The following is a 72089-nucleotide window of genomic DNA, read 5'->3' as shown; positions in this document are numbered from 1 at the left end:
ATGCTTTTTCTGGGAAGCTATTTTAGAGCTGAAGGAAATAAAAGTAGTTTACCTCTTTCTGAATTATTTGTCTCAAATATTTTAAAAAAATTGCATTTACACTGTGTTTCTTTGTTGGTGGTTGTGTTTTTTTTCCTAACACCAAGAATAAAACACATTCTGATTTAACCATGAGAGTCCAGGAGCTGAATGAGATTTTGGTCTAGATCTGGAGCTCCTTTACTTCAAGCCATTCAGCAAGGCAACTTCTATAAGCTTCAAATACTCACCCAGGTTATTGTTTATAGCCATCAATTCAGTTCTATCATCACATCTAAAATTATAATTACAAACTGTTTTCCAAATGTCATGTGTGTGAGCTTTTAATTTATGCTGAATGCTTGACTCTATTTCACCAGCTTGTTTTTCAGAAAAAGAAGCAGAAGCAGAACCTTCTGCAACACTCCTCCTCACACATCCACAAAGTAATTTGCAGACATCCCTCAGAAAGGAGCATGGAAATTAAAACCAAGTAATTGCAAAATAATTGAAAAGTCATTAAAGTGATCTTCACAAACTTATAAATGAAAGGTAATTATAAAATGGAAGTATGACATATGTAATTGAATACAATAAGATAAAAGTTTATTATTCCATGAAGCTTTCAGACTAATTACTATGCCAAATTTGGGAGAATTTAATTTAAAAAATTTGATTAAATACTGATTAAAAAGGGAAAAGGAAATAAATAATGTTTTCCTAATAGAAAATATGAGGAAACCTGTCTTGACTTTAAAAGCAGGAGTTTACTCTAAAACCTCAGTTCTCGTGGGTTGGCTGAAATGCTCCATCTTTTCTTCACTTGCTTCTTCTTCCATGCCTCTTGCACAAGAATGTGGTGATTGTTCTGGCTATGAGCATTAAATGGGTAAATTGAATTTTATCTGTTCTGCAAAAGTATTAGTATGTTCTTTGGTCTGTTCCACATGCAGCCAGCTGCTTCCCATTGTCCTAACCTAAAAATAATTTTTCACTCATTGCAGTGATTATTATACCTAAATTTGAAAAAAAAATTATTTGCATCACTTTCTTTAGTTGTGTGTCCTCCAAGGATCCATGAATTAGTTACCTCTCAGACAGTCCTGTAGTCTGTAGGCTCTCAGCTTTTGGTAAAGAAATCTCTAGTGTTTTTTTTTTTTTCCCTAGTTAATTTTTTTTTCTATAATACATGCAGAAAAAGGTAGAGTTCTCTTGAATCAAGAAGCTAATGTGGGTAGGGCTATTTCTAGCATTAACACTTGAAGAAGTGAATCTGAATTTAACATTTTCAGAAATGCTCCAGAGCCCTAGGAGCTCAAAGGTGTGCTGACTGCTTTGGGTATTTTGCTGCTGTTAAGTATTTCACAGTTCATGTAGCACAAGCACTTCCTGGTACTTAGAAGCATCCTTTGCAGCTTCACATTAAACTAAGTGCAGTGTTAAGTTGCTTTGAAATATTTCACTTTGAAATCTCTAAGCCCTTGAGTAGCTTGGAAAAAATGCAGTATCTCTCTCACCCTCTGAAGAGACCCAGAACCAGTCAAAGGACTTTCCTACAAAGATGCTCTGGCTTGGAGTTTGGCTTCTCCAGTGCTTTGACACTTATTCAAATCTGAGCAGGGTTTCAGGGTTTTGTTCTCCCAGTGTGATGTGCACATGCATAAATCCCTCTCAGGTGAGAGCACAGAGCAGGTGCTGCTGCTGTGCCCCCAGAGGCCAGTGCTTTTGGAAGTGCTCCAAAAATCACAGTCCTACAGCACCTGGCTCTGTAGAAAGGCAGGTCACCAAACCTCCTTCAGTGGGTGATGGATAGAACAGGATTTTGGGTATCCAGCTCTGGTGCCTAATCAAAGCTGCACTACTTGTGGATGTGAGAGGTTTAGTTTATGTAGGTTCCCCTAAAAAACTCTTTTTACAGAACAAATTGTTTGAATTACAAAATGGACAGGATTCTCCCACTGACCTGCTCACAAACCAGTGATGTTAAACTAGTTGTTGTAGGACAAGAGTTGGGCATCTCCCCACTCCAAGGCTGTGTAGTTGGCAACTGCTGTACAGTATTAACAGTGCTGCTTTCACAATCTTAACGGGGGTTTTAGGCTTAGAATAGAGGCTGGTTTTAAGTACAGTGATGTTAATAAGGGATTACACCAGGATATAAATGATTCTTTAAACTACCAGAAAGACCTAGGAATAATTTTGAAACATTAACTGAAGAGCTAGAGAAGGAGCAGAATGAGACACACAAATCTTTTAAGATTGATTCCCTGCACAGCCTGTGTTAAATATGGCACATCAGCACTAATTGTTTTTATATTCAAGTCTCTGTCTGCTGCATTTGAAGTCTACTGGAACAGGCAGCTCCTGAACAACACCCAGAAGAAACTAACCCTGTATTCTGAGCACACACAGGCTGAAACTAAAGACATCATCTCTGAATTTGATGGGGAAAACAAGTTTGAGAGCAATCTTCTGAGTGGAAACCGTGGTAAGTGAAGACTCTTCAGCAAAGAAAAGAAAGAAACCCCCAGAACTAAATGGTATGCAATGAATTAAATTAACAATTACCTTAAATCCTCAAATCTACAAGAGCAGTCATGGACACTGAAAGCCTGTGCTTGTCCACAGGCTGACACCCAGTATGACCATGAATAATTCCCAAGTTTGCTTCAGTCCTACACATCACTGCAGTTTTGGCATGAAGGCATGCTCTAGTCATGGGCTTGGAGCAAGTAAGAGACCTGTGGCTGCTAGAAATCCTGGTAGCAGCAAGGTGGTGGGAAAATCACATATTTCACATATCAGTTCACTCAAAGTGGCTTCTTGTTTATCAAAGTTTCAAAAGTTTACACCTTGGAAATGAGATCCCATATTCCTTGCCACACTTATGCCATGCAATCAGCAAACAGTGATGGCATGTGTATGGATTTTGGTTTAGAGCTTGCTGAGGTGTCAGTCTCCACCAATGTCTTCCCTGCTTACTAATATTCAACTTTAACCAAGTGTTCTGAAGCAAAAAGGATTTCTAAAGAAAAGGTGTGTACATTTGCTATTTAGACACACTTGTTTTTTAAAACATTCCTGTCACGGGTGTGTGTTTTCACCTTCTTTCTAATCTGTGGATCTGGTTTATAACAATGAAATCTCTTCACCTATCCTTCCCTTTCCTCCTTAATTCTTGAATTTGGGCTCTGCTTGTAGCTGGGACTAATACTTTGACCTAATTTTAAGAAAGTGTGGAAAAAGTTACCAGGACTGGATCTCAATCTTAAAGCTGTGCTACTTTCTGTTTAGGAGTAAAAGACATCACAAGCCTCTTCTGGGATATCAGATGCAAAGTTTCTTGTCTGCATTACAATTGTGGCAACTTGTGCATCTGTCATAGTCACATCTATGGGTAATAAAGGGTAATTGTTTTGCTTTAAAGTCCTATATGTCCTCAGTGGGGTGGAAAAAACCCAACCAACTCTTCCAAAGCCTCAATTCACCTTAAAAAGGGACCCTGTTAAGAAATTTTCGATACAGTTTTGCCACAGTGGAATAAGGATGTAGGAGGTCTACAGTTACATCTGACTTTTGAAAAGTCAAATTTCACAGATGTGATTTACAAGTGTAGTTTCACTGCTTGGGGTTAGATACCTGGGAAGCTTTTTACAGTTTGCATCCAAAAGGAACATTTTATGGGCTCAACATTTTCCTCTGTTAGAGAATGAGGAACCCTACTCTGCTGGAGAACTGGAGACAGGAACACCTCACCAGAGAAAACACAGGGACTAAAACCTAAACTGTATTCCTGCATTAACACTTTCTCCTTGAGTGCAAGTCATTCCTCTCCTCTCTGCCTTAGTTTCCTTTGTGGAATGAGAGGCAGAAGTGACAGCTGTGTAAATACTTCGCATTTCATGAATGGAGAGGCATCAGATTGAAAAAAAACAAAACCCCAACCCCCAGAAATTACCAGAACATTGACCAGAGCATTCTGCTGCAAGGAGTATCTGAAGGAACAGGGGCACCAGGTACCAGCAGCATCTCCCACCCCCTCATTCCTGACTAGTGAGTTAAAAGATACATTGAAAAGCAGAGATAGGAACTCATATTCCTTGATCATATTCCTTGAAAACATTTTCAAATTGCAGAGCTCTCAGAAACACTTCTCTTCATTTAGCCAAGAAAGAAATATAATCAAACTACTGAAAGAAACAATTCATGAAAACTTGCATGCAAAATGATACCCAGATCAAAAAAGTCTCCAGTGGAATGAATATCTTCCCAAATCTGAACTAGACACACTTGAGTGACAGCCATTATGCACAAGACTCTCATATTCTTGTCACGTTCCCAGTGCTTTTCATCCTTCTTACCTTTTTTTTGCTCACACTTTCAAGCAGTTCAAAAATCGTTTATTTGGCATTTTTTATTGTGCCAGCTGCTTATTCCTGGTGTTATCTAATAGGATTAGGGGGGTGCAGAAGGTGGGGATGTGGTGGCCCTGTAATACTTTGGGAGATTAAATGTTTTCTTTGTAACGTTTTAAAGTCTTACTTCATTTTACACCAATTTAAAATTGAATGATTTTCCCCCCTCCCCTCCTTCCCCACCTCCTCCTATGTTTGAAGAGTGGTGTGTCACCTTGAAAAACAGCATGTGGGATCAAGATGAGAGAGGCAGGAGAGAAAAGCTTTCAGAAGCAGATCTGTCGTCCTGTGGGAATCAAAACTGTAAATCTGAAAAGCACAGGATTAACTATAATCTCAGATTTCAGGAGAGAAGTAAGGAAACTGCATGCTCTTCTATGTTCTTGTTAAAAGTAGTTTTCTCCTTAGAAAGAGTGGCATAAAACATCAGGTAAGATTTATCATTGCATCTCAGAAGCAATTCAAAAGGAACCGGATAAATTTGCTAGAATTCTGCAGTTTATATAGATATTTCCTCTTTTTTTCTATAAATAATATATTAAAAAACCTCACTGCCCAGTATTAAATGAGAAGTTTACAGCACAGGAGCCCACAGATGTGTCCATACAACCTACTATGGAAATTAAGATGCATTACCTAAAAATCCTGTTACAGCCTTGCTGATGTTTCTGTGTCTGAATGCAACATGAACAACAACAGATATAAGATATTGTTCTAGGAAAGGGCATAATGCTGCAATGGACACCTCTGAAAGCCCTTGTCCCTTCCAAGAGCAGAGCATTTGGCAAGGAAAGAGGATCAGGGAGTGGAATATTTAAAGACACACAAAGGCAAGAGCAGTCAGGCTTCACAGGAGGCATTGCTGACTTTAATTTTGTCCCAGCTGCTTTCAGGTACAAAGCAGAGTGCATGAAGTGAGTGAGGCAAGTGGCCAGGCTGCAGCTGGCTTTCACCCTGAGCAGCAGCTTCAGCAGCCTTGACCTCCCATGCCTGAGTCTCTCCTGCCACATCGAGCTGCTCACACATGACACAAGTCACTGCTGTCAGGAAGCAGCCTTATTCCCACTCTGCAGACACATGCCAAGAGCTCTCAAGGAAATAAAACTAAATCTCTAGGGCTTGGTCAGAGGAGTTCCAGATCCAGGTTGTGGTCAAGAAGGCTTAACTCTTTATTCACTGTTAATTCACACATGGATTGCTGTAAGAGAACAGAAAAGCACCCCAGCTTACTGTTATATGGGTTGCTTTGCACTTAAGCTTTAAATTTATCCCTAGACTTTCCTGAATCCTGTCTCTTTCACCCTCTCTTTCCTACCCTGTTCTCTACCCCATCTCACCTTTTCTACCAAATCTGCATTCTGCTGGATTTTAACTCCTACTTTTCCCTGTGATTTTGATCTGCACATAGGGAAAGTTAATGTTCAAAACCAGCAACTAGTGATATGTCAAAGCTGCTAAAATGAGCTGAATAATGCAAGCAGACAATTAAAAAACCTTCCTTGTATCTATTTACTTCTTCCACAGCAGATTGATCAATTTGCTATTGGTAGGAAGATGCTCAGCATAATTCTAAAGCACAGATTCTCATCCATCCTCCTCCACTAATCTTCAGCAGCATTTGGCTTGGAGTCATTATATCCCAAATTCATCTCACTCAACCTCTCTATTATGCCATTTTATTAACATCTGTGATGTGACTGAGGCATTTGGGGTTTCATTTGTAACCTGTACCAAACCTAGCTACAGACATTGATGATAAATGGAGCACCAGGTTCTATGTGAAACATTATTACACAATACATCAGTTTTATGCCAGAGTTACTGATGTTTTCATGGTCTCTCTATTCAGAGATATGGGCCTGTACTCACAGGGGCTTCATAATTTGAATAGCAAGCATCTTTTAGATTGACAAAGTCATTTGTAAAGCCTGCATCATGACTCAGGGCTAGTTATGTAAATCACTTTTTCTTGAAGTGAGAGTTGCTGTTGCTTTCTGTTGATGAATGTGGTCTGCATATTCTCTGGAGAAATTCCTAATCCCTACCAGTATCCTGAAAATAACATTATGCTAACAAAGGCCATTTTTCACTTGTAATCCTACCCAATTAAATTTGAGCAATGGATTTTTGCATATGGACATATGTAATTGATTTCCCAAGCAATTCTTTTCTCATGCCATAATCAGTGTAAGATCCCACAAATTCCAAGGCACAACACCTGCAACAGCTGTTCTGAGTCATGACAAAATATATACTTCCTACTTTGTTCTAACATAATCTAAAAAATAAAGGTTGAGATAAAGCAAAGCATCTTCTACAAAATATTTCTGAACTCTCATGGGAAACCTGAGTTGAGCTGGTAGACTCTTTGTTAATCTGAAGAAAATGAGTAAACTATAACTAAGTAGCTGCTAATTTGATTTCTTTTTTATTTCCCCCCCAAATATGTTTTAAAATATCTCTTAAATGTATCTCCCATGTGTAAATTAAGGAAAATTTGATTTAATGCACAGAGATGACCAGTTGCCAGCAATGCCAGATTTGATAATTAGCTCAAAATCTTCATTGCTCCAATTCTTCCAGCGGGTCCCTTCTTTTTTTCTGAATTTGTCACATTTCCTGTCCTGTTGCTTTGCCAAAATCCTGATAATCTGAAGAAAGAGACACCCCAGCAATGCTATTGCAGGATATCCTGCTGTGTTCTCACTTGCACCCAAATGCAAAGCAATTAAATTAAAATTTGTTCTTGAAGCTTCAGTGTGACAAAGCTGCTCTGCAGTCTTTCTTTAATCTGCAAACAGGGAAACTGGAGGCAAGTCCATGCAGTTTATCATCATAAACCACACAACCCTAAGCTGGTAACTATACATTGCCTCAAGTGTCTCTGTGACCCCAGTTTCTTCTGCTAATCCTGTTCTTCTAATGTTCTACTAAGATGTGAAACACAATTTCAAGACAGCTTTAGGAAAACGGTTGGAAAGTTCTAAGTCCACCTGAAATCCTAAAATATCCAAGTGGGAGTGTTTTTCTATTGACTGCTGATGCTGGAAGTAAGGGAACAAATTCCCTTTTGGTGTGAGGCTAAGCAGAATAGTTCTGAACCACCCTTTCCTTCCTGCCACTGAAGCTGTGAGGGTCTTACTGGTAACCACAGAACTCAACTCACTTCCCTCTGAGCCTGTTGCAATCTCTGGTTTATTCCTGGGAGGCAGGAACTTTCCATAATTTAAGATTTTACTGTGTTCCCATGAAATACTCTGTTTTGGTCTCTTTTATATTCAAAAGGAAGAAAGATGAGTTTTCAAAAGGCTTATTTTAATTATCAGAAGATATTATCTAAGAAAAGCAGCTGTAAGATTTAAATAACTTCAAGTGGCCATTTAGAGATCTGCAAAGCTTTCAGTCTTTTCATATTATTTAACTATTGTAGGACTCATTCAACAGCCATGAGAGACTAGAAAATGTATTTCTAAATTAATGAGAAAGTTATTAAGGAAAAAATCTAGTAGGTTGATGGAGATAGATAACCTACCTACACTCACTTCATTTTCATGTTCAGCTAATTAGCACTTTCTAATGCAACACTGTTTCACAGGATTTGCATTCTAAGTGCTGGAGAGGGAACAACGACTCAGATGAACAGGTCTTGAAATTAGTATATTGAAGCTTTAGGAAATGTTTAAACATGAGGGGAATAAGAGGTACCATTTATAGGCAGCTATGCTGCTGAAGAAGACAAAGATAAGTAAAAGGTACTTCAGCTTAGTGCTTTCCCAAAAGAAGATCACTTGGAAATAGATTAACAGATATTGCCTATGATCTGCAGGAGGCCCAAACCTTTATTTAATATCAGGCCAGAAGACAAAGGACTTACCTGTTATCAGTTCATTTTTAGTTCTACCTACTCTGTGTCTGACACTTTGCAGCCAGAGATAAATATAGTCCCTCCTCCAGGATCCTTTCTGCCCTCAAAGGAAGGAGCCTACTGGGCAGAAAAAGCAATAAATTGTGACAGTGACATGATCTTACAAAAATATCATAGTAATTATGCTTTAAACTGCTGAATTATTCTGGGGGCCTGACAGTGAGAGGTGGGACATAAAGCAATGTTTACACACATGTATACATGGAAGCATATATATAAAGGAATATTAGTCCAGAACACTTAGTACAAAGCAGTTACATGGGTAGTTTGTGCAATATTTAGAATATGTGAAAGATTTGTCCTTTATTCCTATTTCATGTTTTTGTAGTAATGTTTGCCAAGGGATGCAATACTGATAATTAATTATGTATACATCTATTTTTTCAGACATCATAAGTCTTTCTGGCATCAGGAATTTTAACATCCTTGCCTAAAATATACTCATAATAATTTAATTACAAGGAAATCTAAATCCAGTATTTTAATATGTATATTTACCAATGCCACTATAAAATAAGGTATGAAATACCTGCAAGTTTCCTTCACATTCTTTCTAGCTTCAAAGAAAATAATCTGCCAGATCACATTTACAGCCCCTAAGAGACTCCTTATTATATATGGATATGAATATTAGAACACTGAGTACCAAGAGTGAAAGATGAATGACCCTGAACTAAAAAAATAATTATGTCCTCCTCCTATTCTTCCTGTACCTTGCCAGGAAAGTTAAAGACACAGTGTATTTTACTTTGAAAAACTTACTGGTTTAGCACAGCATGCAAGTAGCAGAAGCCTTGCTTGCTTTTTTTCTTGAGAGCTTTAAAACTTGATTTTGTGTAGCAACTTGCAAGCCAGTCTCAGAGTCAACAGAGTATTTCAGTTGCCTGGAATAAAGGCAATCCCCAGGTCAATCTCTGTCCATACAAGGTACCAGGAGTTATGATTTTTAAGCTACTTGTGTGTTGAATTAGCTTCTTGAAAGTAGATGTTCAGAAAATATGGATATGTGCATAGTGAGTAGTAATCCAGGTTTTCAATTCTTCTTTGGACAACTTTGCATGAAGAGGAATAAAAGAAGACACAGGAGGAAATTTGTTTTGTTACCTAGTAATATTCCCAGCTTTTCTTGCAAATAATTTCCCAGCTATTTCTTGCAAAACAAAAAAGGAAGCAGAGTAGATAAACCAGCCATTTCCTTCAGTCAGAGAACTTCCAAACTTTGTCACTTCTTGGGTAATGGATTTGTGCAAACCCTAGGATTTAGCTAGGTTTGCAGTACTCATGGGATTTGTATGCACCCCCATCCTTTCTGCATGTATCTGTAGGCTTCAGACAAACTCTAGCAGAAAACCCAAGGGTTCTCCAAATCCAGCAGCATTTCAGGTTCACTTAATAAAAGCAAATTTGCTCTTGGTGCTTCCTCTTACAGCAGCACAGTAATGAGGTAAGTGCTAGAGTTAAGAAGAGCAGAGCTGGAATGTAGCTGCAAAGAACATACAGAACTGTTTCAAGAATATTGAAGTCCTGGGTTACCAGTACTGCCCAGATGATGAGATATCATAATGGCTGAGTTCATCTTAAGTTACACCACCTGCCCTGAATTCAATATTTAGTATTTCAGGGGACCACATCCCATCTTTCCTGAATTCAAAACAGCTGACTGAAGGGGGAAATTGCTCTGCTACATCCTGCTCTAGCCATTTGGGGTATTCTGCCACCAGACCTCCTGGAGTCTGCTCTCTTTAGCACAAGCCAGTTTACTCCTTCATTACAAATTCAAAATAAATGTGTGGGTGAAGGAGGAAGCAGGATTCACACATTCTCAGAATCCCAGTAGTGGAGGACTTGTGAATTAGATCCCTTTTTAGCCTAGAATTGCCATTATAACCCTTCTCTGTATAGTTGTTGCTGGTATTTGCTCCAGCAGTTTGTTTATGAACCCACCAAGCAACTCCCTACATTTTTTGTGTAGCTGCTGCTAAATTTGTTTGATCTGGATTTACTTGGAGCTCTTACAGTTGTTTTCTTCCTGACCTTCAGAAGGGGGCTGATTTCTCACTGTCTTCCTTGACCTAAATTACTCAGGAGTTAAAAGGAGAAAGACTAAGGTTCAGGACACTGGCTGAGAGATGTTAATATGGAGCCTGGAACCCTGCTGCCAAGACCCTCCCGAGGAAATTAATTTTCCAGGACATCACATCTTCAGCCACACACTGCTTTCACTATCAAAAAGACAGCTCACCTACTATTGCAAGGAGTCTGCACAGTACAGTCATCTAGCCTTTAATTTGTGCATGAAAATTAAGTAGAGGCTTTAGCCTTGCCTATTTCTTATGTAGCTGAAATAGGGGGTAGGAGAAGGAGACAGAATTAAGATTTGAAGAGGGTATAGTGAATTGTATTGGATTGAATAGCAAAGGTTCAAATGGGTTTATCAGCCAGTCAGGCAAGAGACATGAAGAAAGGACAATTCACTGTGCAGCAGTGCTGCTGACAAGGGCTGCATATCATGAAAAGTCAATGACCTTTTGTCATACCTTTGGCATTCATCTTCAGAACCATTGCCTAATTCCTCTAATTTTCCTAGTTGTGTTCAGCAGTCCCTTTGTGTTTTCTGAGACACTGCTCTTGCCCACAGAGAGTCCCAGAGCTTTTCTCTGGGAGCTGGCTGCTACTCACACTACCTAATGTCCCCATAAATGCATTTTCCATTGGGGGCCCTCAGGCTTGATGAGATTTCTTAGCATGCAGAGGTGGGCAGCATCCTGAGCAGTGGAGAGGCAGCAGATACTTGACTGAAGTCCTCAGCACTTCACATCTCATAGGTGCTAACCAGTGACCCTACATGCTTGCTGCAGTTAGGGAGGGAAATGTTCCAGCCCCTGAAGGTCTGGCTTGAACCTGCTTAAGGAATCAACAGAAAATTTTCCTGTTCTTCCTGCACTCACCTTCCTTTCCTTATGAATTCACCACACTCCCTACATCTCTTCATGTCTCATTCCAACAGTGATGAAAAAACACTTCTTGCCTTTTGCTTTAGGGTCTTCTTTTTTCTTGTAAAAGCATCCCCTTTAATTCAGGTGTCTTCAGTTCTATTATTTGTTTGGTTATATGTCTTTTGTTGCCCTAATTACTGCTCCTTGCCACTTATTTTTCCACTCCTCTTAAATATATGTATTATTTTTGTTTCATAGCTTCCTTTCTCTTCAGTCCTTGTTCCATTTAGTGTTCTCATTTTCCTCTGTAGACCCACTCAAAGAAATATAAGTTGTTTTCATAATAAACTCAGAAGAACATGTTACACTGTGGTGACACATTAGTCTGACTAGTCATAGCTACAATACATTTTGTCCTTTGAAGGAATCCAAGACTGCAGAGTTTTGACCCCAAAGGGGACAAAAAGTCAACCATTTAAAATGAGTTTCTGAAAACTATGTACTGTACATCCACAATTTTTAAGGGAAGAAATATATGATGACATGGTTCTGAAACAGGAGATTTAAGAATGTATGCAAGAAATACTTGCTCAAGCAATTCCAAAATGAAACATCAAAACAATTTTAATGAAAAGTTCAGATCTCATTTAAGATGACATTTTGGAGGAAAAATCATACAGTGAAGGTTACCACCTCCAATTGTGAGCTTTCTAGACAAGCTACTCAAACAGAAAAGGGTGCATATTGCCATTATACAGTCATTGGGTAAATATAAAATTGGCTAATGTCAAGTTTGACACCACAAGAGAATGGTTTTATCTTGGGTACACACATCTGTAAAGGTCATTAGTGCCAGACATGAGATGCAAATGGCACCATGGAGTCACAGGGCTCTGGCAGAGCCCAAAATGACAAGTTCTTACTATCCTACCTGTTCCCCAAACTTCCCAGGAGTAGATTATAATAAAAGAAAAGTAATTCCTAGAGTAGGTTCAAGTTTCAAGACAAAATTTTAAGCTTTGCAAGCCATTAGCATGGAAAAAATGACAAACACACAGCTAGAACACTTTTGTATTTCTGTTTAGCCTTACTTTGCTGGAGTGTTAAATTTTATAGGAAAAAAAATCTTTCCTTGCAGTTTAAGACCAAACCCTTGAATTTTACAGAAGAGAAGTGTCATGAAGTAGATTATTTCACACTTCTGTACCTGAAACATCATCTTTGCTGCAAGATCTGCCTGAGTTTAAAACCTGAAGACAGAGATACAAAATAAAAAAGCTCCCACCGCAAATGTGCTTTTTTTTTCATCTATACACATTTTATAGGATAATGAAACAGTTTTAAAAATTGAACTATCTCATTAGTTTTCCCTAGTCAATATGCAAAGATACAATAGCAGCACTGCTCATTGTAAAAAAACAATATAGATCACAGAATCTTCTGTTCAATCTGGACATCAGTTTCTGGTCTAAATATATTTTGTTGTGAAATATTAAAGTCTTCTAGCTGTAGAAACTGTCACCAATTGTCCATTTGATTTTCTTTACTAGACAAATGAGTTACTATCACCAAATTATTTAGTACAGAGAAAAGAGCAACAAAGTCTTCTTCCTGTTCATTTGCTGAGCGAACAGGAATCTGCAATAAAGTCTTATAATAAAATAAGAAAATGGCCTAAATACACAAAACTGCCATCAAAATATTGGGATATTGTCCTTGTCCAAACATTTAGAGCCTGGTGTGCCACAAATGATGATTTCTGCTGCCTGTGATGTAGGGGAGCTCTGCTCAGGTGTCCTGTGCTCCCTCTCCTGACTTGCCTTAGGCACTGTTTGCAAACATTAGCATTTCTTGTTCAGAAAGTGGCCACCAAGTGCTCTCTGTGGCAGTGAAAGAAATAATTTGCTATGACACAGCTCCAGCCTGTGTTCAAAGTGTCACATTTAAACACGTGTAAGGTGCCAGAAGTATCATTTGGTACAAGCCTATGGTACATAAAACTCTTACATATTTCTTGTTGCTCAGGTTTGTTCATATCTTGGAGCAAGGTAGGGCAGCAGTAGCTTGATTCAAGGCTGACATTCCTCTGACATTAGGAAGAACATGTTCAGAAATTTGAATGGTTCAATGGTTTACTTGTCCCTTTCCCTCCTAGGAAACAAGATGCTACTATGATATTCCAGATATGTTTTTTTTAATCCAGTTCAGAGATAATGGACACAAAAAGATCCTTGCCCCTCCCTGTAATCGTCTGCACTGAACTCACCAGATTGTTCAGTTTCTGTAAAACAGGTAAGAAGAAAATCTCTCTGGTAAATCAGCTGATTAATGGATGGAAAAAAACCAAACTATGATCAACTCCAAGCTGGTAGCACTTCACTATCCTGAAGATCACTTTTGTATTTTATTTTCACCAAACAGAATAACCAGTTCTAAGACTCTGTCTCCTTTGTTAATATTCTGGCTTTATTTAATCTGTTCATACCTACTACATGTTACAAAACTTAGAAGTGCAGAACACCCAGAACCTTTAAATTTGTAACTGCATCAGTTTCTGGATCTGTAATTTTAGAACTGACTGGCTGATGGCTGGGAAGGGATGGCCCAAGACAGGAGCTGTACCCTAGACTCCAGTGAATAAGCTGTTCTTGCAAATAGAAAAGTAGAAAAGATGCTGTAATTTCTATGAAATGGAGATAGGCAGGGAAGAAAAAGCAAAGACAGACCAAAAAATAGTTAAGTGCTAATACAAAGCCTCACAAATAGGGCTTCACTTAGAAATTTTATATGAGCATATATAAACATATTTTTCTATTAGTGACCTCTGGAGCATCTCAGCACTAAGTGGTGCTGGTGTACAACAAAAGAGGGAGCCTTGTGCTCCTGTAAAATAGGAAGCAAGGCCATGCTCCCTCTTCATACATCACCAGGCACTAACAGGATTCAAAGATTACAGCATCTGAGACATATCTGTGCAGGTCTAATCGTTCCAGTCAGAGCTCCCTCAAGGCAAACTTAAATTAACTAACCTGAGATTCTGAATGATGCAACTTCATGCCTGATCTAACACTGAAAAAGAGGCCCTGGTGATGGAGCAGTAGTCAGAGATGAGGAAACAAGATAGAATATAGAGAGTCCTCCCTAGCAGAGGGGACAGGTTGGTCTGACTGAGATCCAAGTGAACAAAAAGTGCATTTTCATTTTAAGATAATTCCAAATTTCTCAGGTGCATACAGCACAGTCTGTCTGGGAGCTGACAGCAGCAGGACCTTCGTGATCCACTCCCTTGCACAACAAACCATGACAGTGTCAAGTGCCTAAAGGTTGAGGAATGTTCCAAGCATGGAGCACATAAAGCTGTCAGGTAAGTTTGTCACAAATCACTCAGCTCTCAGCTGGGAAGCTGAGGGGAGCTGGCAAGAGACCATGATGGTCTGTGGCAGCTCAACATGCTTTTCTAAGCTGATAGTGAAAGCAATTGCCATGACAATAAGGATTAGGCAGGCAGCTGATAGAGCTGGCATGCACATCTATGCGTATCAGGGGTGCTAAAAAGACCCTTTCTTTGCTGGGATTGCTGAGGGTCAGAACAGACCATGTACAAACACACCCTCTTCTCTATCAGCACCATTAGCAAAGGGAGTCAAGGGTTAAAATATCTTGCCAGTGACAATCAAAATCCAGATTAAAGTCTGAATTCAGAAAGACACCAAAAACTTGTCTAAGGAGAAGGCTTTGTTTACAAATGGTTCATTTTCTTCTGCATCAGTAGATGGTGCTCTTCATATTCTCTCAGAGGATTCTTCTAAGCACAGTGCTTTTATGCCCAGGGCTGAAATCTCTAAGTGCTTTTTCCACACTCCCTTCTTCATCTCCTTAAACTGCCAGACCCTCTTCCCTCTGAAGTGGCTGGACAATCATCATATTAGTGCTCAATGGGTTCAGTCAGGAACTTTAGAACTATCTGTCGTGGTAAATAACCAAAGGAGGCAGAGAACATGTAGGATTTCTGTGCCTTTCTGGAAGTAAATACTCAGTAAATACTAATGTGATCCTTCTTTTGTAAGTGCTTCTGAAGGGGTCTCACCATGCTTCTGTCCATGGTTGTCCTGAGCAGCAGAGTGACACCACCTCTCACAAGTGCTCATGGGTGCACAGTGTTTACAGCCAGCATGTAAATTTAACACATTGGAGGTGCATGAAAACCACACTGCACACCTCTGTAGCACCACTTACTCCTATGAGGCTTCTCAGAGTCCTAAACACTGCAAACAGTCACATTCAGATAAAATTTCCAAGTGCAGAATGAGGGAGGACACATCCTAGGAAAGCAGCACAAATACCATCCCATTTTCTGAGACCCAAACCAGACATGCATGATCTCTCCAGCAGCAAATCCAGCTGTCCTCATCTGCACAGGCAGGCACAAAATTTCCTTACTCTGGAAATGGAGCATCTGGGCATTTGTTCCACTGAATTCACTGTAACTCAGGCAGGTGATGGAATATCACAGGGTCTGTAAATAGGCTCAGAGGCATGACGAAAGAGAATCAATTTCTGGGATAACAGGAAGAAAATAACTCCAAATATACATACACATAAATCAAGGAAGCTGGCACACTTACATGAAAGTGCTATAAATGATGCAGTACTGAGCAGAACTCTGTCCTTTCTGAGTTGTTTTTTAAGTCTATAGGCTTCTATAAACAGCATTCTTTTTATTCATGGCTTCCTTCTGAGTCTGGCTCTAGAAGCTGCTCTAAAGACAATGTGTAGTATGAAATGACATAAATTTTTGAAGAATATTGCAAAATGCAGCCAGTCCACAGCAGTGGTAAGACCACAAACCACAAAAAGTGGCACTGACAACCACTGAGGTAGCAATACACTGCAGTACTTGTCCATGAGTTTCCCCACCAGAGGGGAAACAAACTAATAAAATGAGCAAAAAATTTCACCCCCACCCAAAAAAAAAAAACAAAAAATCCCCAAATTTCAAGGGGGCATCTGTAACCTGTACTGCTGCCTTAATTCCCTAGCACACCTGGTCAGGAGGTATTATTCTTCAGAGGCCTGAGATTGAGTCTTTAAATCTCTGCCACTGAAGGTAACTCACAGCAAACCACACAGAGAGAATTAAGACTTCCTCAAGAATTAACTCCTTCATCTGCTCCCTTTTTGAATTCAGAAATGCCCCTCTTTTTTGTTTGTTGTTCCTCTTTTGCCTTTGTGTAGAGCCTGCTCTGTGCCCTTGGCATTTCCTTAGAGCAGGTGAATGGAAGAAGGATGTAGTGGCAAGATTCAACACCTCCACAGACTTTTTCACATAAAGGGGTAAGGCTCATATCTCCACTACCTGTTGCCCCTGACCTGGCACAGTCCTTATGAAAAGGCTTGGTTTTGCTCTTGCAGCAGGGCTCCCAAAGATTTCAGGAAAGATGCTGTCCAAGAGCTCCACCACAGAGCTTAGCACCATCATCTGAGGCTACTTTAATGAAATATGTCTCACTTCATGGGGCCTTTGTTACCTATCCTTTACTGAAGCAATTAGAGTTCTGCTCTGTGCTTTTCACCCACATATATTTATTTTTCACCTCTTTTTCATCTTGAATATTGGCTTTCTTTTCCCTGCAGTATTGCCCAGTTATCCTTTCCAGTAAGACTCATGATCCCATTCAACCTCTGATGTAACAGAGTCATTGTTAAACTCAAGTATCCATAACCCGAGGAATTTCCTGAGAGCAAAGGAATTCAGCTTCAATATGTGCTGCTGAAAAGCATGCACAGAGACTTTGGAACTTGCTGTCTCAGTCTGCATTTTCATGATTTCTTTGAGCTAGAATATTTGCCTTGAGAAAGCACTGAATATGAAATGAAGATAAATACAGCTTTGGCACTCAGTGCACTCTGCTTTTTCATTCCTTATTCTAATGAGACACCACAAACCCCACTATTTTTCTCCTGACAAAAGCCATATATCTGATAGCCCAGAAAATCCCTTTCTGTACCTTCATCACCTCTCTCAGAAATGCCACCCTGCTGTGGTAAACTGAATTATGTATCTTGACCTGATGTTTACTGAACATATAAATTGGTTTGTTTACACTCCATGCTCTGCTCTCTCTAGATAAGACACGCTTTGAACAGAGAAGGGCAGAGGAAATGGTAACAAAAGAGTATGGAATTTACTGACACTGGAAGATTCTAGCTCCTGCTGAGGGCATGGGACAGGTGCTATTCTGAAAGGTAGAAAGATGAGTACAGAACAGAGCTGACCTGAAAGAAAGGAGTTTGAAAAACTCTCCAAATTAACACAGATGTCTGCTAGAAGGATCTGATGCTCTGGCTGCTCAGCTTATCATCGTAAGAATGTCTTTGCACAGGACAGATGGATGTATTTACCATTTTAAAATCCTCTAATTAAATCTTAGTTAGGGTTAAGCTAGCAGAAAAGCCATTATGCTTGCCAGAAATCACAGGTATCGGATATGAAACAACACAGGTATTGATTCCACTGCAGGATAACAAACATCTTCATCTCTGAGCTGCAGCAGGGCAGCTGCCAATTAATCAGCACCCTCAGTGTGCTGGTGAGGGAGGGGAAGGATATGGCAGGTCTGTACAAAATAACCCTGAAGTGAAATAGGATCTCTTTGACTACTCAAGAAACTAGTTGGCTCTAAGAAATGTTGTTTTCATGGGTGACACCTCACTACTTGGTTAGTGTTCTCTAAGTTTAAAAGATTTGCCTGCACTCTCCTCTGCCTTCTATTAGGAGACATCAGTGGCATGCTGTGCAAGCAGCCAAGCCTCTGTTCTTTGTCCTGTTAAGGCTGTCAGGCCTCTCATCTGAGGTAAGACAACTTGCCTAGCTGTCTCCCATCACATGCTTTGCTGCCGTCAGAGCTTTCCTTTGTGAATCAGTGCAGGAGAGATGCTCCAGCTCTACAGCTAGAGAAGCAAGTCATGTCAGGAAAGACAGTGCTCCAAATGCAACCTGCCCATAGGAAACTGCCAGGGTTCAGCCCAGGGGGAGTCCCTCACCCAGCACAGCACCAGGATGCTCACAGCAGCAGTGTCACAGCAGGAAAGCAGAGACACGAAAGGATGGCACTGTAAGTGCTGCCAGACACATATTAGTGAGATGCCTAATAATAGTGCTCTGCTCCCTCCTTTGCCTCTCCACACCTGAAATTTAACCACCTAAATAATCTATATGACATCTTTGAAAACACTGGCATCAAAGTGAGAAGTGCAGTTAGTATTTCATAGTTTGTCAGGCTCTCTACAGCCACAGGGAAATATTACCCAGTTGATACAGTAAGTCATGTGATAAACCACAAGCCTGTTAGGTAGGGTAGGAATTGACTCACCCCAGGAATTGTAGAAGTACTAGTACAATGCCCTTCCTGAAACCTGCACACTTTTATCTATAAATGCATTAAATCTTCAGATTTCTCTAGTGCTAAATTAGACATGAATTAATGCTCTCAGCAAGCCATTGGAGACCTCAACTTGCAAATACAGTGATACTCAAAGAAAACGCAGAGCCAAGACTGCATACACACCATAGATGTGTTTGTGCAAAGAGAAACTGTGTGTGAAGGAAATTGTGTGTAATTACCTGCACTCAGCAGAAGCCAGCCTGCATTCCTCACTGGGTATCACCCTTCCATCATGGCTTTAAACAACCTCACAGAGCTGCTGCTGGGGAAGGTGTGCATTCTAATTCAAGGTTGTGTGATCATGCTCTGAATGGTTTATTGGTTTCACTTTTTATAAAGAGTTTTGATGCATTTCAAAGACAGAGTCCTGTAATAATACCAGGTTTTAAAAAGCACTTTGGCACAGATTCTTTTTTGTATGGCTTGTCTCTGGATTTCATTGCCTAAAATAAGCAGGCACATTAAAATACAGAACTCCATTATATGACAGCAGTGAAAAAAATTAGCTCCAAATCACAGTACTAGTGTATGAATCATGCACCCAATTATACATTTAACCAGTGACATAGAAAACTTAGTGAGGCCTCTGAGCTTTTTCCTTCCAATTGAAAAAAAGAGAAACTATCAACAGTTTCTTTAAAAGAACCTCCTTAGCTTCCAGTTATGGAGAGAGAAACTCTGGGTTTTGATGTCAGAATTGCATGTTTGTGCAAACTTTTGATGTATACTGAAAGCTAACAATGGTTAAAAGAAAACCAGTCATGTGCATATGGAGAAGATTCCAGCTTTTCTTTGCAAGCCACAGTTTTGCTATTGGTACTGAGCTGAGCATGCTCCAGGAAAACTAGTGCAAAGCACATCAGAACCTGTTATCTCTGTGTGATCCCGTGGCCCTCCGTGCTCTGTCTGTCCCATGATGTGCGTGGTTTCAAACACAGAATAAAAGCATTCATAGGAGAAAGACACAAACCAGAATGGCCAGCCTTTACCACATTTTTCTTCCTCCCCAAGTAGCTGAAAACCCAGCCTGTGACTGTTCAGCTAAAATGGATAACTTTTCAAAACTGACAGAAAATAATGTACACTCTTCTCTCAATTTTAGCGTGGTGCTCTAACTCCTAAAAAATATTTCACTTCAAGTAAAGGGCAGAGCAATGCTTGAAACCGCTTTATTTGTTTGAAACTGCTTTATTCAGGATGCTTGAGCCACAGCAAAGATGAACACTTTTAAGCATGCATTCATTTATATACTGAGAAGAAATTAGAGCTCAGTGCACAAAGATCAAATATTAACACTATTGTCTTGCTTGTTTCACTTTGCTTTCAAGCTTCAGGCATGCTGGTACTTTTTCTGTTTCCTCACTGAGATGTGGGTACAGCATTTAATCCATCTCCTTTTTCCTCTTTACCCTCTTATACTACTTAAAACCATGCTACCTCTTTATTAGTGAGCTGTAGGAGAGGTTGAAAAATGACTTGATCTACCTGCCTCCTCTGCTTGAAGGGATTGCCACCAAGTTCCTGAGCTCCATTGAGAAGAATTTTTCTTTTCAGCAGCTGCAGAGTATGACCTAAGGAATATTCTATGAACTACATAGCTATGGCACACTTTCTGCTAAAATGACAGCCAGTTTTCAAGATGGAAATGCCCTCTATTTCTGCAGTGCTCACACAGAGGGATAGCAGTGCTGGCTGCTTTGAAGTAATTCAGCTCCCATCTCAGCCACAATATCTTTGTTCCCCCAGCCATATCTGACATGGAGAACCAAACCTACACACACATCAGTGGTGATGTAGAAGGATGTGCATCTTATTTTTGTGCATCTGTTACCTCAGTATCTGAACAAAAATGTCTAAATAGCAACCAGATCAAACAATTGGCTATCACCTTTAAATATTGAGAAATTTTGTTCTCTAGATTATAAAAAGAAAAAATCCACTCATGCAAATATTTCTTCATCCCTGGATAGTGCTACAAATAAAGCACTGACTAAGCAACCCATCAAGAATTTGTTGGCACCAATAATAGCACACAGAGCAACTCTTTCCTAGTCATCAGCTATGGAAGTGGGAGCTGCACACACACAATAAATAAGACAGAAAATACTCCTGAGGAGCAGGTTTCATAAAAGAGAAAAACACCTTTCTTAACCAAACTCAAAATAAGAGTTATTAAGGACAGAACATGAATAAAAAGAACTTTAGTAGCCTAGATTATAAAGAAAACAAAAATTGAACTAATGAGATTATTTTGCTAGTTCAAGGCAGCCACAATAGAGCTTATTTAGAGCCTATCAGTGTTTAGGCAATGCCAGACTTTTGAAAGAATATGGTCATGTTAACCAGGAAATTTAGTGAAATGTGCCATGACATTTCTCTTGGGAAAATTATCTTGGAAAAGTTTGTCATAGAATCATGGAATGGTTTGGAAGGAGCATTTAAGATCATCCAGTTCCAAGCCAAAGTCCTCCCTCTGCAGCTGCATCACTTGTGAATGACAGAGTAAGGTCACCCTTGACACCTAGAGAGGTCCAGTTCTGCATTTTTCATCTCACACAGAGACAGGAGTTCTGCCTGTGCCCTGCCTCCTTCACACAGACACTCCAATCCAAGACTCTCAAGCTCAAAGAAAACTCCTGGAACAGTTTGGCCTCTGAGAAACACCAAAATGTAGAACAGTCACTTCAGAGGCTTTCAACGTTTTGTGGGACAGGACAGCTATTTTCCATGCACCTGTGCTCTTATTTTCTGTAAATGCTAACAGGTCTCTGACAGTTTAAACTACAAAAGAGGCAGCACACCCTTTGCTGTGCTCAAACGTGCTGCTCGACAGGAAGTAATAAGAAAACAATGTTTTAACAGCCGTGGATGTGGCAAGATGAGCACTTTTATCTGCTTACCAGAAGCTTCTTTAAATAGAGATGCAACCACAACAAGCTGAAAGGTTCAGCAGTTAAGGGATTCAGTTCAAATTCATTACTCCAATGCATCACTGACCACTTTTTAAGGCTTAGTTTAGCTTCACAGTTATTTCAAATCTTTTAACCTACACACACACTAATTAGACCTAAGCTGCACTGCAGAGATACCTTGGCTTTCTGGTAAATATTTGCAGTCATAGATTAAGTTGAGGCAGGCTCATATATGTTTTTCATTTCCTTGCCACTGTCACTTGTCAGATATGTACATGACCTGCACTTTGCTTCCAGTTCAGTGGTTCTCCTACTGTCCCCTGACAACTGGGTCATGTGAGGGAAACAGTGTCCCTCTGGATAAAATGCAGGAAGGATTTTAGAGGAGAAAACCATGTAGTTCAAGTGTTTTCACCTGCAATGTCGTGGCAAAGTGAGGTGGGAGCATTCACATATACACGGGAGTCTCACTTCCTACAAGAACCCTCAACAAGGCAGCCTAGACTAGGTCTTCATCAGATTTTAAAGAGCTCAGAACTTTTCTTGTGCCTAGAAGCACAGGCCAACACAAACCATGCTGTGATAACACAGGCTTTAAAAAGTGGTGGAAGAGACAGTGTTTAAATGCAGAAACAGCATCCTGAGTTACAGCAATTCATTACCTGCAATACCAGACACCCAGGAGAGTGCAGGCGTTGTTTTGCCCAAAGTAAGGGCTAATTTCCATTCAGAACTGAACACTTCACTCAAGGTAGAATAAATTTAACTGATTGGAACATAGAGGACAAGCTTCTGACATTGTCTTGGCCATGATGAGAAAGCCCCCATGAAGGCTAGGCTGGTTAAGGACACACTGCAGAGGAGTCAGCTTCATCCCTTCAGCAATGAGCACGAGTGAGGAGTCAGTTTATCAGCCCAGGACAGATTTGGGCTGCTCAGGGTGATTCTCCACGAGGCTTCAGGCCACATGAATTTGGGTTTTCTACACTGGCTGCAACAGAGCCACATGCACATGCTCATGGTAGTGCCAAGAAACTTCTAAAAGAACAAGCTCAGTATTTTAGGGTTGCTATCTTGCTCACAAATTCCTCTTGCACTTTGGTCAAAGTTGATAGAGTTGTAAGCTTGCTACCAAGCACAGAGTGGAGCCTGCTGGCTTCACTAGGATGTCTCACATGAGGAACAGTTGCAGGGCCAGGCCTTTGGCTGCCCAGGGGAAAGTATTTGCCCACACTCTTGTATAAGTGTGTCAAGAGGGAACTAAAAAAATCCTAAAACTGGGTAAATGGATTATAGCACTTTAATAGGAAATTCATTCTTCTTGTGGCTATTGAAAGAAAAATCTCTAGAGATTACATTTCTCTAAGTATAGAGTGTCTGCCTGAACTGATAATAAAATCTAGTGAAGTCAATGGAAAAGCCACACTTTATTTCTGCAGTTTTTTAATTAAGTGGCATCTGGGTTGTTTTCTCTCTGCTATGTACACAGGGACTGCTCTTCTATCTCAAAGCATGCAGCACAGAAAACCCCACCCAAAGCCACACAAGAATGCAGCATTAGATTTCAAGGGACATTTTTCACTGCAGAATTACCAAGATAAGAATTTTTCTCTTTATAGCCCTTGATAATAAGATTTTGTAGCATTCAGAAATAAACCCAGTGGTTTCCCCACAGGAAACCCATGATACTGCTTTTAATAGGAGCCACAATTTTAGGGGCAGTTAATGAGATAGCATTCTGCTTAACACTGGTTTTAAGTAAAGCTGTGATTAAAGACAGGCTTGTCTACAATGTAAAAAGGACCCTAATTAGTTTTTTTTTAATTTTATCATTAAGTACAAAATTCACTGTAAGAGATAGAAGAGCTCTCTGCAGCATTTGAAGCTCACTTGAAAGGCCCCACTCCTTCTGGCAGCTATTTTAAACCAACCTCTCTCCTGTAGCACTGTTCTCATTTGTGTTCACTGCAAAGGAAACCAGGTCTGCACCTGACACTGAAGTAAAGCTTCAAAGAGCAGCTTGAAAGAACAGTTCTACTTCTCCACTTCAGCATAAACCAAATCGAAAACATTTCTGCTGTAGTTACTTTGCCCAGAAAATTCTGAAATTTCATTATTAAAAATAGATTTCCACTTCAAACAGAAACATAATTTACATCTTGCAGGACTACCTATTCTTTTCAAGACTTCTACTACAAAAAATGTCTCTTACATTCTCTGCAAGGGGATTTCCACTGCAACACTTAACATAGAAAATGATATGATTTTTCAAAGAAAGGTTGCAATTTGAGTAGTAATGGAGAAAGTAGGCATTTGAGGCCTGGTGGTGGTGTCAGTTGTGCCATTTATTTCACCTTCAGGAAGCCAGAACAAACATGCACTCTGCAGTTTCAGAAAAGCACAACTTGATGGCAACTTGCATACATTACAAAATGTACTTTATGTACATTTTGACTCCATTTCAACAAAGACTCACTCCTTCATCTGTGCACATCAATATTTAGTTGTGCTCCATTTACCTTCCACAAGGACTTCAGTAGCAAGAGCTATTCCCAGCCAAGGCAGATGTCCACTTGAGACAGACTCTTCTCGAGATACCAGCATCATACATTCACCAAATATCACATAAGTGGTTAAGCAGGCAGAGATACTTTGCCAGAATATGTTCCCAGGAATTTATAGCTTGGGGACTTAAAAAAGAGGAGGAAATGCCTTTGTATGCAATAGATGGGGATGAAGTAGCATTACCTTATGTCCTGTCTTTCTAAATATAGTCATGATTTGTCCTTGTCTCTGTTATCCTCAATAACAGCACTTTAGGCAGACTGCTGGCTCCCTAAGATTTTAATGTAGCACTGATACAAAGGAAAGGGAAAAAAAGAAGCCTCATATTCACAAAGGATTTTACTGCCTGAAGTGAATATTTTCTTGCTATCTAACAGAGCCTTCTGTCTCTTGCAGGCTGCCCAAAATAGCATACCAAGTTCACATTTATTCCAACAGTCTTTGCTTTTGCAGCCATTTGAAGCTGATACAGTACAGCAATGATTTGCTCTTGGAGAGCAGATTTATTAACACACCAGCAGGGCTACAAGCCCAGAAATCCCCCTCTGCATTCTCAGTATTCACCTTTCCATTATGTTCCTAATTATCTCCAAAGGAGTTTATTTCTTGTAAGCTTCTTGTTTAGGCTGATAAGCATTTTATTCTGAATTCTCTGCAGATCTCAGATTTACTCCTCGTGCTCTTAGCTGAGAAATTAAGCAACTGTCTTCGTTTTCACAATGCGCCTCTTCCACCCTCTCCAGTTTCTCTCTCAGTTCAATATCCTTCTATAAGTATTCCCACCATTTTGAGAATTTTCAGATTAATTCCTCCTGCTCTATTCACTTCATTATGATAAAGCTCTGAGTAGTTAAGAGTCTATATCACCCTTAGACTTGAATGGGATATATTATATTAATCAGGACTAATCTGTTCCTTCATGTTCAAATAAGATGTTAATCCAGTAAATTATTTCTTAAGCATTGATCCAAGGCAGTTAATACAAAAATAATAATCCAAAGTAATAGCATGCCAAGTAAACACAGATTGCAGAGGACATTTTCTCACATGAGAGTCTCTCTTGAAGAGCAGAGCTTTACATTGCTCCTTAGACTACACTGAGGGCTATTTCAGTTTATGTATTCCAAAAAGACAAACATGGTCTTGTGATTCACATTTTTTTCCTAGGAAACCCCTCCTACTTCTACATTAGACATTGTAGGAAATCAAACTGCTCTGAAGAAAAAACCCAAAACCCAACCTAAACCATCAGAAGTTAACAGAAGGTTTCTATGACAGTGCTCAGCGTGCAAGCTTCCTCTGGAAGAAGCTATCTTGATTCTGAGAATAAAATGGCTTTCTGCCTAAACACAGGCATGTTTCATTAAATTCTAAAGTAAAATACACACAGTGAGCCACATGCTGATTTATCCTTTCCTTCCACGACTGTACTGGATTGTGGCTCCAGGTCCATAAACTCTAAAGAATGGAGGAATGACATTATGTTATTCTAACCTGACTTTCAAGAGCTGTGTTATAATTCCTTCATTATGCCTCTGAATCCTGATGCTGCTAAACTGTAGGCTCAGCAATTATTTCAGACTTGGTTTAGAAACTTCAAGAGAGGAAGAGTCACATAGCACTCCTAGGTAAAACAGTTCTGTAATTTAGTTTAACAAGTACTAAATTCTTCTGTTGAATTCAGCATAACATTAAACCCAAGAAGACTTAGAGTGTGAATATGAATATTACAAAAGTAAGTTTGCACCACATAAATGAAACTAATAGTCCTGTACATGTTCTTCTGAGGCAAGACAGGTGGATAATAAATACAAGGTTACACAAAAAATACTTTAATTCTCTCTTGGAGGCAAACACTGAAGGAGAATGCACGTTTGCTGGTAAAAGCTGAACCACATTTCCTGTTTGTAAGAAAGGAGGTGCAAAAAAAGACTGGAGGGATTTGAGATTGACGGCAGCTCTGAAGACAGGTTCACCCTGCCAGGTTCAAAACAAAAGAGTATCCAACATCTGCCAACATAATTTGATTTCCTGTTGGATAAAGGGGAGGGGAGTATTCCTAGAAACAGCAAAACCAGGTAAGCCTTATCTTTTAAACTTGTAAACATAGGAGCAGTAGAACCACGCTATGGTAGATTAGCAATCCTCCAAGAAGGTGGTTCAGGGTGCTAAACCTTCTTTAATTTAGGTTTGGTAATGAAAATTAAGCATTGGCATTAGTTTTATGCTGAAAATACTGTGCTGTGGGCCTTCTTATTATAATGTGCTATTTTCTTTCTGAAGTACGAAGTTGGTATCTTTCAAACCAATTAGTTGTGCACTAATTAATTGCAGTTTAAGGTATCTTTTTCAGATAATTAATCCTGTACTAAAATCTCTCACAGGTGAAAGCATTTTTAATGCTAATTTAACATTTATCAGTCTCTTAATGGGTTTCTTTTTAAGGGCCATTAGTACAAAATATTATTTATATCAACATTTAATTGGAAGGGGGGAGGAAAGACAGTTTTATCTAATTTTTAACAAATTTGTAGACAAAAAACAAGAGAAAAGAAAGGAAAACCATTTTGTGCTCCAGATCATCTCCATAAATCTGGTAGCAATTAATCTGCCTTTGTGGATGACGTTGATACTACAGATGGCATGTCCAGCTAGATGGTGTCTGTTCCTCTCCTCACATGCCTTCCCAGTACAAAAACCTGGTATGTCATCTCCCTCTTCTCCTTTGTGATGGATTCTCTAAACAAAATACATTAGGGCAAGGAGGAACAAAATGTAGCACTTCTGCTACCTATTCTTATGTTGTCAAGAGTACAAATAACCAACATGAATGGTTAAATCTGGCTCTGCTCCCTGCAGGATTATGCCCACTCCTTTGAGCTGCAATAAAATGAATAGCAGAAATTCATCCAGGAAAGATTAGAATGTTAGAATTAGAATCTTGGAGATTTTTGGGGTTTTTTGGCTTTTTTTTTTTTTTTTTTCTTGTTTTCGCTCACAGCCTTCCAGTGGCTGTGTCATGAACCCTGTAAAGAGAAAACCTAAGAACAAATGACCAAAACTCTATTTATTCCCATGTCTTGTCTCTGTTGCTGGAGAAAGTTGTCAATAGACTTTAGAAGAGAAAAAGCAGAGTTAACTACATATTTAGAAGGTCTTTTGTTTGTCTGTATTTTGTGGTGTGAATATGGTGCCTTCAGTTCATAACTGTAAAATATACTAAGAGTTGGTGAGTAACCCCGTCACTAAAGCCAGAAAAATAGAAACATTATCCAAATAAGTAACTTACCTAAGACAGATGTTCTACTTGGATGCTACTCCAAGTTTAACCTGGTTTTCAAAGAAAAATGGAAGAACAGCAGCACAAAAATATATCATTAATACTAGAAAGACTCTGATATTAATTAATCAAAATACTGTCATCTTTATTAAATATACTACTTCTCTACTCACACATCCCAAAGTCTTCTAACAATAGAACAAGGATTGTTGTCCCTCTCCTGAAACCTTTGGGCACATAATGAACTTTTTCCCTTCACAGAGCACATTATGTTAAGAATACTTCAATATTATTTCTTGTAACAAACTAGGATCACCCTTAACTTTTCTTATCACAGATAGACTATCACAGATAACCCTGATGGAACTTGAGCTTGTTGTTTTAGAATCATAGTGTCCTGTTCCCAAGCAGCCTAATTATACCATATCACTTTTTTTTAAAAAATACAACAATTAAACAAAAATATTCTATTTGATGGCTTGAATGAATACAGTGAATACACCCTGAATACAGTGTCATGGGTTCTTTGGACTAAATATATGTTATGTGAATAGGATTAATATCTTTTTGCTCCATTTGAGAATATATGACTTGAGTGAGAATTAAAATTAGAGAATGGAATTAAAGTTACCATTTCAAAATGGAATATATTTAGTCTAATATACTTGCTGTTTATTTCTCACTCACTATCTACAGTTTCCTTATCATATTTTTGTCTTTAGCACAACCTGTTAACTGTGAGAGATTGCATCTGCTATTGTACATTTAGGGAGAGCAGTGTAATTATCTGTGGAGACAAATTGTTCTTCACACAGTCAGCTTTCCTTCTAATGCTGCTGTTGTCAGAGTAGTTAATATTGAAATAATGCAGCTATAAATATAAGCAGCAAATCAGAAACACCTGTAAGGACAAGAAGACTTGGGAAAGATCTGGGAGTTGCATATCTGTGAAGCAAGGATATAAAATTGGAATTTCTCACATTTTATGTCAGGGTACTACAATTAGCTTGAAACTAATGTTAGACTGGCATAGAGCTCTCAGAACAGCACCACTACACCTCTGATCCAAGTGTTTACTATGGTTTTATGGGCTAAGTAAAAACTGCTATTGTTTCTCCCATATAAGTAGTGTTGACTGACAAATAAATAGCTAGTATTGCAAAAACAAGCAAACAAAAATATACTGAAGTCACACATATGTTTGCATACATTCTACTGAAACACAAGCAGATGTTTAAGTCAGTGTTGTGGAAAATAAATTTAAAAATAAACTAAGTAGTGTTCATCCGGGTAGAAATTTAAATGTTCTTTTCTTAATTTACTCACACCCATGAAATTTCCTAAATCATGATTAAGAAAGAACTATAGATTGTGAGATTTAAAACATTGGTACCTTTTATGAGAAATCCAAGTTTCATATCTTTTTTTTTCCCTAGAATGTTTTTAAAGTTCTTGAGAAGTAGGATTGCTCTAATACTATAGAATTTAAACTTGAAAACTGGAAAGAAAAAAATTGTATCCAACCTCTGCTATTTTCCAGATAATAATTTCAATTTAAATCAAAAGCTGAAACAGGAAAATAGTACTTGTCAACAAAAAAAGGGCTGAAAATAGTCAAATTGAAACTAAGAGTTTTACTTGTACTCTGGAAACACCGGGGAAAAATTGAATTCCTGAATCAGAGAGTTTCTATGTGATATTCTATGTGAATAAAAAGGAACAATATCAGATCATAACTGTACATTAGGTACCTGTTCACCCTTTTCCTGAGGTGTTTCAGGAAAGACTGAGTGCCATGGTGCAGTTGGTAAGGTGTTCAGTCACAGGCTGGTGATTCTTGATGCACCCTGATAACATCTTCTCAGTGTAGGATCTCCCATTCTTCTAATTCCTTCCCTGAAAAATTGGAATGATGTAGAGCTGCTTCATGGGGATGCTGTCTGTTTGCAAAAAAAAAAGTGCCTTTCAAAATGAAAAGGAGTATTGAGGTGATAAAGAACTCTCAAACACCTTTGGGAAAACTCAAGTAGTAGAAAGGAAGGCAAACAGGATGTTTAGTTTAAAAAGAATAAATGGTCACTGAAAGTACCATGAGAAAAAAAAAAATAGAGGTAAAATTCTGTCAGTAAATTATAGCTTATTTACTTTGCTTCGTTCCTTTTAAGGTTCTGATCAGGAAAAAACCTGCATCCCAGAAGCCCAGGTGATTTGTGATTTTTTTACTACCATGGCTTCTCTTATCTTTTATAATTTTAAAAACATCTCAGGATTGGAGTACAACAGAACAAAAAGAGCACTGGCAACACCAGCACAACAAGGGGCAAAACCTGTGAGGAGGTTTTGAGCTGGAGCTGGTCAGTCAAGGAACAAAGCTGGAGCAAATTTTAAGGATCAGTATTGTCCAATCCAGCCCCTTGACTGCTCTGCTCCAGCTGCACTTTTCTCTTTATGCACTATTAGAGGAGCTCATTAGTTCTGGGCATCAGGCAGGCTTCATTTCAAACACTCCAAATCTCAGAGAACATGATGCATGCCTCTGGGGAAAGTTAAAAATCAAGCTGCAAGCTCCTTTCACACATTTATTTGGCTCATTGTTGTCAAGGAAAGCTTTTGCAGCCATTTACAGCAACGCTGATAATTTTGGCCACTAGACGGCCACAAATAGGTTATTTTCTTTGGCAGGGTTGGTGATGGAAAACTTGTATGAGCTGGGTTAATCAAGGAATTAATAAATGAAAAAGAATAGATTTCATGCATGGGGGTTCTTTCCTGTCTTTCTTATTGCAAGTTTAGAGCAAAAGGTTTTGTTCACATAAGTGGACCCACCTTTTACCAAGTGATTTTCCAGGAGCTGTTTGAACTTTTCCTGCAGTAATACTGGTTCCCAGCTGATGCTTATCCTTTACCATCACTTCCTCTGGTTTCTCAGGCAAGAAAATAAGTACCAGTAAGTGGTTTTAATAGCTGGAAAACAATGCAAGAAAAGCAAATTTTGCCCTTTTTTTGCAGGGATTGTTAAAATGTTACAGTCTTATTATTCAGAGACCCCACCAGCAAATTTGTTTTGACTAAATTCAGAACTACTTTCAAGATCTCTAGAATTTAGCAAAGAATTCACTGACTTAAAGACAACTTCAAAAATAATTTGAAAGCCATCGAGTAAAATGACTTTTTTCTTTATTAGTTTCTGATTTTTACTACATCTTACAGACAAACCAATAGCTTAATCTTTGGTTGAATTCCAACAAAACAGTATTTCTGCTAACAGTTTATTAAAGTTGCTTTCTTATTATTTAGCATCTGGTTTTGATATTAATTATTTAGCTTGTATAGCAATAGCTGTGAGAGAGTAAACAACAAAATAGCAGCTTCGATTACAGAAAGCAAAAATCAGCCAAGCATGAAGAATACAGCAAAACTGTTAGACAACACAAATAGCAAATTTTCTTTCAGTTACAGGAATGGACTGCCATTTTTCTGTCTGGGCAGTTCTGGCCTTCCTGAGTTTGGCTCTGCTTGTTTCATTGTCACTGAATATTTCACACTGTATGAAAAAGAAGCAAGGTAAGAAATGTCTCTTTGTAAGGAATCGAGTTTCAGTGTTTGAAGCCATCCCTGCTCAGAGATATCAAGTAGACAAATTGATTCTTCTGAATCTTAAAGTTATATTTTGGCAAAAATAATTTTACTAGAGAGGATTTAGGTTTTGAAAATTTTTAGGAGACAGGTATGATTACAGAATGATTGCTCACTGCCCCATCCACTGCTGAAAACAGGTACCCAAATCCATTCTCTGAAGGCAAATCAGCAGAACAAGAAGAATTTAGTTCTAAATTTTTTATTTCTAAAGTATATTTTTAATGCCTGCAATTTACTTGCCTAGGAAGTATACTTTTCCTATAACTGGTTATTATTTATACTTTGATGTAAAAATTATTTTAGGTACATTGATACAAAATACGTTGGAGAAAATTTTCTCCTCCCTAAATTCCTAAATGATCATTTGATTTTCAGATTTCATACAGATTTTATGCCTTATAAGTGTATTTTGGAAAAACATTCTAATTCTAATTCTAATTCTAATTCTAATTCTAATTCTTTTAATGGGATTCTACTGGATTTCTTAAATCAATGTGTCTCCCATGTGACTACAATCATACTTGGTTTTGGTTGAAATTAACTTCTACTTTTTGGCAGATTGTGCCAGTGCAACCTGTCTTTTTGTGCAATTCCGTGGTTAGGAAGTTGTACAATCCTCCCCATTCCCTTTACCCAGGGAAAACTGCACCTGTGCTGTACATGTAGGGGTGGGCAGGACAACACTGGTGACTTCAACAAGGCTAAATGCACCTGTGTATATAAACTACATAAACAGAAGGCATGTGCTTATAAACTGAGCTCAAGTATTAGAGAATCAGATATTCACAGGATATTAAGAGAGTCACTGGAGTCTTTTGGGATGGGTGTGGGTTGAGCTTTTTGGTTTATTTTGTGGTTTAGTGCTACTAGGCAGGTATTCCTGTGAGGAAGAATCACAGTCATTTATAAAACTAACCTGACCAAGGTTTAGGTCAGAGTGACTGGTGCTGCATTACTCATTGAATTGGAGCTTACTGTGGTGAATTCTGGAGTCCTGGAGCAGAATTTAGAAAATCAGGCATTCCTGAACTATTTATCAAGCTCTAGCATGAAATCTCTTTGTAGCCATAGCCTCTCTGCTTCAATTTCTTCATCTGTGTGGATCACAGAATCTCTTCTTCAGACATACCAGCAGAACTAGTAATATAAATAAATCTGTCACTTTGTAATATTAACACAATTCACCTCCCCAGACAGAGAAAATCTGCGAGAAAAAGATGTGGGAGAAGCAGAAGGTAGAGGAAATAAAGAATGAATCATAAGTGTTACAATACATTTTTTGGGTACAGTAAACTACTGCAGACTTTGCAGCCACAGCACAGGGCCACAGACAAACATTTCTTGTGTTTAACAAAAGTATTTTAGAAAAGTAGAGGGACAACTGAAGATCCTGAGAACCAGAGCTTTCAACTGTATTCTCTAAAACCAAATGAAAAGCATGCCTGTTGAGATAATTATCTGAAATGTTCTAAAACAACATGTGTCATTTTCTCTTAACTTTTTTTTTTCAAATTCCAGCTAAAATGCATAAAGACTACGAAGAGAACAATCCAAGGTAAGTTGCATTAAAAAGTTTCTTTCTGGAAAGGGTAAAATATGCAATAAATAATGACAGATGGCTTTGAAGGAATAGAGGAAAATTCAATATCTCATGCAGTCTGCCTGGAAATGTTGGTTGTGGGAAAAAAGTTTTCAAAAAAAACCCATGGAAAAAAATTCACATGTGAGTTACATCCTCCAGTCATTTTATCAACAATAAAATAATTGCATGCTAATACTATAATTTTATCTGAAAGTGCAAAATATTGAGCTAAACCACCATTATCTATCACTTAATAATTCCATAATAATTTAAAAGAACTCTCAGCTCCCACAAAAGAGTGATAAATTATAGTCTGATAGTTAATATTTGTGGAGCAATGATTTACATGTATTTACATTTCATAACCATCTTTTACACATGGCCAAAAGCAATAAAACAGTCTGTTTACAGCTGCAGGATACCTCATGATCTGTTACACAAATCTCTTTCAAGCCTCTCTCTCTTATGCCATACAGAAAAAAAACCCCAAACCAGGCTCAAACTCTAGAAAACAGAGATGAATAAAAGTCTCATCTCAACCCAAATATAAAAGGCCCTGGAAACAAAAAATACAAAAGCCTGCACCCAGTTCTCAATTACAAATTTTCTTGAAATTGGGAAGTCTCTATTTGTCTTTTACTGCCTGTTCAGATGAAAAACATCCCTGAATGTTGTGTTAGAGCACAACTTCACCCCCTTGAGGAGACACAATCTAGGGGTAGAAAGTAGAAAGGTTACACTGTGCTTCCCACTAGCAATCCCCATTTTACAGACCCACCTAGAAAATTTAAGTAACACCAAGTAATGAAACACAACATACAATTAAAAATGCAAAGCTGAACTTGGCTTTGGTCTTCTCTGTGTCGACAGAAGCATTTTAGTTGAATCAAGATGGGACCTTTTAAGAACATCCCCCCAAAAGACACAAATAGTGCTTTATTTTGTATTGCAGAGTGGTCTCAGGGACATGAATTGGGTTCCTTTCGGTGATCATTAATATTTCTTACCCTACCTCTAATTGTAGCTTAATAGTCTTGAGATTACCTTTGTGCTTAATGATGTTACAGGAAAGGAGAGTTCAATTCTGGGCTAGGTAACAAATCTCTCCTGAGAATACCCACACTGCCTTTTTTGTCCCTTCTAATACTTTTGGTCTTGTTTATAAGACCACAAACAATCTGCTGTATATAGATATACACACATAATCTGCATATGTGCATAAAACTTTACTAAAATAGAGTATGGAGGTGCTAAATGAAGCATACTCTGTGAATTAAAAGTATTTTTTCATTCCCTTGTAGCTATGATGGCTATGACACAGAAGATTATCCAGTTTATGGCAATCTCAATCAAGATATTTTAGGTAAGCTTCATTTTAGGAACATATGTCTGTTCAGTGGCTATAAAAATGTATGATTAAAAAATGACTGACTGACATTTTTAATCTCTCAAATGGCAAACTTGAGAATCAACATCTTTTCAATTAATGGTATAACTGAAATTATTAAAAGATACTTGGGATAGAAATGCAAAACTTCATACTGCACTGCTATTTATAAGAGCAGATCTCATACCGAATTTGATTTTTTACAGTCCATATGGTCCTGCTCAGCCAAGTATCTCAAAACAAAGATCTTGTCTAAATGGAAAGCTGCACTAGCTGAAACAACAGCTTGATCCATGCCTATTAAAGCAACCTAAAGCACACATTACTCACGGCCCAAGGTCAGTGCTCCCACAGAAGCAGGCAGAAACAAACACATTCCAGTTCTCTGCTGTGGCTATATCACCAGCAACACTGACAAATGTGCTGAAGCCCAGCAGCTGAATGGTGGGCAGCAGCTTGGCTTTCCTTTACTGTGCTCAAGTTAATCCTTGGCAAAGAGACACCACATTAAAGACTGTAACATCATATAACTGCAGCAAGAGCTAGATGAGCCAAGGGTTTGTCTCTTGAAGCCCTTATAGAGTTAAAGCATAAAGTATTTAGGTAGCAAGAACACAACTTTTTCAGCAAGCCTTATTTGGGGCTAAGCAAAACTAAAGCACTTGAACTGCAGGGAAAGAAAAAAGCCCAAACAAACCGAACTTTTTCAAATATAAATTTAATCAAGTCAACACTCAAATGCAGTGACATTGTAAAAGTCTGAAAACCGTAACGAAGCATTCTGTTCTACTGGTGGCTAAAATGAGGTATAACACGAGAAAATAACTAGAACCAAATTCACAGAAAACTGAAGTAGACTCAGGAATAGAATTTAATCACCAGCTGCAGCAACTCACAACCACTTTCTCAGCCAAAGAAAAAGGCTGCCTGTGCTGAAAAATTCATCAGTATGTGGCTACCTCTTAATTGCAAGAGGTCCTCCCACCACTCTAAAATGATGCCCATACAGTGAATAATGAGAAGCTTCTCCTTCATATGAGCACAAAATGATTTTCATTTTCACAGTATGTGTCTGAATTTCTTGGCTATTTACCTTTCTATAATTAGAGGGAGAGATCTGTGTGTGATTTCAAAACAAACACAGACATCCTACCAAAGCAAATTGGGGGGAGTGCATTCTCTAACAGAGAGAATTTTTTGGTCTGATCTTTTAAGACTCAGTAGAATGTCTTAATAAAAAGATTTTTCTACTTTGATAAATTACAGAAGAATGTTGTTATGAGCAGATGAAGTCCCAGCCTCAAAGACCAGTTAACCAGCTACAGGTATTTTTAATTTTCATTATGGATTTCTGAATCAGGGTAATATGGTCTGTCTCAGAGTTCATTTATCCTATAATAAAATATAACAAAAATATTCACACTCTCACAAAAATTACCATGCATTAGTTGTCTCAGTTCATCAAGGTATTTCACTTGACCCTCCATTCAATCTGAGTCATTAATAAGGAACAATAATTATAGACAATTCAGTTCCACAATACAGCATAATACAGCTCAGCCACAGGTATGCAGATCAAGTGGCATTAAATTTGCATCCATAACCATGGCTTATGTAAATAAATAATTTTATTTGGTTTGATTATCAACTAAGTGAAAGCACAAGCTTCATCACTTGATACTCATGAGTTTGACTGGCTTTCTCCTGTCCAATGCAAAATCTATATACCTTAAGCAGGGAAAGATTGTTTTCTATTGATTTATATTTTGTTGAGATACCTGTATGCCTAAAAGCATGCAAGCTTCAAATGAAGTTTGCCTGTAATTGAAGCATTCCTAGCATCAATCTCCTGAGCAATTTTCAGACTCTTTCACAGGGTATTTCCAGCAGGTAAAAACCAACTTTTTTCGTCTAGACATTCCAATGTCAATAGTCATTGATGATCTGGCTTGAAAAGCACAAAAATCCAGGGAAAAGACACAAAACCCATTCATTGTTATAAAAAGTACTGGAAAGGAGATTGTATATGTGGACAAGAATCACCCATCTGATTTTCTGCACAGACAAAGCCTGTTAGTAATGTTGTTAATAACTGGATTCTAACTAAAAAAGTAAAAAAATTAGAAGAAAACCAGATTGATAATGACTTGCATCCCAAGGAACCTGGACTTATTACATAAACTTCCCTCCTTCCCACAGAGAATCTTTCCAATGATACCTTAATGAATTTTTCCATATTGCCACTGAGTCATTTACCATTAGCTTATACTGCTCTGTTTTCATTCTTCCACAGTTTAACAATTTGTACTTTTAACGAGTTGCTTTAAAGCCAGTTTAGGCAAATTTCAGGTAGAATTATGATTAGAGTATAGACGTGCTTGAAGTCTTAGATATAAATTTAAAGCAAGGATAACAACTGAATGTTAAAGTGAATTTTCTTTTAGGTGGAGCCTGCCAATCAGATGTGTTATGCCTCACTTGATCACAGTGCCAAGGGAAAATGCAGAAAACCAAGGAGAAAGAAAGATCCTTCATTAGAAGATGATGAAGAAGAAAGATCATCTAACCCCATGGTGTCTTCCAAAGTTAGCATTTACCTCAATAGTGAGCAGCTGGCTGCTGAAAACACAGCAAAAGTAGAAGCCATTCATGATGATCCCATCAGATTAATGGGCTTGATTCATAATAAAAAAGGGGAGAACCGAATATGTAGCGAACCAAAAATGTAACCATAAAGGGAGATTTGCTTTTTCATTCTGGAGGAGCAATGAAGGATTAGGGATAATATTCTGGAAAGCTGACATATAAACAGTGGTATGAAATGGGTAAGTTAAGTGTTCCAAACTGTCTGCCAAGAATATTTATAGACTAAGCAAGACATAGGTCCAGACTGCACTGGGATGGATCTGCCCTTCAGAAGACAATTTGAAAGAGCTGCAGAAGGTGGCAGCTCACCATTCACATGGTAGTGATTCCAGTAAAAATTGATCCTGTTTTAAACAATCATCAGATTTCAAGCAGTTCTATAAGATCCTCTCGTTGTCTATAGAGCTCTAGCAGAGTACAATTCTGTATTAACTTCAATACTTTTGAAATGAGATTGTATATCATACTTTCACACTTGATGATTATCTGTTTTACCAATTAAGAACTGATCTGCTGCTCCACATTGTGAACTTTCTGACTGCCAGTGGTCTATGGCAATGACTGGAGAATAATTTAACAGCTGATTTGAAGTAGTAATTGTACATCTCATGAAACTTAGCAGTATCTTTATATACCTTTAGTTTCCTCTAACAATACTAGAATACATCTCAAATCTCAATTCCTCTACTATGTAATGCTGTATAGAGCTGCATTCAAGGGTCCACAAATATATTATCAAACCATCAATAACAATAAATCTAGGGAGAATTTCTTCCTTCTAATACTCTATGTTATGTTTACATTCCTATTGGGTTTTCCATTGCCATCCTTACTATTTTACAAAAACAAAACCAGCTTTTTATTTCCCTAAACGCTTCTCTCCCTGTGTGCACATTCATTTGAAGACTAAATTCTGTAAATAAATGGTAACTTTTTAGTGGGTATCTATTTTTATATTCTGGGAGTCCATTAAGTAGTCACAGCAGGAAGCAAAGCAAGTTAATGCAATGTGTCTGCCTCTAGGTGTCAGACACTTCCACCTTCTCAAAAAAACAGGATATTGGAGCCTTTAAAATCCACACAGAGCAGTGGCAAGGAATTTGAAACCCTGAAGCACACAGAGCCCTAAAACTGTGTGAGGTCCTGAAAGAGATAGACCTGGAAACAAGAGGCACATAGTACAGAGAGCCAACACCACCTAACAGCAGAAATAGTTGGACACACCAGGGAATGAGACAAATCTATGGAGGGAGGGAAAAAAAAATAAAAAACATCAATAGTTAAATTCAACCTGTCATTTTAGTCTGATAACTAATTTAATGGAAATAAAGTACTCACTTCTCTCATGGAGTATACATATAACAGTAAGTCCATTTCATGGAATTTAAGTACATTTAGTTTCCTTTCTAGTCTCAGTCTTCATTGTTTAGTTCAGCTATGTGTTTATGCCAATTTTCATCAGCTGCTTTCCTTTGCAACATAGTTTGTTCAAAGAGCAGGGCATTTATGTAAATATTCGCTATATATATACATATATATATATATACACACACACACAGACACACACTTCCTTTTCACATTTAATCACTGCCTCCAATAAATTACTGATTGTGGCTCTCAGACATCCTATCAACTATTTCCAAGGCATTTGTAATGCTGCCACATTCAAATTTAGCTTTATTTTTTTGCTCTTTACCCTCCCCATCTGCTTAAATAAGCAATCTAACAACCTAATATTTTTAACGAGTTTTGGGGTAGTTTTCAAGTGACTACCAAATCCTTAAATGAAAAAACATGTTCAATATTGCTGAAGATCTTCAAGACATTAGAGAAAGACCTACATAAACTATCATATACTGGTTAAATTCTTTTCATATAAAGCAAGTTTCAACTAGCTACAACAGAAGAGGAGGTGCTAGGTTCTAGGTTTATACTGTCTCAGTAACCTCATCTGTTTTTCCACTATTCCTTAAAAACAAAAAGTTTATAGCAAAGAGAAGTAGAGTAAGGCTCTTTTATTAATGGTAAGCTTAACATTCAGGTTCAATGGAACAGTAAAGAATGAGCAAACAAGAGGAAATATGGTGGAAAAAGCAAAACTGATTGGAAGGGTAGAAGAATGGAACTCAAAACAAGAGAGCAGGTAACACCATTGATATCTTTGTGAGTTGAGACAGATGTATTCCAGCAGTAATTATAGCATTTGATAATCATTGCAGATGTACCTGGCTAAACAGTGTCATTAGGAAAAATTAGACTCCTGCTTGTATCATATTATTAAGAGTCTGCTGACTCACATGATGTGGAAGGATCAGCTCTAAAAATACAAACTCTTTCTCACTTTTTTGCTACTGCTAGCAAAACATGGCATTGGCATGATCTTATCTTCCAATATGTACAGATTTTCCAAGAATGACCTCTTTAAATTATTTCAAAGTAATCTTCATGGAAACAACTGTGCTATGTTGAATAAACAAACTTACCTTCCTTACCTGTGTGAGCTACATTAAAGTTTCTGTGTAAAAGTCATACCTAGATTGAGAACAGTTCCAAAATCCAATTCCAGTTGACTTCTAAGTTACTTTAGAACAAAAACAATGAATTATGCAATCTCTCAGTACTGGTGTATCAAGAAATACTGGGAAATAATTACCTCAACAAATCCAAGAGGAAGATAGTTCATAAAACATATTTCCTACAGTGCATCCATGTGTGGAGAGAAGAAAAAGAGAGCCCCAAGAGAATTCCTAAAATACAGTATTTTGTTGCTGTAATGGAAAGAAAGGTAACATCCAAATTGTTAAGGATGGAATGTGTATGCAGAAGTTCTTACTGCTAAGAAAGTCTCACTAGAGCTGGCTTCTTGTCCTATTCAAGAACAATACTTAAGATAAAAAGATTTTGGTTTTAAGAGGCAAAATAAAACCCTCCCATGTGTCTAAAAAGAAATTAAAGCCAAAAAAACCCAATTTCTTCCTTTTCTGCAGTTCTGAAAGCTAACAAGGGGCAGTGCTGAAAAAACAGCAAGTACCTGATCTGACACTTACCACTGCCACAAACCCCTTGCTAAGAAAGGACACAGCAGTGAAAACCTGTGGGACCCTCATACCTCATTCTCATGGATTTGCTCATGCAGGTATACAAACTCCTCCCGAGAATTCACGTAGGTATAATAAAAATGTTGAAGGCAGGCGTTTGTTTAGAACAGTTTTTTATTTAGAACATACATTGTATCATGTAGAACTTAATCAAAACACAAAATGCAATTATCAAATATAATAAAAACTATAAAATTTTATTGAACAGTCAACTTTAGCGATTTACTTAGAAACTTTTAACATTAACATTGCGTAGCAGACTCAAGCCATGGCAGACTGCAGTGATTTTGGGTCTGTGTACACTCAAAAAGCATGAATAGGAAGCAATTTAGGCAAATGAGGTTGTTCCTTATTATTATCACAGTAAGAAACAAAGCTTATATCAACTTTGGTGATCTGTTTAAAAGAATGTTAAAATTAACTGGCATATAGCAGTGAATTTGGTTCTGTACTGATTCACTCAAAAAACATGAATAGGCAACAATTTAGGTAAACGAGCTTGTTCCTTATTATTAATAAAGCAAAAATAAAAGTTTATTAGCAAATAAAAAATGTAGATTATTTTATTCCAAATACTGCCAAGTATAAAATTCCAACTTGGTCATAAATTAAGTAACAAGTGCCCTGTCAAAAGGAACAAACTCTTTCCCAAAGGTTTTGTTACAAGAAAGTATAAACCAGAACTAGTTGAGTATTGCCTACATATAATTAAAAATCCTTGACTCTTGGAAGAAAAAACAACACCGAATAAAACCCAACCTATATAAAACTGTCTTATCTGTATCAGTCCATGAACGTTTCTTGATGAGCTTTAACCAGAGTCATCCAAGGGATTCCTAAAACTGGTCTTCCTCATCAGTGTAGCTTAGTTTTCTGTACACCCTAAGGAAAAAAACCCAAAACCTCTGTTTAAATGATCAAGTAAATTACACAAAAATACTATATTTGTTGAAACTGCAATGAACAGAATGAAATTGAAACAAGTTGTCAAAGCAAGGTATCTGAACATTTTGACTGTGAACAGCAGCACAGCTCCTTGTCTGCTTTCCTATGTGCTTTCAGATGGAGTGCAAGCTTCTCATGCTGTATCATTTTAATGCCTCAGTAGTGCTACTACGTCAAAGTAATGATATAAATAGTTATATCTATTAAACTCTGAGATGCAATCTTGGAATGTATTCACAACTAGCTAAAAGTTAAAGACACAAGTGAGAACACCTTGCATAATACTTAAAAAATTGCATAAATTTTCTCTCATATTTTGAACTAATTTGGTTTATGTCTGACAAGTATAGCAGTAAAGCTGTAAGACAGCATTCACACAGAGCTGAAGAAAAGTTCATTAGTTATAAACATTTTCTTTGCAGAAATCTTTTCTAATCAACTTCTAGATAAAGGCAATCTAGTTCCAGATAGAAAGACAATATTCCTTTTCTTTTCACAACCATTCATTAGAATATACAGCATTTTGCCACATGGCTTAGGCATTAAACTTCTGAGAGATCTGAAGCCATTAAAAAGCTTCACTGCTGGGAACCATAGAAAACTAAAAATATCACACCACAGGCCTCAGGAAGCTTTCCAGCTGACAGTCCATTTTGGCTACAAATCAGCAAACATGTTTTTGTGTAATTAAAGAACAAAGAAATAGATTTTTATTCCAGATGGCCTGGAAGAAAACTTTGAAATCTTGATTTCTCTACTTATATACATTAAGTATATACATTATATACATTAAAGAAAGAAAAACCTTTTCCTTTAGAACAGTAACTAACCTTAGAGGAATGGCTATTTTGGATGGAGAGACAGGATGGGGAGATAGGATAACGTAAGGATTTCCTTCCAAAAGGAAATCCAAGAACTGCTCAGGTAAGTGGGCATACTCAGCATCACAGAAATGTCCTTGCATACTCATCAGCTTGTGTCCAATCTTCCATTATATCAAAAATAATCCAAATATAGTCTTTATCAATATTGTATGCATTTGTAATACAAACTTCTAAATTTCAATTCCCCATTTGCTTAAACTGAAACATTTTTCTTCACATCAGTAAGCTTCTTTTCTTGTTAAATTCTCCATATCAGTAGTTTAAAAATGCCTTCATCCTTCCTTTGAACTTCTAGTTCAAACATTTCAGAAAATGTTGATATCAGTTGTATGATCATCTCAAGCATAGTGAAAATATTTCTTGACTGAGTTTGGGAAGCCAGCATAAGTTGTGGTGACAGATTACAGTTATGGCAAAAAAAGCATGTAAAAATGTTTTGGTAAAATTTAGAAATTTTTAGAGAGCTTCTAATGATTTTTAAATCCTTAGAATATTAAATCTTTGTAATTAAAAATCCAAGAGAGCCGAAGCTTTATATTCCTTTAAAAGTTACATATTTTCTAAGAAAAAGAGACATATTAGGCCAGTACTCAGGGAACTGGAAAGTGTGTCCTGCTTCCAGAGATCTAAATACACTGCCAGTAGTGATGATAACAGGAGGAGAGGATCTCTAATACGTTCCAGTCAGAGCCACTGCTTGTTTACACAGAGCCAAAATGCAGGTAATGATGCCCAGAAGTACAGAGGCCAACTCAGCTTAAAGACACAGCCACAATCAAAACAATTCCATAGAAAATCTAAAATAAAAAATGCCTCTATAATGAACACCAGATAAGGACTACAGTAGGTATTCAGTTAGGTCATCTTCCTGTCCTGTGCTCAGCAGCTCTCCTTGCTGGAGTCTGGCTAGTTTTGACCACAGACACTTGCCTCTCAGTGTTCAAGTCTGCTGGTGTTATTAGCTTGGGCTCTCCCACACACATTTTCATTCTACAAGTATGCATGTCACCTCTGTATCTTTAATTCAGGTGTAGAGGAGTAAGAATTCATTTGGAAATCTCTTTTTAAAGAGGCTGTTATTATTACCTTCGGTGACGCTTCCTCACATTGCTGAGAGAGCTGCAATTCTCCATTGCCCCAGGCCAATCAGGGTGCACATCTGTAGTCCCAGATTCTGGTGATGAGAAACAGTAGATGAAAAGGGCAAGAACAATGTTGAGTGGCCCAAAGATTACAGAATGTTGTTTAAGTATCAGCCTATTTAAACATTGGAAATACTTCAATGGGCAAATTTTCCTTAATAAAATACTCTCACGTGAATTAATAAAGTGTCTGAAACTAACCTTGCAGGGAAGTGCCAGTAACAAGAAAAGTTTTATCTGAAGAATCATGAGATCCAGAGCCCTGAAAATAAAGCAGCAACATTTAACATCCATGAAAAAAACATATACTATTTCACAGCTTGCCTCAGAAGAAATGACTGTGAACTTGGAAATAAGCGTCTGATTTAAATCAACAAGTTTAATGATTCCTGTGAAACCATACAAATATTAATTTGTTTGTTTCATCTTGTCCATCTAAAAAATTAATGTTATCATTTCAGAAGGACATTACCATAACTGAGCCAGTATTTGAGACCATTTTAACCAGTGACATTGTCTATTAAAATGGAATCAAATCTTTCATTTAAAACCACTTCAAATTTACTAAGTATTGAGTGCTTCCTCACATGAGACAGGACACCTGATATTCCCAAGCCCCTAGAGCTGTAAAATATCCCTACTGATCAAAAAGCACTGCAAGTATTCTATCACTAGTTCCAAAAGCTTGCAGCTCTAATCCATTCTTAAGCCCTTCTCCAAATATCTAAAGGTGCACAATTTTTTTTCCCCAAGGTCCTTTAAATACCTGACAACCAAAATTGCGATCTGCAAAAAAGCGGGGGTTGCTGAAGTTGCTCAAAAGATCCAGGCCAGCTGTCTGAAGGCTACCCTTTATACTGAGGGGAAGCTCTTGACATTTCTTTGAAGTAGAAGAACGTCCTGGTGTAAGTTTCAGTCGCTTTTCTGGTGAAATAAGATAGTTTTGAAAATTTCCTGTTCTTTTAACTCTGGAAATCGCAGAATAAGTTCGGACAGGAGAATTAACAAGAGCATTTACAGTTTCAGGCATCTGTATTTCTTCATATTTCCTGAAATTTGAAGCTGTCTGAAACCCAGGAAATTTTGGAACAGACTTGCTTTTCTCACAAATGCTGTCAAATTCTATATCAAACTGTCCAGTGGACCGCCCAAAATTACTCTTCACTAATCTTCCTTTTTCTTCAAGGTTCTGTGAGTTTATAAGAGGTCTTGTCAATGTCAAAGACTTTTGGGATTTTTCAGAACACACTTTGTAGTAGAGTTTATCAAATGTATCTTTGTATTTATTGAGTGTCTTTGAAGGACTCTTCTTCATAAGCCGGGAGGAAAATGAGCCTTTGTGCTGGAAAGGAATTTGTCTTTCAGAAATTATTTTTTCAGGATACATGATTGCAATATTTGATGATCTTGCAGGAGAACAGCCAGGGGAACTGCAAGCAGGTGAATGCACCTCAGAGGTAAAAACACAAAAGTCAGTTTTCTGAGTCTCATTCTTTTTTACAAGATGAAGTGCTCTTGAATATGAACTGCCAGTAGATGTTATAAAACTGGGTTCTGAGAAATGTTTGTAAGCCAGTTTTTCACTTATTGCATATTCTGAATTCCTTGGTGAGGCAGCAGTCTGTAATTCATCTTCAACTAGAAATGTCTTTCCCATTCTATCCATAACATCAGGGAAAGTAGTGTGTTTGTAGACTTCTGCGCCCTGTCCAAGGGCCAAATGTTCTAAACTTGAATTAGAGTAGCCCATTTTGATTTCATTTGTATCAGTATATGGCACCAGATCAGATGAATTACTGATGAAGCAATTGTCACAAGAGAATTCTCTGCTCTCATCTCCAAAAGTTGGACTCCGGTTGTCTTCACTTCTACAGCTACTTGTGCTGTGAAAAGCTCTCTTTAGTTTAGAGGATCTGAACCCTCTCATATTGTCTAGGGTGACATTGAGCTTTGGTCTTCTAGAATGCCATCTCTTGAACCTTAAGTGTCCCAACATGTACTTTAACACCTTTCTCTGAGAATGCTTTGTCATGAGCTTTGAAAATACCTCTACCATTGCTGGATACAAGTTTGCAAGAGTTGTATTGCTCCAGGAGCATTCCTCATCTGCACACTGGTATTCTCCAAGGATACTATCATACAAAGTCAAGCTCAGTTCTGGACCAGTTTTATGCCTGGGTGAGGCTATTGTATTTGAAGAACTGAGAGCACCAGAATGTTGTAACTGTAGATATATGGATGAAGAACATTCATTTAACAATTCTAGCTTCTTTCTACAAACAGCAGCTTGATTGCCTATTCAGAAAAAAAGACCAACAAAACAAACCAAGAACCACAATGAGTCAAAAAGCAAAAACAGAAGACAGAAAAAAATCCAAACCTATTAAGGCAACCCCAGTAATATACTGTATGACTTAAAAACAGATGCATATGACCCAGATACCCTTACTGTAATAGAATATTTCATTAAGTGCTAAGCTTAATTATTAATAAAACATCCATTGGTGCCAAGCTAAAATGGATGATTAACATGCAATCAAGCAGGGAAGAAATCAACACAATTCCTAACCATATGGAATTCACATATTATAGAGGAAAGAAATTATATATATTAGACAAAACTCATTATGAAAAGTAGCATAATATAAAGATAGAAATTGCAGAGGAAGACTTCTTTGCCCTCTGTGACTCCTGGCCAAAAGTAACAGTGTTATCCAAAAGGTTTGATTGCTTTTTGTTCCCTGTGTTCCTTGAAAGCTTTTCATTTGGTTAGTAAAAGTGCAGCTTTTACTTTCATAAAACATGATGAAAATAATGATTTTTGTAGTTGTTAAGCCTAAAATATTTACACCAAAACTCTTAGGATTGCACCAAGTCTTGAAAGATTCTGAAGAAAGTTTACTAGCAAAGTACCACTTTGATTCCCAGTAACGACCAGACTCAAAGACACTGTATTTATTACATTCCTTGAATTTAAAACAGGCAGAATAAAATATTGCCGGCAGTGAGATAAATACCGCTGAATTTTGTTACTAAAGCTGAATTTATGTACACAAGTTATTTATTTTCTGTTTTTAAAATATATTTTGCCATAACCAAAATCATGTCTAACTGCCCTTTAAAATCCAGCCTATTCCACTTTTCAGCTGGACAAATCATGCCTTTGTGCTCAACAGAAATGAAATATTTGTTCTAATGAATTTTAATAAAACCACATTTTCTACCTAATATATTTGACCAAGAGGAAAAAAAAAAACTTAATTGTACCAAATGGTTCTTTCACTGGTGAAGTCAAACCACGACCTTTGGATGAACGTGGAGGTGTTATCTGAAAAACAAAGAAAGAAAAAACCATCTAATCCCCTTGCCAAATATAAGAATTTATCCATGGACATATACACACACACTCCTGAACAGTCTGGCCGTCTCTGGCAGCTCAAGGTGAAAGAAGAAGCTGTACCCGGTATCACCACACTTCACCACTGATCATCCTCATCCCCCAAAATGGTTTCCTCCATATCAGCTGTCAAAACCCCAAGACTCTGTAAATTTTACAGAGACATCAAGCAGAAGGACAATGGGAGAACTACAGAGAAGTTGTGTTAGAATTCATTGTGCTACCCACTTAAAGAGCTCTTATCTGATTCTAAGTAGCTAATAACTTAGAGGGGGAGAAATAGGGTACCGTTATCCATTTGGGTATTTCTGTCTCATCAGCTTGTACTATCAAATCCACTTGAACTCTTCCTTTCTTTTGTATTTGTCCATCATCTACATTCAGATTCTTAGAGGAAAATAAAATTGTTAAACCACGTAGAAACTATTGGCACAGACAGCTCCAAACTGATTATTCAGATTTACAGCTAACTACCAATCTTCAGATGAGGATATGCAACCAACATAAGCTAAGTTTTAATGTACACATTTTATGGAAAAAAAAACTCAAAACCAAAAAATCACCCCACAAACCCCAAGAGGAAAAGAAAAGATAAAAGGGAAAGGGTTACAAAGCTCTGATAATTACAACTGCAAATCTTGACACATATTCTTTCCATCCTGTGAGAACTCATATACAAATTAAGGTCTACGCTGCAACAACCCTCTATGTAAAATCTAAGAGAATTTTGTAAGAAAAGACAATTCCTTGGTGAAACTGTCACTTTCTGAAGCAGATTGTATGAGCTGCTGTCAGAGAGAGGACACTAGCACCATGCTGAACAAGTAAGGAAAGTAAATCCCATTTTTGGTAATGGTGTCTGAGCAAGCAGAACACAGGATTAAAAGGGCTGCATACACAAAGTGTGTGTTACATTTTCCTCCAACAGTGTGAATACTCTGGGTAGTCCTATCCATAGTCTACTTTGGGAAGCAACAGCAGAAGAGTCCAGTCTGCTTTTGCTCTAGCAGCCATTATTTCACATTTACCATTTGCTTTAAATCATATTACCTGTTTATGCTAGGCTCTCAGATCAATGACCATACTTCTTATACTTATACTTCTTCTTTCACCTTATGATCCCTCTTTTTCTTTAAGTATCGAAATCTTTCTCAGGGTTGCCTTTTGGTTTACATTGTATGGCTTTCTCTGCCCTACTGGTACTACCAAGACAAAAATGTCACTTGCCATTGCTCTTTGTGACAGTATTTATTGAACCCCTCATTGGCTAAAAATGTGCACTACGATGGAGTCTTTTGCTGACTGTATCATCTCATCAGGCATGTGTGAACAATTCTAAGAGTCAGTAGTTTCTATTGAACACAAAATCATTTGATTAACATATCAGACGTCCAAAATTTTTACCTGGAGGTGAATATCCTGAAATTTTCTTCTTACTGAGACTATATCACCACTTTCTGCACCTGCAATTTGAAAGTAAACATTAAATGAAATATAGCTGGATTCAAAACAGGAAAGTTTTTAAACACACAGAGTGCAAGTTAATGACTCCATTGTTTTCATTCTAGAAAATAGTTTTCTACACTAAAAATTTTAGCTGCATTACATTTCCATTTCATTTCCAATTGAAATGCATGGTTTGTGGGTTTACGAATGACTTGAGTGGAGCAACGAATGGTAAAGAACACGTGTTTGCAATCACTTCTTTAAGGCTAGAATATTAAACATTTTATATAGTAAACATCTATTATTATTTATACATATTTAAACTTTTCTTAATATTGATATATTAAACATTACAGAGAGTTAAATATTTTTACAGCCCTTTCTTTTCTTGCTCTATAAGATTCATTATTCATTAATGCATAATTCCTGCTACATTCCTAAATATCTGAACAAAGATATCAAGGACTTTTTATCCCACTTCCTTTTAGTAGCTTCCTGTTGTCAAGACCACCTTGGAACTAACAAAGTGAGAAATCAGGCACACTTGATAATATGAAAAAACAAGTCTGAAGCTTTTAACTCAGTTTCTAGGTGTTCTAGAAATATTTTTGTGGATGAAACACAGCAATATATTTTTTCCTAGATGTAGCCAGACCTTCCAATTCATCATTAGCTAAAATCTGTCATACATGAGCATAAAAATATGTGACTGCATTTTAAGCCCTGATTTCTGAATTTCCCGGGACTCACCAGAGGGAAGGAAAAAGGAAAAGAGAATAGTCCTGGAAACTGAGTGAAAAAAAATCTTAGTCATGATACCTATCACAGGACTGCCTCATCATGTCATTCTAAAATTGCTCTTTCAGCCATACAATCTTCTTCCTCCAGTAGAATTGGGCACAAACCTATCAGATTTCTTCCTAAATTTTCATCAAGATGAACAGACTACACTGCTACAAAAACAGGCAGTTCTTGAAATAACAGAACAACTCCTGTGTCTAGCAACAGCTGACTTCATCATGTCAATTATAAGTTATTAGAAAACAGCTTGTACCAAAGAATAAGTTGATTTGTGGAATATTCCTCAGAGTGAATCCTCAAAAAACTAATTATAGTATATCTTCAACGGACTGGCAATCATACTTCTAAATCACGGGAATTTCAGTTATTAGCAGAGGGCCGTGGGCACAGAATGGAAAAATATAAGTATTTTCTCCAGGGAATCTGAAAGTGATTTAAAGGCCAAAATGGAAATTCAGTAACTTCTTTGCACCTCAAAGCAGAACAGAAAGGAAAAAAAGGAAAACTTCCACCTCTCTCTCTCAAAAATCTTACCTATAATACAGAAAGCTATTTCACAGGAGATGCAACCAAACAGTACTATTACCTAAGCTATAACTTATTCATCCCTTTCCACAAGTAAATTCATTTTTCTGTGATAGTATCCTGCTAGAAAGAAGCCATTGTTCAGATATACTCTGCCATACTACTTCCTGTGAAAGCAAAGAGGGTAATCCTAATAACTACCCCTGTTAAGGACAGACTAGTACTTGCAGGTCCAGGTGAAAGCTGTTCCACTTGGCTTTTACCTGCTGTAGACAGGCTTTGCATACTTTCAACACAAAAATAGTGCATAATACCTGGAAGGAACTCTGCCCTCACTAACAAGTGGGAAGTAATTTATATGAATACTAAAAATTGAAAACACATGCCAAAACTAAAATTTTTAGCCAAAGCAGATAAGACAGATTTTTTCCCTAAGTTAGCATGCCCTATTGGTAACTTTTTATGTATTAAAGAAAAAAACAACCAAAACCAAACCAAGAAAAAAAAGCCCAAAAAAAACCCCACCAAAACAGCCAAAAGACCACACATCCCAAATACCAGTGTGAACTCAATTTCTTGTGTGAGGAATCCAATCCCATATCCCTAAGAACCTAATTACTACATCTTACAGTATTTGGAGGTAGCTGGAACTCATGGACATTTCCACAAATTCTCTCCAGTGTCTTCATAGACCATTCATAAGAGGAGGAAAAGTTAATAATCACTTTATTGTATGTTGCTATGAAAAATACTAGATTCTGAGGCACTTCACTCTCTTATCCCACAAGTGCAAAAGACAAAGAGCACTTACAAGTAGAAAGAAAAAAAAAAAAATTACTACAGTGAGCTAAATACTGCTGAATTTTCTAACTTCGCATATTAGCTCCTGAGGCTCCATAAGAAAAGCTGAATTTATGTACACAAGTTGTTTATTGTCTGTTTTTCAAATACATTTTGCCATAACCAAAATCATGTCTAACTGCCCTTTAAAATCCAGCCTATTCCACTTTTCAGCTGGACAAATCATGCCTTTGTGTTCAACAGAAATGAAATATTTGTTCTAATGAATTTTAATAAAACCACATTTTCTACCTAATATATTTGACCAAGAGGAAAAAAAAAACTTAATTGTACCAAATGGTTCTTTCACTGGTGAAGTCAAACCACGACCTTTGGATGAACGTGGAGGTGTTATCTGAAAAACAAAGAAAGAAAAAACCATCTAACACCCTTGCCAAATATAAGAATTTATCCATGGACATATACACACACACTCCTGAACAGTCTGGCTGTCTCTGGCAGCTCAAGGTGAAAGAAGAAGCTGTACCCTGTATCACCACACTTCACCACTGATCATCCTCATCCCCCAAATCAAAACAAACCTACCTTTTTTTTTTTTTTTTTTTTAAACAACAAAGCTCAGATTTAGACTTTTTGGAAAATTTACAGCTCAAAGATCGAATAAAGCATAAAAGCAAACAAAGTGAAAATAAATGTGTAAGTCACTGGCTCTGTTTCTTCCATATCAGCTGTCAAAATCCCAAGACTCTGTAAATTTTACAGAGACATCAAGCAGAAGGACAATGGGAGAACTACAGAGAAGTTGTGTTAGAATTCATTGTGCTACCCACTTAAAGAGCTCTTATCTGATTCTAAGTAGCTAATAACTTAGAAGGGGAGAAATAGGGCACTGTTATCCATTTGGGTATTTCTGTCTCATCAGCTTGTACTATCAAATCCACTTGAACTCTTCCTTTCTTTTGTATTTGTCCATCATCTACATTCAGATTCTTAGAGGAAAATAAAATTGTTAAACCACGTAGAAACTATTGGCACAGACAGCTCCAAACTGATTATTCAGATTTACAGCTAACTACCAATCTTCAGATGAGGATATGCAACCAACATAAGCTAAGTTTTAATGTACACATTTTATGGAAAAAAAAACTCAAAACCAAAAATCACCCCACAAACCCCAAGAGGAAAAGAAAAGATAAAAGGGAAAGGGTTACAAAGCTCTGATAATTACAACTGCAAATCTTGACACATATTCTTTCCATCCTGTGAGAACTCATATACAAATTAAGGTCTACGCTGCAACAACCCTCTATGTAAAATCTAAGAGAATTTTGTAAGAAAAGGCAATTCCTTGGTGAAACTGTCACTTTCTGAAGCAGATTGTATGAGCTGCTGTCAGAGAGAGGACACTAGCACCATGCTGAACAAGTAAGGAAAGTAAATCCCATTTTTGGTAATGGTGTCTGAGCAAGCAGAACACAGGATTAAAAGGGCTGCATACACAAAGTGTGTGTTACATTTTCCTCCAACAGTGTGAATACTCTGGGTAGTCCTATCCATAGTCTACTTTGGGAAGCAACAGCAGAAGAGTCCAGTCTGCTTTTGCTCTAGCAGCCATTATTTCACATTTACCATTTGCTTTAAATCATATTACCTGTTTATGCTAGGCTCTCAGATCAATGACCATACTTCTTATACTTATTTTCACCTTATGATCCCTCTTTTTCTTTAAGTATCGAAATCTTTCTCAGGGTTGCCTTTTGGTTTACATTGTATGGCTTTCTCTGCCCTACTGGTACTACCAAGACAAAAATGTCACTTGCCATTGCTCTTTGTGACAGTATTTATTGAACCCCTCATTGGCTAAAAATGTGCACTACGATGGAGTCTTTTGCTGACTGTATCATCTCATCAGGCATGTGTGAACAATTCTAAGAGTCAGTAGTTTCTATTGAACACAAAATCATTTGATTAACATATCAGACGTCCAAAATTTTTACCTGGAGGTGAATATCCTGAAATTTTCTTCTTACTGAGACTATATCACCACTTTCTGCACCTGCAATTTGAAAGTAAACATTAAATGAAATATAGCTGGATTCCAAACAGGAAAGTTTTTAAATGCATACTCTTTAAACACACAGAGTGCAAGTTAATGACTGCACTGTTTTCATTCTAGGAAATAGTTGTCTACACTAGAAATTTTAACTTTATTACATTTTTATTTCAATTCCAGTTGAAAAGCATGGTTTGTGGGTTCATGAATGACTTTAGTGGAACAATGAAGGGTAAAGAAATCTTGTTTGCAATCCCTTGTTTAAGAGTTATATTAAACATTTCAGAGAGTAAAATATATTTTAAAACTCCTTCTCTCCCATCTGTTCATAGACCATTTATTGGAGGAGAAGTCACTTACTTGTATGCTGCTATGAAAATACCAGAGTCTGAAGCACTTCACTCATTTATCCCAAAAGTGCAAAAGACAACGTATTCTTACAGCAGCCAAACTACAGCTGCCTCTGAAATTTTTTTTATGTTTCATTGAGCAGGTTAAGAAAAAAAAATCATGCTTTCTAAATTGGCAGAAATTATTTTATTATTCATATACTTATTTGACATTTTCCTCTCAAATAATAGTATGAAACATTTCCCTCAGCAGAGAAGCAATTGTCAGCTTTAGAGGCAGCTATGTATATGAACAAGCTAATTTAATACCTGAATATTTAAACCCTAAGCTAACCATACATAAATGCAAATTGCTCTTTCCTCCATTAACTTCTAGCTACTGCCCAGCCATAGCTTAATCTATGAAAAATTGAAGTTGTTATTTGTTCAAGAATCAAAATGTTGAGTAACAGCAGTTTTAAATACTAAAAAATACTCAAAGACTGTTGCCACTAATTAATGCAGTCAAATAATTATTTGGGAATGTAAGGTCAAAACCTCTCCACAAAACTTCACAAGACTAATGTCAAAACCTTTACAAACACAGCCGAAAAATTGTTGGAATCGACTGCAAGCCTCTGTTTACTACTCCCCTAATATTTAATCTATTTTAACTACTAATAAAACTTCTACTGACATCCAGGCCAAGTTTTTATTTCACTGTTCGTTTCTTTATTAAGAAAGGACAGTTGAACATATTCCACACTGACTTTCCAATGTATCAGGGAATCAGTACTGAAATTTCAAAGAGGAATATTAATATTGCTTTCATAAAACTACCCAAACCTCAGACTCCTGCTATTCTTTTTGTCTACCTCCTGAAAGGGTACAGAATATGTATAGAAACTAATTTTACTATATTAGAAAGTGATGAAAAAGTTATTTGTAATTCTCTCAAAAAGTTAAAAAAAGGCTAGATAAGTAGTAAATTAAAAAACCCACCTGAATCAGATGTATCCACACCAGCGTTCTCAGAAGATTCCTTAAAAGCACATGAAAATAATTTTAATACCTGGTAGCTTAAGCTATATTAATTAACCTGTAAAATTTTCTGCTTTCGCTACTTGCTCAATTTTTTTGAGGGGTGGTGGTAGTAAAACAAACACAGTTGTATTCCACAAATTCTCTCCAAATCACACCATCTTTATTAACAAATCTATACACAAACTTAAGAGTCAAAAGGAGCTATTCTAGACTACACAGATTTTACAAATAATTTTAGAAGTTTAACCCACATATTGTCTAACTAAAAAGGCACTTGATGATTAAAAGCCTATATCCAACTGCTCTCTCCACCTTCAAATAAACCTGATAATTCAGCTTAGATCCACAACTGGTATAGTGGTACAGGGCCACCTGCTCATAAATAATTTCTTAGCTTTTGACTACATAAATATGTTTTCTAAAAGAGGCTAACATAGGATGGTTGGGGTTAGAAGGGACCTTAAAGATCATCTAGTACCAAACCCTCTGATGGTCAGATTGCTCAAAGCCTCCCACAGCCTGGCCTGGAACACTCCATAAAAACAGATACAATGTGGTGCCCATACCTGCTGTACTGTTGAGTGTTTATCTTCAAAATCACTGCTCTGTTGCTTTGATATTTCTTAGCATGAACGGGAGGAGAAAAAAAGTTATATTACTTTTACAATATATAGCCCCTGTTGTTATTTTTGTTTTAAATTTCTTTTATTTTTCTCTCTATGTCTTATCACAGTGACTTCAGTAATTGGTTTCTTTTTCTGACTCACTCTGGCCAATCACAGCACTATGAAACACAAATCAAAGTACTCCAGCACACTTTTTAATCACTGTTGAACAGTGCAGGAAACCTGTTTTGTGTGCTTTATGTTCAAGGCACCTGTGCCTATCTTCTAGCACGGTGTGTGCTATTTTTACAGTGGAGTGTGATACCCTTGGTTGGCTCAAGCTGCCTTCAAAATGGTCTCTTGAACATTTGATTATTCCAAAATAAGTCTATTCCAAAATGAGTCTATTACTTTGAACTTTGCACGAAATTGAACAAATTTTACTTTAAGTTTTAGCCCAAATTTGTCAGACAACTTTCCCAGTGGTCAACCCTACCTGGTATCATCTGAGAGTTAATTAATGTACCCTCACTTCTGTTATTTACTTAAATAAAGTATAAACCAATAAAATGCACAGGACAAATCCCTCATGTTTCCCTCAAGTTTGGACACAGACCACTGAATTATTCTAAGCATAGCTTTCCAACCAGTGGCTATAAAAGCACTCTCTCATAAAATTCATCAAGCATGTAACTAGAAGGCTCTGGCTTAAGGCTGTAACCTTCTCTGAAAGTTAATCTTCATTATTCTGCAAAACAGTACTGCAGTACTTCCTTTACAATATATTTTTAGAAGCTGAAAAGTACATCTTCCAAACATATCTGGATTGGGTACACAGGAAATTCGAAGAACAAAGTAGTTTCCAGTTGTCCAGTTAAAATCCCTTACTGAGCAAGGTGTATGAAACACCACAGAGAATATTTTGCTTCAAAAAAATTCTCAAGGAAAGAAACCATTTTAAGTGGTTAATATAGGACATAAATATCACTTCTCTTGGAGGCTGAAATTAACATACCTGGTCCTCCCCTGTTGAGAACTGCCATATATTAAAAAAAAAGACCCACCACTCAAAGGATTGTAATTTTAATCAGTAAAACTTGATGAAAGTGCTGGATATTCTATCCAAACAGCAAAACTTGAATCTAGCAAAATTCAGAACTGTGAGTTGGAAAAAACACAATTTATATTCCAGGGGAAGAGGTTCATTGATAAATATTTGGTTTAATGTTTACACTTAATAGCACAATACTTTATGTATCTTACAAAACACTTAGGTCTACTTAAGAATAAACAAGTAAGTAAAATTCATACATTAGTTTTAATAACCTGTAGTCAGAAGTATCTTTTTACTTTTTTGGGTTGAGGGTTTTAGGTGTGTAGGCTGTTTTATCTTTTTGATTTTTTTTTCTAAGGCTAAGAGCAACCACAACCCGACAGCTCCAGCTCAAATGTTTACTCATGTGTCTTTGTGTTTCAAAAAAAGTCAGAGCAAGATAGGGTTTTCTTAACCTGGATAAATTTGATGAGGTTCTATTTTTTATAGAACATGTCAATATATTCTGTAAATATATTGTAAATACAAATCTTTGCAGGCTTGCTTTTTATAAGGAAAGTTGTTCATCCAACTTTAATATTCAGTTAGATATTTCTTCCCTAGGATAACTTAAAGTTAAATAATACTTTTCTTGAGTTACATTAGAGTTGCAAAAATACATGTTACCCATTTTTCTGCTTCTCTATGTCATCTGTAATGCAGTCCACTAAATTTAAAATTAATAAGAACAAGACTTTGTAGCATTAAAGAACTCCAAGTAAACTCCTTTCTTTTAAGAGCTTCTAAGACATTCCGATCTTGAATTAGACCAGCAAAGATTAGCAAAATATTTCTTATAAAAGATGTCAAATACTGTATCTTTGGAAAAAAAAACTTACTTTCTTTCCAAGTTTTACCACAGACTATAGCCAAATTTTTGTACTACTTGGCCCCATCAGCTAAATGGAGCAAGATGTAAGGGTCTGGACCATCTGAAACTTTTTCTACCAGACCCTTATTTCCCAGCTCTACATTTAAAATTCTTCAGCTGATTCAAAGCCTGTACCTGACCACTGTATGGACCAATTTTTTGGTAGTGTTGTGGAGTAAGAGAAGTGCTAGGCAGTGCTTTGTACACTGGTGTTCCAAATAAAAGTTCTCAGATGAATGTCATAAAATAACACTGTAAAAACCCCACTTCAAAACCCTGAGAGAATAGAGCCCAACATACCTTCACTGTACTAAACTGGAAAATTCCCTCTCCCCATCATTTATCCAAGTAGAAATGTGTATTTTATTGGAACAACTCCTTTTCAGAAAAATGCTCAGATGTCACAAACCCCCCTAACTAGTATCATATTTACACTTTGGTGTACAGACTTGTTTATATTTCTATCCTGGAACTTGATTTCTAATTAAGGAACTGTATGGTACTTTTTCCTGGATTCATTGAATATACTGAACAACCTGCTAAATTTTTGATAGCCCAGTATGAGACTTCATTAGATCCTTTTAGTACATATTTTTTAATATGCCCACTTATCTAGTAATTTTCAAAAAGCTAACAACATTCATATTTCTCCACTACATGCACATAAGTCAGGGTTAGAACTGTTAAGATTCCATGGTCAAAACTGGACAAATACAACAATTATTTGATTAATTGATTAATTGATAAGGGATTAATTGATAAGGGATGCTTATTTAAATCAACTTGTTATGATAGTACCACGAATTATAATGTATTTACTCATCTTAAATACTTTAAATTACATTTCTGAATCCTTATGAACATAAGTATTGCTGTTTAATTAGATGGTTCTCACACAAAACCCAGTGAGCATCCTAAAGGGTTTTGAATGAACCTGGATATCTTCTTTTAAGACGAGACTCTGGATAATTTATAGCAGGTTTTTTTTTTAAACACTTTACCTGAATTCCATTGACTTCGCCTATTACGCTGCAATAAAAAAAACCCAGTCAGAATAATCTAAGAATAGCAAAATAATGTTAACAATTGCCTTTATTTACTTTAGTATAGTCCACAACTACATAACCATTTGATTTCCTCAGGTTTTCCCATGGCCTGACCAGAAAAGCCACAAGTGTCTAGTAAAACTCACATGGACCATTCACTTTTTCCCTTACTTTTGCTGCTAAATCACTGCAAGAATATCCCTTGGCCCACATAAGAGGCTAAGACACAATTTCCTTATAGTTTTTAATGGACTAAGTTGGGAAGCTTGTGCAGCAATGCTGAGTAGGCTGTGCAAGAGGAGTGGAAAGGGAACCACAAATACAGCCTCTTTTTGGTCTCCATTACATCCACTCTTGTTCCCTTGGACTGAATTTCATTCCTCATGCCCTCACTCTGGGGTTCAGAACAGCTTCTCTGTTAACTACCAAGGCATACCACACAGGCCATGGGGTATCTGACACACTGCAAAGATTCTTTAATTATTTAGGCAATATTTCTGAGGGCGGGGGGAAAAAAAGGAAATTAAAGATTAAATCAGGAAGCCCTGTGTAATTGATGAGCTGATTACCTGAACCAAGAGAAATTGATTCAATACGCTAACTTCACTGAAAACATTCTGATCAGTTCCAAAAATACACATTCCCAGCAGACAGCAATTAAAAAAAAAAAAACGCTGGTTTACAAATGATGCTAACCACTGATAAATGGTCAATTATTTTAGTCTAATGCATCTGAAAATCTTAAACTATTCTAAAACCCTATTTTAAAGCAGAAACTGGCTTAATTAATACTGCCTAAAATATTATATAGCACTGCAAAATTAGAATATAATTTTATCTATCTACACATACATAAAGAAAAAGTGCTGCTTTTGGCTGCATAGTAGGACTGTATTATTATATACCTTAAACATTTCCTTCTTCACTTTTTTAACTTCCTTCCTTGACATTTTCTCCCATTGTTTTGGCCCTAGAAAAAACAGAAAGTAAAAATAGTAACACATCTTTTCTTGTAACACCATCTATACTGAATATCACTCAAACAAACATTTAGGAAAAACATGTTACAGAACAACAAAGCATTATCAAATCTGAACAGTCTCCACCACACTTGCTGAAATAAAAATTTAGGGGAAAACAAACCAACGGAATACAGTAATCCAAGTTAATTGAGAAGACAGCCAAGGCAAAAAAAGTAATCACATGCTGAGTCTGGCTTTCAACTCTGCAGAACTTTATACAAGCTTTGCAGCTGATAGAACTTGAGAGCAGGTGAACCTACAGACACCAATTCTCTCCTGAATCAGAGAATAGGGAAAGGAGAAGGCACACAAAGAGAGCAACTTAGTGACCCTGAAGTCGGTGCAAAGGAGGGAGGGGAGGAAAGGGTGCTCTGGGCCTTGGAGATGAAATTCTTCTACAAGCTGTGGTGAAGACTATAATACTTACAATACTTATTACTTACTTACAGTACAATACTTATTTCCCTGTAATTCATGAAGTGAATAGAAGGATGGAGAATTCACTCACAGCTTGTGATAAAAAAGTAATCCCGCTAGAACATGTGAATGCTGAGATGCTGTGATCTGGTGAGAGGCTTGAAGAGAGAGAACCCTTGGTTCCAGAGTTAGAGGAAGAAGACCCTTGCTTTTGTACTAGAACAGCTCATCCTTAAAAACTGCAGCCCATGAACTAATGGCCCAAGGGAAAAAAATAGTTGTGAGAAGGCTGCTCTGCCCATTGACTGACCCATGCTGAAACAGGTTTTGGGTAAGACTGACTTATAAAAATTAAAACCACGTTAAAAAAGTTCACAGAAAACTCTCTCCTGCAAAAAGGAACCCATGGCATAGCAAAAGAAACTCTTCTCCCTAAGTGAAATAAGAACAAATTTTAAAAGTGACACGCTGACCAAAACCCCCATATTTTTGTTTAAACTATAGTGTTTTTGAGAAAGAAAAAAAGGCTGGGGTGAGAGGGGAAAATGCTCTAAAGGTTTTAGTTCTCATTATCATGTTTTCAATTCTGATAATAAATTTTCCTTTATACCTTTTAACGTATTTTTCTCCTAATCCTTATCTCACCCCACAAGCTTTTTAATTGTTTTTTCCCCTCCTCTGCTCAACTACAGCAGAGGAGAATTATTTTTTTGCATAGGTGCACGGACATTTAGCCAGCATCAACCCCTTACAAGGTATCATAATCCTCACTTCAGTGATAAGAAAACCTGCCAGAAACATTTAATTTTCCAGAAAAGCCACCAAGACATTAAGTCTCAAGTTCTACTAAAACCCCTGAACAATATATTTTAAAATAGTTTTCGTTTCTCAATGAGCTTTCCATAAGCATTATAGTTCTATAATGGATAAGTCATCACAATGAAAAACTGGATAGGTATTGTCATGGGCTCACAGGGTTTAAATTTATGCTAACCTCATGGGAACATTTAATGAAAAGTTAAAGAGGCTGTCTACCTACTCCACCCTGCTGTTTAGCATAGCAGAAATTTATCAGAGCAGTGTTCAGAATACTAAGTGGAGATGAAAATACAGAATCCATTCATGCATATCAACTCCTGGTAATGTCTCCATTCCTTTGCTTCCTCTCAGTCTTCTCCATTTCGATTCTTCTTACAAGTCATCCAAATATTACACATTTTTATCCTGAACTTTGATAATAACTATTATCTTGTCTTAAATGGGAGCATGCAATAGACTAAAAGTGCACATATGAGTAAACTCTTAGTATTATACCAAAGTCTACCTATGAAATGTCATACCTAAGTGAGCATCTGTCAAACTTATACTGTAGATGCCAACACTTGCATGCTTTACTAAGTGTAAAGATATAGAATGTAAACTTGTAGCTTCAAGGAGTTCTTACCCTCAGGTGTCTCATAAGTGAGAGTATCCAGGGAAACAATCAAGTCATCTTCAAAAGGATGATTATACTAAATAAAAAAAAAAAAAAAAAAGAAGCATTAACTATTAGAACAAACGATCAAAACAATATTTTTACATTCATTTTATGTATTGTTTTTAGGATAATTCTTTGTTTTATCCTAAACATGAAGTTATCAGAATGTTGTTTTATTGGCTAAGCAATCTGGATATATTAACTCCTAGAAGAAACCAGTGTATTTTAAACACGTGTGCAAGCCATTCAACCTGAAGGCCTAAGCCAGCCAGTGCCAAAACAGGGCTCCAGAGAGTTCTCAAAAGCACTTAAGTCACTCTCTTACAGTTTCATACAAGAGCTCACGGCATGTAAAAACATCCAGTGTGCCCCTGGCCCAGGAAAACCCCCTAGGTCCAGATTCAGCCCTGTGGCAGCACAAAACATCTCCCGAGAGGCAAAGCCTTACGGAATAATAGTAGTCCCGGAATAAACGCGAGCGTCCGTGCACGGAGGAGGAGCATTCCCACACCTTTCACAAAATGGCTCTCGAGGCAGAGGGACGCGCGGATGGAGTCCCCGCTTTCTTTTCACGGAAAACGCCCCGTCTAACGCAAGCTGATCGCGGTTAAGGACACTGCTAGCTCAGCTCGCACTTGTGACTCAGCCCTGGCAGCCCCAGGTGCCCTTTTTGTGGCTGCATTCCGGCAGCTGCCTCTTCCAGCCCGCTCCTGGCAAGGCCCCGCACAGACCGCACCGCTGCTCAGTCACCGCGGCCCCGCCGCCTCAGGACGGGAGGAGCTCAGGCCGCCCGCAACCCGCGGCCACGCCGTTCGCAAGGCTCACCCGTTCCAGGATGCGGTTCATGGAGAGCACGAAGCGGGCGTTGTTGCGCCGCAGCCCCTCCTGCACCGTCGCATCGCTCTCCACGGTGCATGGCAGCTCCATGGCGCCGGGCGGCCCTCACTCGCCACGGCGCGGCCAGCCGCTTCCCCCGAGATTCAAACCGCGCGCCTCCGCCTCCTCGCCGCCTCCGATTGGCTCTAGCTCAAATCAGTCCTGGGATTGCAGCCAATCCCAGCGAGCGGTGGGCGGGCTTTGTGTTCTGATTGGCTGCTGTCGTCGCGGGCTTTGAGTTCTGATTGGCTGTCGGCGCTGCGGAGTGCCCGATCACCCCCCCACTCCAAGTCCAGGCTTTCAGAGCCGAGCCACGCGCGCTGCAGGGTCACTGTTCTACCTGGCAACAGCGGCTGCCCGCGGGCTCCCATTGGCTGCGGGGCCGGCCGTTGCGGCCGGTGGCGGGCTCCCATTGGCTGCGGCGCACGGCTGGGCACAAGGCCCTTGTCCCGCTGGGGGAGGAGGCGGCTCGGGGCTGTCTGCGGCCTGGGCAGCTCCTGGCACACAATTACAGATTTACAGAGCGGTGTGTCCCTCTGGGATTCGGCACAGACGGCCAGAGGAGTCGGGGCTGGGCAATCTGCTGCTCTGCGCCCGGCAGTCACGCCCTCCCCAGTCCCTCTGCTGAGGCGCAGGCTGGAGGCCCCTGGGGCGAAGTGGAACTGGGAAAGCCAAAGCGCGACCTGCTGTCCTGGTTTGAAGGACCGGTGTCTGCCAATAAGGACAGACATTCTCTCTTTGAAATGGAGAATGTAAACCCCGCCTCCAAATTATTATTATAATTTTGAAATTAAGGGGTTCTCAGGCAAAGATAGGGGAATTAGAAATAACAGTTCTTTACTAGGAAAATTAAAATAGAAATGCAGTTTTAGAAAGAGCAATCCCAAACACTGCCAGAGTCAGAATACAACCTGACACCCTGTCAGTCAGTCAGGGTGTTGGCAGCAGTCCCATTCAATGGTGGCTGCATCCTCCTGCAGTGGCAGATGTGGTTCAGCTGAAGCAGTGCTCCTGTAGAAGGTGCAGTTTTCCTCTCAGGGATGATGGGGAAAGGTCTGGTGTTCCTCTGGAAGCCAGTGGAAAGACAGATAACTTGTCCAAAATCTCAATTTTTTATCTAGGTAGGAAAAGCTTGGCTCCTCCCCCTGGCTGGAGCATCTCCCAGTGGGATGATGTAATTTTATCAGTCACACAGTGGGACTGAATGGGCCAGCAGCAGATGATATCTTCCTGGAGGGAGGATGGGCTGTGGAGAAGATAAAGATGAAGATGATTGCCCCAGCTGGTTTAAAGATGGCCCATTAGCAGATAATATGTGCCATGGAGATAAGGGTCACTGCCCCACCCAGCTTCAACAGATGGTGACAGAATACACATTTCTGGTCACATCAACCCAACACACCTGCCCACTGGCACTGGTATTTTGGATACCATTCCATTCCTTCCCAAAATTCTTCAAGTAACCATTGTTTTTTTTTACAAATAAAGGTTGTTTTAAAAATGCAAAATACCACCAGCACATCAAATTCCTTGAAAATTCCCATTACAAAAACATTTGCCATTTTGGTAATGTTAAGATAGATGCAATTTTTTCTCTTGTTACTTAAAGCTAATTGGTATTTGCTCATTATTCAGTTGTATTAATTTATTTTTTTTTTAATGGTAGAATACATTGTTTCATCAATGCTTTAACATTAGTACTATGTGATCTTGGTGTTTTCACAGGTAACAAGTTCTGCACTAAGGCTTTACCCTGTTTCTGGCAGCTCTTACACTTTTTCTGGCTCTTCATTGTGGCCTTACCATTTTTCAGGGCATGATTTTTTTTTTTTCTGCCACCACGACACAAAATACTGCACTCTGTGTTTAAATCATGAGTATGCGAGAAGAGTACTGAAGTGTTGATTTCAGCTTGCAGGAAGAGAAAAGATGAGTGTGGTCATTCCAAGGTGACACAACAGTTTGCAATCCTACATTTGTCACTGCATTTGCACAAGGATGACTGCAGGACAAATCTTAAAGAAACCAGAATCTCACTGAGAAACACCTAATTCTTTATTTTTCTTGATAGACACCTAGGAGTAGATTTGCAGAAACTCTCAATGCTTTCTCTCTACATTCACTTGGATGGAAGCCATGATTTGAATAAATCAAAGCTTATATAAACTTCCTAAGATTTTAAAACAGGGGGGAAACTATCCTGAATAAATTAGAATCTCTGTATCACAGATTGACAAAATTGATGGGCACTCAGTGGCTTGAAGAAAGTCCCTATAAACTTTCCTTTCCCATCAGTAAAATATATTATTAATTCCACTCCCTTGAAAAGGTGGAATATAATTTCTGTGATACTTTCAACTTGGTCAAATACTGGGATAGTAGTAGGGATTTTATTAGTAGACAAGTAAATCTATACAAGCTCAGGGCAAGCTTTACATGATGTGCAGAGAATGAGACCTGGAGCCCCACATTTAGAGAATGATAAAAGGAAGTAACAGGTGACTAACTATTCAACACTTCCAACTTTCAAAGTGCTAATCATATGGAAGGAAATGCATTAAGTTACTTGTGGGGAAAAAAGAAGCATGAGAATGTCTCTGGTTTTTCACTGGCAGGTTTAGGGTCATCATGGCCTTTGTGGTGGTGTTCTGTGGTCCCCTTGCAGTGCTCTGGTAACTTAAGACTGAAATACAGTGCACACACAGGATGAGATTAATTACTTTCCTCTGACATTTCCTAGCTTAGGTCTCACTTTACAGCCTTAGTGTCTGATAATTCTTTAATATGTAATTTTCTACTAAAAATAAAAGAAATAACCCCTGACTTATTTTATATTTGAGGTAATCACCAACCTAGGAAAACAAGAGTATGATCCAGTTATTTCAGTTTTATCTGGAAGTTACTTTTGTCTCTTTTGAATTCATGGAACACCTCAGTAGAGTGACAGGAGCATTCAAGTGCAAAAAAACTCTTCTATCACCCCTACGAGAAAACAAGATTGACATTCAGGAGCTGTGCATGAAAACTGGCCTAAACCAGCAGTAACTGGTATATTTGACAAGGTGTGACCAAAAAATTTTAAACTGCATGACCTTAAGAACAACAAAGTCAACAAAGATTAGCTAATGTTTGGGTCAATTTATGTAGACTGCAGAGCTAGATTGTGGATCAAACTGCTGACAATCTAAAGAAAATGGCACAATGTTCACTCTTTATTTAGTAATAAGAGTGAACATTGTGCCATTTTTTACTAGAAAAGAGAATGTATTATGTACATGATACAGAAACATGTATATGATACAGAAACAGACACTTCAAGAAGAAAACTTCTTTGGTGCCTCTGTAGCACCAGAAGCTCATCCTCTGTTCTGTCCTAGCTCTACATCTACAGCTTTTCTGTTGAGTAGGTCTGTGCAGAAGTGTTTGATTGACAGAAGATTTAACTTCAACTATTCTTTGATTAATTTGACTCGTGGAAGAATAATTTGTGGCTCTGAGTTGAGTGTGTCATTGCTTACTCTATGGTTTGCTGCTATGTGTAATTGTTTTATTCATGGTGTTTATTCATATTTGGAGAGGCCTGTGTCCTCTCCAGCTTGTCATTTAGTCCAGCCTCAAGCTGTATTTTTATCCCTTTAATCCATTTATCACCTTTTAAAAAAATAAATCAAAACATCTGCACTAAGTGATCATTTTTACTATTCTGCTCTGAACTCTCTCCAGTCAGTCAGTATCCTTGACTACCTAGGCATCTGGAATAATAAATAATTTTCTGAAAGCAACCTCTGAAGGACCATATAAAAAGCAATTTGCACATTTATTTTCTGTAAATGTTGATCTTCAGATACAGCCAAAACATCACATTGACTGTTGAAATGACAAACTCCTCTCTCTCCAGTATATTTCTTCTGGATTGCACGCTGCTCTCTCTTTGTACAAGGGAATTTGAAGGCATTAAATAACTGCTCTTTTCCAGAAAGCCTTGCACAGCTCAGCTTGTGTCAAGCCAGTGAATATAATTAGGGAGTCAGAGACTGTAAAAAAACACTGAGGAGAGTGGAGGGGGGAGTAGCTGTAGGCATGCAGGAGAGCTGTGGAAAAGGGAAGTGTGAGCATCCCAGGAAAACACCACAGTAAAAGAGTCAGCACATTCCAGGTGCTGCAGCAGGCACTTTGTATCATTCCCTCTGCAAGGAGCCTTGCCCTCCCTGCTCTCAGAGGGGTGGGAGGGAAAGTGCTGTTTTACTCCTCCTTACTCACAACTCCATCCAAAGTCATAAATTAATTTCTTCACATAAGGCAGTCTCTGCATGAGTGTTTGTTACACAGACAAATGTTTCCAAACCTTATCATAATTAAACACACCCAATTACTCCATAACTCTGCTTATATAAAGCATGAAAGAAAAGAAAACAAAAAAAACTAGCCACACGTGGCCATCAGGAAGGCATCAAAAATCTTGCTTGTCAAGTCAAAAATGTTGCTGAGCTTCTAAACACAGTCCTGGGATGAGTAACATTATTTAGGTCCCTATTTCTGAAAACAGTGTGCAGTCCTGCTGAAAGCAGATTTGGAGCAGGCTCTAAGGCTGCACTTGCTGTATTGCTTGTTTTCTGAAGGCTTTGTTCTGCTCCCAGTTGTCAAGACCATGTGTAATTTTGTTTGGGAGTGATTTTATTAGTTCCAGTCTAATCATTCCTCTGCCAGAATGGGGCTTCAATATTTTCATTTTTTGGCTGTGATCTACTGGATTTGGCTGAGATGAAGCTAACTGTTCATAGCATCCCTTTGGTGCTAAGTTTTGGGTTTGTGGCTAAAGAAGATGATGTTGGTAAGACAATCATTATGTGGCTATTGCTGAACAGTAATTGCAAACACAAGGCTTTTGCTTTTTTTCCCTGCTGTGCTGCTTCTCCCCCACTCCAGTGAGTATGAGTAGGCTGGACCTGTGCAAGAAGTTAGGAGGAGACCGAAAAAGACATCCGACCTGAAGTGAGCAAAGGGATGTTCCATGCTGTACAATGCTCAGCAATAAAAGCTGGGGTAGAGGAAGAAGAAGATAGGGTTTTTTTTCCTTCATGTTGGCTTTTACTTGCAGACTTTTCTTGTGGGAAGTGGTGAGTCATTGCCTTTGCATCACTTAGTTCTCATAGGATTGTTTTCCCCCTTCTGTCACTTATTTAAGTGTCTTTATCTTAACTCCTCAGTCTTATATTTTCTCTTCCTGTTCTCTCCCCTATCCTGTGGTGCATGTGGATGCTTGGCTACTGGCAGGACTCAACCTACAGCAGCTTATTTCTGCTGTATTACCTGGTTATTTCTGAAGCCTTCTGATCACTGAGATATGTCTGACTGCCAGCTCATTCACAAAGACAGGTCCCAGGTTCAGCCACTCTCCCTGGGGATAGAGAAATAAACAATTTCTAGGACAACAATCCCCACAAAATGGTGATTCCTTTTTCCATCACATGTGGGAATGCAGAAGTGAGAACAAAAGTAATTTTTAACAATTTAGGACTTGGGGTGCAAATCTAATGGAGTCTAATGGAATTGTATTACTATTGAAGCAAAGAATGAGAATTTCCTTGAAAAGGAATAAGTGATCCTTGTCCCTATCACTGCTCATCACTGTCCTCCATTTTCAGCATCTCTTGAAACTGTCTGGATTGACTTTTGCTCCAAACTCTTCACTCTCTCTGGCATTTTGTAGAAGTAGCTGTGTAGCTCCTGCGTGAGTTGGCAAAGAATTGAGTGTCACCAATGTGCTGAACAAATGGCACAACTCAACAGTCACATCATGCCTCCCTTGCATAGATATCAAACTGCTTCACAAAACATGGTGAGAATTATTAACCTTGCCTTGATAGACAGAAAACCCAAGGCACAGAGTTAAGTGATTTGCCCAGGGTGTTGTGTTTGTGCACGTGCTGTTGGCACACCAGTGAATAGGCTGTAAGCTCACCCTAAATTCTGGTCCAGCATCCCCTTGCTTGACAGTGTTAACATCTAACTAATCAGAGCCAGTTCCCCTGGGTGCTCCCACACAGGTCAGTGTGGGAGGCTCAGGATATCCCCCCTGGATGCTGGTGCTCCTGAGGCATGCACAGCTGCTTGTCATGTCCCTTTCAATCTTTGAAGGAAAGGAATCAACCACTGTGTGTGACCCCACTCGTTCCTGCCAGCTTGCACAAATGGATGATTGCAGTTAGGTACATTGGAGGTGATGGAAAAGCACATTCATCTGTAACAGAGACCACTAAAAGATGTGCTGTAATCATCACTGCTACCTAACCTCTGTCCTGCATGAGCCGATTAAATTGTTTAAAATGTTTGAACACAGCACTCATTGTGATCAATGTCATTCTGTTGATCAGATCAGTGGGAAGGAAGAGTAAAACCCCATTTACTGAACAACAAATATTGGCTGTGTTTCCAAAACAGGCCAAGGGCTTATTGAAAAGAATATTGATTGAGCCAAGAAAACATCAAGCAGTTATAAAAGTTTAATCATATTCTCATTCAAGCCTGCCTTCTGTGCCAGGAATTAAAATTCTCCCATCTCCCGAGGACGGAAGATACATTTCCATAATGTTCTGTAAGCTTCCAATGCTTAGCATCTGTACTGAATGGTGGAATTATTCTTTGCAAGTGATTTAACTGAGATACATGGTGCTTTCTGCACCAAGTGTATAAATTACACACAAACAAGCTGTGATTTCATGAATGTTTGCAATTGTTTAACAAGGAGATGGGCAAGTTAGTGTTAAACTCACAAGGTACTTTTGAAGTGGTCAGAATAAATATTTGGTCTTGACTGAACAACATATCAGGTCCCTCAAATCAGATGAAATTCCAATGATTCCTCATCTAGAAAAGATTGGTTTCATTACAAGGATGTGTCTATGTCTTAATTAGAAAACTGCTCATGAACATTTTCAGTGGGCTGAGAGAACTACTGTATGGATGTTCAGAATGGCACAAGTGCTGTGGCAGTGTCTGGTTATTGAGGCTCTGTGGGGTTAGAGTGCAGAAGTGTTTGCCAGGAGAAAACAGGAAATTGTTCTTCTGGGCTCTGGTTGTGAAAACTTGCACTTTTCTAAGCTAAGCTCACTGCTGTGGAGAACAAAACCAAAAGACAGCTATGTGTGAGCTACTATGGTATCTCATATCAAATGGTATCAAATAACCAAGACTGCAGCATTAACAAGGATGGGCGGGTTACACATGGGTTACATGGACACCTTCTCTACACACCAGGAAGTCCTTACACATGCTGCTGTATTCTCAGGTAATTTTGTATAGCAGGTACCTGGCTAAGCAGAGTTATGTGGTAGGTACACCTATGTGTTGTAAAATTGACTGATATCCTACCCAAAAAAGGGTGTGCTGTGAATCCTTCCCCCTTTACAAAGCTTGTAGGAATTCACGGCTACAGGGTTGGTGGGGTGGCATTCTGTCCTGATTGTCTCAGTACTCTGAATCCTGATGACTTGTGAATTCTAAAATGAGGAGTTAAACCTCGTCTGGGCTTCAATTTTGTTTGTCTGGTCTGTCACTTCTGAGATGCAAAGGATAGTTGCATTGGCATGTGGAGTTCTGAATTTCTGTCCTTCCTCTTTCTGCCCCCACCCTTCAGTTGCCTTCTGTGAGATCTCTTCAAGGAAGTGGAAGGAAATTTCATACATGAAGAATACTTTAAAATTAAGATAGTGCCTGTGTCAAGGCGGCTGAAAAAATGGGGTGAAAAAAACCCCAAAAGGTGTAAAAAACCTGGCAGCAAGTGCTAGGTAGAAAATAAAAATGTGTGACGCATTTGGTAGGGATAGCTTGGGTGCAGGTATATAAAATTAGGAACAAGGTCAAGAAGAACAGTGGAAGCCTTGAAAATCTTGAACCACCAACAGAAGCACAAAGTGTGGATGCATGAAGGCTCTTTTCCCAAGGCAAGAAGGAACAGCATCTTCCTACTTGAAAAAAAAAGCAATAAGAACAGAAAACCAACAAGGAGTTATAAAGTAATTCTTATGATTTGTCTGGGAAGGAAACAGTCAAGGTAGCAAGTCCAGGGCAGAGGGCTCTGCAGAGCTGTGGTGTCCTGAGGCAGCTTGCCTACATTCACTTATCCAATCCCACATCTCACACGGATGGATTCATAGAGCAGGACCCCTAGCTCCAGCTATACACCCTCTACACAAGCCAGTGCAGTGCTTCCTAATGGGACCTGTGCTTGGAAATGCCCCATTTGGGGACATGTTCCCAGTCTACCCTGTGATACCTTTGTCCTTCATATCATCCAGCTCCCCTAGTGCCTCCTCTGAGCTGCCTGTGTGTTTATTGGGCTGTTTTGACAAGATAGATGTTATGCTCCCTGTAAATTAACCGAATATGCTCAGTTAAAAATTTAGTTTCCTTTTTGGCACAATTAAATCAAATAATTCAGAAAGAAAACAAAAATATTGCTTTTTCTGCCTTATTTTTATGATGCATGAGGTTAACATTTATTTGCTTAGACATTCCTCTGTGATTAGAGGATGTCTGGTAAGGTAACACAGCCCTATATTGTGAAGTGGGGCATAAGATTATCTCAGCAAGGAGGTGGGTGCTGGGAGGGAGCAAAGCAGCTGCTAGTGAAGGGGTTGTACCTTTTGCTTATGTGTTTTAAAGGATTACATGGATTAGCAGTGTGTGGAGAAACAAAAACCCATCAGGAATCCTTTAGAGATATAGAGTAGGATTATTTATAGAGGGGAAATTAGAGCTGGATTTATACAGCTCATTGTATCTGGTCCCCATATTACTAGAGAGGTTGTAGTGATACTGAGAATGAGTGATCAACAAAATCTCCTTTAAGAAAAATTTTGCTTATATGGGTTCCTCCATCTCTGGGCTCTTTTCAGTATCACGGAAACATGTGGAGATAGACTTGTAGCCAAATACTAATCTCACAAACTCCACAGAAGTTAACTAACACCATCTGTGGCAGTTTTTACTGCAAATTACCACAACATGTGAAATGCTTCTCAGTGATTAGTAGAGTCTTGTCATGGGAATAGTGTCACAGGACCTCCTTGCACCGTGGCTTTCATTTCCAGATGTCTCTGTTTTAGATATATAGGAAAGGATGCTTGAATGTATCTCTTCAGTAAAAAGGAAGATTCTTCTTCTCAGTGTGCCTTGAATGTTAATGCAAAGCAGAAATGAAAGAAATTAAACCAAGAAGCATGAGTAGCACATATGTAAGTAAAAAGTTTTCTCTGTCACAAAGCTACTCCCCAGATGCTGAAAAGCCATTTTTATCTGGCCTTTCCTGCTGGTTCTCAGGGTCTCTTTCCCTCTCCCTTGATCTTGCAGTAGTACTTTGGACAAGTAGAAGAAAGCAGAAAGGATTTGGAGGGGGAAAAACCCCACCTCAGCAACAAGCAGACCAAAACAATGAGAACAGGAAAAAAGACACAAACAATAAGTGAGTCCAGAGGAGAGACACCAAGATAATTAAAGGGATGGATCCCATCTCCTAGGGGGAAGGCTGAGAAAATTGGGACTGTTCAGCCTAGAGAAGAGATGGCTTTGAGTTGACTTAATTGCAGCCTTCCAGTACCTGAAGGATGCCTATGACAAAAATGGAGAGAGACTTTTTACAAGGGTGGGTAGTGACAGGACAAGGGCGGTGGCTTCAAACTGAAAGACGGCAGGTTTAGATTGGATATTAGGAAGAAATTTTTTTTCTATGAGGGTGATGAGACTCTGGAACGTGTTGTCCAGAGAAGCTGTGGACAGCCCATCCCTGGAAGTGTTCAGGGCCAGGTTGGGTGGGGCTATGTGCACCCTGGTCTGGTGGGAGGTGTCCCTGCCCATGGCACAGGGGCCAAGCTGGATGATTTTTGAGGTCTCTTCCAATCCAATCCAAGCCATTCCGTGTTTGTGTGATTCTGTGGTTTGTTGGACTGTTACCCTCCAACTTTTATACCTGCAGGACAGTAATTTCTTACACCTTCATCCTCCTTTTGTCTTAAGACCACTGATTAGCACTTCCCTTTGGTCCTGGCTTATTGCTTCTTGCTATTGTGCACATTTGGCTTCTCTCCAAAGGTGTGGCAGCATTTGACACTTTTCTAGAGAGGAGGCTGTGAAGGTGACAGCAGACCACATCCTGAGTGGGCACAAATGTGCTTCCTACACAAATCAAAACCACCAGAAAATAGCAAATTAAGATTTATAATTGTGTTCTCCACAGGCATTTGCTAACCCTGGTAGACAGAACATTTTCTGTGAGCTTTTCTTTTTGGAGAGCAAGACTGTGCATTTATTTTGATTGATTTTTTTATAATTAAGCTTATGAAGATGGTGGGTCTCATGTGCTGACCTACCACTACAAGAACTTCCTTTTTCCACTGAGGATCTAAGAAAAAGCAGTTCCTAACTTGGGTACTTGGGAATCTCACCATCTTAGATAATGAAAAAATTGACTGATCCTTAAAAAGCTTGGTATTTTTTGTGTATTTTTATGTATTTTTTCATGACTTGGAAAATGACTAAATTATTGTATTCTTCCCTAGAAGCTGATTGCTAACTGACACAGCCATTAGAGGCTGAGCTGGTGAACAGGATATGAAAGGTGACATTGACCTAATTAGAAAATAAACAAGGACAAGGGGAAAAAGATTCTTTTTTAGTATGAGCACCCTTAGTATAATAAGAACAATAAAAACATGTTTAATTGCAAATGTTCAACTTTTTCTTCTGTTAGCAGCTTTTTAAATAGTGAGCCTTTAAATCTGAGAGGATTTGAAATCCTCCAGGATAGAAGCAGTTTGTCAAATATTTGTAATTTAAATAAAAAGAGAAGAAAAAGTGCAAACTCTTCCAATATTGTCCAGAAGCATTAAAGCTAAGTGCTGGAGGTATGCTGCAAGTGTGAAGAAAAAAAAAAGAAAAAAAAAACCACATAATTTTTATTGCTTTGGGAACAAAGATAGAAGAGGCATGTGAATGGATGGTAAGAAAGAAAAGCTGTGCCTGAAGCCCGATGGGAGTTTAGTCTCTTTTGATACCCTCAAAACTGTGTCAGCCCTTTCCATAAATATTTCACTGTTTTTTAAAAGGAAAATTATCATGATTCTAATACATCACTTGTTTTTAAAAAAGTTTTCACAATAGTTCTTTCATTCCTTCCCTACATCCTTTAGCAGTAGCCTACAGAAATACATAAAAGGTTAATAAAAGTGCTACATAAAAGGTTAATGAGTGCTACACAAAAGGTTAATAAGAGTCTGCATAAATCAAGAATTTGATGCATTCTTTAGATGTTGGTGAAAAAATTCTGTTCTGGTTTGCAATCGATGGAATCGTTGACTTATAAGGGACCACAAATGGACTACAAGTTCATATTCATTTATCATTCTGAATGTACTTTGAGTTTTCCAGGAAAGGTGAAATTTAAAACATCTGTAATTGCTATGTATATGCA

At 38.2% G+C, this 72089-nt stretch overlaps 2 protein-coding genes across 2 annotated transcripts; one reads left to right on the top strand and one right to left on the bottom strand.

The window, feature by feature from the left end:
- Positions 1-26162: 26162 nt before the first annotated feature.
- On the top strand, positions 26163-39241 carry LOC130255759 (T-cell receptor-associated transmembrane adapter 1). Its single transcript, XM_056496755.1, has 6 exons — positions 26163-26294; positions 30950-31060; positions 32654-32690; positions 34019-34080; positions 35371-35429; positions 36549-39241. Exons 2-6 carry the CDS (start codon positions 30958-30960, stop codon positions 36831-36833), a joined length of 546 nt encoding a protein of 181 aa, XP_056352730.1. The 5' UTR covers positions 26163-26294; positions 30950-30957; the 3' UTR covers positions 36834-39241.
- A 684-nt stretch (positions 39242-39925) lies between these two features.
- HJURP (Holliday junction recognition protein) lies at positions 39926-60735 on the bottom strand. Its single transcript, XM_056496743.1, has 14 exons — positions 60572-60735; positions 59714-59780; positions 57736-57800; positions 56786-56813; positions 53782-53837; positions 53174-53213; positions 51787-51845; positions 50123-50183; positions 47621-47679; positions 46087-46147; positions 43586-45114; positions 43021-43081; positions 42764-42851; positions 39926-40730 (listed from the first exon to the last, which is right to left on the bottom strand). The coding sequence occupies exons 1-14, from the start codon at positions 60671-60673 to the stop codon at positions 40685-40687; spliced, it is 2322 nt and encodes a 773-aa protein (XP_056352718.1). The 5' UTR covers positions 60674-60735; the 3' UTR covers positions 39926-40684.
- Between the last annotated feature and the right edge of the window lie 11354 nt (positions 60736-72089).

The sequence above is a fragment of the Oenanthe melanoleuca genome, chromosome 1, assembly GCF_029582105.1.
Source record: "Oenanthe melanoleuca isolate GR-GAL-2019-014 chromosome 1, OMel1.0, whole genome shotgun sequence".
In the NCBI taxonomy this organism is placed as follows: Eukaryota; Metazoa; Chordata; class Aves; order Passeriformes; family Muscicapidae; genus Oenanthe; species Oenanthe melanoleuca.
Note: the sequence above shows the minus strand (reverse complement) of the source record. Positions and strands in the feature narration are given on the sequence as shown.

What these genes read in the sequence shown, in the direction of transcription:
- LOC130255759 (XM_056496755.1), top strand. Translation starts at nt 30,958, where the DNA reads ATGGACTGCCATTTTTCTGTCTGGGCAGTTCTGGCCTTCCTGAGTTTG. An exon ending in TACGAAGAGAACAATCCAAG is followed by an intron (nt 32,691 to 34,018) that starts GTAAGTTGCATT and finishes ATTCCCTTGTAG; the next exon opens with CTATGATGGCTATGACACAG. An exon ending in GACCAGTTAACCAGCTACAG is followed by an intron (nt 35,430 to 36,548) that starts GTATTTTTAATT and finishes ATTTTCTTTTAG; the next exon opens with GTGGAGCCTGCCAATCAGAT.
- HJURP (XM_056496743.1), bottom strand. Translation starts at nt 60,673, where the DNA reads ATGGAGCTGCCATGCACCGTGGAGAGCGATGCGACGGTGCAGGAGGGG. An exon ending in TTCAGGATATTCACCTCCAG is followed by an intron (nt 46,148 to 47,620) that starts GTAAAAATTTTG and finishes TTTGTTTTTCAG; the next exon opens with ATAACACCTCCACGTTCATC. An exon ending in TACTGGCACTTCCCTGCAAG is followed by an intron (nt 42,852 to 43,020) that starts GTTAGTTTCAGA and finishes TCTCATCACCAG; the next exon opens with AATCTGGGACTACAGATGTG.